This window comes from Zingiber officinale, chromosome 4A, assembly GCF_018446385.1.
Source record: "Zingiber officinale cultivar Zhangliang chromosome 4A, Zo_v1.1, whole genome shotgun sequence".
In the NCBI taxonomy this organism is placed as follows: domain Eukaryota; kingdom Viridiplantae; phylum Streptophyta; class Magnoliopsida; order Zingiberales; family Zingiberaceae; genus Zingiber; species Zingiber officinale.
In genome coordinates, this window is record NC_055992.1 from 75,744,556 (window position 1) to 75,816,644 (window position 72,089).

A 72,089-nucleotide genomic window follows, 5' to 3' on the forward strand; every position below is an offset into this window, starting at 1 on the left:
ACTTCCATAATAATAGAGGTTTTGTTCTTTTATATAGTTAGTATAAAAAGAAACTACCTCAAATGGTCCTACTCAATACACTCATAGTGTATTAGTGTAATTTATTAGTCAAGATAAACTAATACCTAATTACACTACAACCACTCCAATGGTTTGTCCCATTCCATCTTTGTTGTGAGCTACTATTTATAATTTATAAGGAACTGATAACATGATCTTCTGTGTGTCTCCTCACACCATGTTATCTACAATATAAATTAAATGGACAACTACACTTAGCATAAATGTAGAGATTTGACCAATGTGATTCTTATTTCAAAATAAATATTTACAAAAGCTAGACTTTTAGTATACATCCTAACAACAGCCTCCTTCGACTAGACTTGAGGGAAAGGATTGTGATGTGGTGATAAATGGGGGCCCACCAAGTGAGGAGATAGCGCCAACGTGAAGGTCAAAGTCGGTCAATGCTTAAGAACCAATAGGCTCACCAAAGGTGGCCCGAGCGGAGGTCTATTGTAGTTGTCGATCGAGCATGAAGTGTTAGATCGACAAGTGGCGTGTCCGAGTTGAACGTCCGTATAGCTAAGAGCACTATGGCAAGAACGTCAGAGGTTCATCACGAAGCGGAGGATCGCTAAGGCGACCAGAGCGCTGGTCCGGTCGGGCGAAAACAATTAATTGAGCCAAGGGATTATAGAGAAGATCGGCTGAGGTCGACAAGGCGGGGATGCCCGATGAGTGGCTCCCTCGCTCGGCCAAACAGTGGGACCCCTTTCATATCTCTTAATATTCCTTTAGGAGATAATGCCGCTGACAATGAGGCATGGTCAATATGCGGATCTACGATGGAAGTCTCTACTGTCTCATCAGGGATTTGCATGCCCTGTTAAGGTATGGTGTCAGAGACACTTTCTTGACAGGTCCTTTCATAGGATGGTTGGGGAAACATGCCCGCACCTTGAGGTGCATGCACATCGCTGATTGGGGTGCTATATATGTTAGGACCGATTATGTAGCTAGAGGGGGGTGAATAGCTCGTCGCGCTCCTCGTGCTCTTCGTTGCTTGTTTCTTTAATGATATGCAGCGGAAATACAATAAACAAATCATACAATGCTAACTCGAGGATTTACTTAGTATCCACCTCACAAGAGGTGACTAATCCAAGGATCCACACACTCACGCACCATCCACTAATAAAACACTCCTTTTCGGTAACTACCGAAGGCGGATAAGCCCTACAATACTCTCAATACAACAATAAAGCAAGGGAAGACAAATACAAGAAATATCTTACAAGATATGCAATGAAAGTCCTAACCCTAGTTTCTTCTTCTTGTTGTAGTCACGCCTCTTGACTTGGATGTCTCTCCAAGATCCTTCAAGAACTGGCGGTGAGAGTGGAAAAACGCTGTGGAGAAGCTGCTGTGAAGATCGGAGCTGAACAGTGTAAGGGTTGGCGAAGAAAGAGCTCGACAACGACTTTAATCGACGCCAACGGTCGGATCCCGATCAATTGGATTGCTCCCAATTGATCGGGGAGGCTTTGGATCGATCGACTTATCGATCCAGAGCGCCTCTGTACTCTCGGGAATTACCTGGATTGATCGGCTGATCGATCCAGCCTTTATCGCGTAAGATCGCGACTCCCAATCGATCACCCGATCGATTGGGGGCTCTGGATCGATCGACCGATCGATCCAGAGTTCTTCTGTTCGCGCGACACTTCTCCCTAATCGATCCACTGATCGATTGGGAGAAAGCTTATCGCGGGGACTCACCCAATCGATCAGCCGATAGATTGGGCATGTGCCAATCGATTGGCTGATCGATCCAGCTTCTTGTTTTTGCCCAAAAACAAGTCCAAAGTCCCTAAACCAACATCTGGTCAACCATGACCTGTTGGTTCATTATACCTAGCATCCGGTCACCCTTGACCTACTAGAACTCGCTCACCAAGTGTCCAGCCAATCCCTTTGACCCACTTGAACTTCCAAACACCAGATGTCTGGTCAACCTTGACCCATCTAGATTCCTCGTGCCAAGTATTCGGTCAATCCCTTTGACCTACTTGGACTTCCCAACACCAGATATCCGATCATCCTTGATCCATCTGGATTTCCTCGTGCCTGGCTTCATTCACCAGGACTTTCCCAATTGCCTGGCTTCACTCACCAGGACTTCCTTCTGCCTAGCTTCACTCACTAGGTCTTTCACCTGGCTTCACTCACCGGGATTTCCCTTCTGCCTAGCTTCACTCACTAGGTCTTTCACCTGGCTTCACTCATCAGGATTTCTCTTCTGCCTAGCTTCACTCACTAGGTCTTTCACCTGGCTTCACTCACCAGGATTTCCTTCTGCCTAGCTTCACTCACTAGGTCTTTCACCTAGTTTCACTCACTAGGACTTTCCAGCTGCCCGACTTTACTCACCGGGACTTTCACCTAGCTTCACTCGCTAGAATTTTCCAGTCAAGTATCCAGTCAACCTTGACCTACTTGACTCTCCTTCACAATCTCACCACTTGAACAATTGCACCTGCAATCTCCATGTCTTGTCTCCATGTATTGTCAAACATTGAAACCCAAACATCAAGACTCGAGCTTGAACCAATTCAAGCTCAGTCAACCAGGTCAACCTTGACCTAGAGAATATTGCACCAACAATATAAAGAGGGGTCCATACATCGGTGGAGGTACGCGCTATTCACTATTCACGCTTGTGTTTACTGTTACGTCACTTTCTTCCATTTTTCCGATGACTGACTTGAGCATCGGAAGGCCAACACCGGGGACCCCTTCTTGGCCAGACATTGACATTTCTTGTATTGTAGAGTGGAGCGAGATCTGCACGCATTCAACCCAGAGGCCACATCCCCAGCTAATATTCTTCAATATTTTCGGATAAGAACATAATGTTAAAATGAATGTGAGATAATGAATATGTTAATATAATGCGTATGTGACATGTGAATTATTATAAGTGTTAATGTTAAAATGAAGATAAGAGAATAAATATTTTAATATAATATGTATGTAACATGTGAACCCTATACTTTCTAATGAGATGATTGATGTTATAATATCCATCAATACTAACACTCTTTTACTACTAGATTGATTAATTAATTAATTATTCTAACATATAATTTAACATAACATTTAATATTTTATCATATTCTTTTTTTGTTATTTCAAATCATAGGACTTCTTTATTTTTTTGGTTTTTTTTTCACTGTTAAATAATAATATGGTTAAATTGTTAAAAAAAAAAAGTTTAGAAGTTTTAAAATTATTTTTAGCATACAATTTTAGATTTGATTAGCCAACACTTTGAAATCTACTTTCTATCAAGGAAGGAAATTGGCGATTGCCAGTGCCATTGGTTTATTATCCCAAACGGTTAAGAGCACTTTCTAGAAAATTTTTTTTTTTTAAAAAAGAAGTGGAAATCAATTAAAAACGGTTGGGCTCTAGTAAGCGGTCAGTCACAATCACGCCCTCCCACGCCGCCGCCATGGCTCTCAGCCTCTCCGCTCGCCTCCCTTCGTGCTCATCCTCTGTATTTGAGAAAGCCCACAAGGTAACAACGCAGCCTCCAATCCTACCTTTCCCGTCCAATCTCGCCGCTTGTGGATGCACTTTGCTACCGGCTTCCATGGGCGTCGCCCGCCGAAGGAGGCAGGTGGTTGGGGCGGTGGAGGAGCAACACAACCAAACCTCAGTCTTGGCCCAAAAACAGTCTCCTTCTTATTCTTCTTCCAAGCTGGTGCTCGTCATCGGTGCCTCTGGTGGAGTTGGTAAGCCCCTCTCATTCTCCTAATATTTCTACATTATCTGATGGATTACATAAAGTTTCGTAAGTCTTATTTATCAACCTTTCTATTTTAAATTATTCTCCATTTGTTTTCCATATGCTCAATAAATCAATGTAGTTATCAACTCCTGTTGTTTTAGTTTTTGAAAATTCTTTTAAGTTGAAAGAAATTTTACTTATTTTGTAAAGAAATAATATGGTGCCTCTCTACCAACCAATTTTAATTTTTGGCAATCTCTTTAATATGTTGGAAGATAGCATGAAGATTTATTTTGCAGGCTATTATGTAAAATGTGTCAATAGAATTGGAATCAATCGAGCAAAATAGAATTCAAGTTAATTTCAATTAATTATATTTGACAATGAATTATAAATAATTTTTATAGATGTAATGTTATATGGTCTATTAGGCTTCTCATGGATATTGATCCTGTCGGGAAGCTGAGAAGACGAACCTGTCGGAATGATGTGTCTGGAAGGTTGACCGCATCCCCATGACCCGGATGGTGATCTGTCTCCTGTGTTGACCAAGTCGTCCGATATCTTCTGGTCAACAACATCTGCAACCGGTGATCGGGTTCCCCCCGATCCCTGATACCTCAGTGCTCGAGGTAAGTCCCGCGAATATATAAGCATCCACATAATAATAGGACAACAAAATAGTTACAAAATGAATACAAAGACGTACTCTGGCCCCAGGGGGGCGCCCTCGGATAGGTGGATGAGCTGATCGGGATACTGATCGAGTCGTCGCGGCTCTGAATAGTAGATAAACGTCCGCTTGGTGAGTAGCTGGCTCCAGTGGCTCGGAGTCGGACGTGATATGGATCTGTATGATGATGCACTGTCCGACTACAACCTTAGCTCGCAGGCCGAAACACAACCGCGACACGAAGGCCAAACACTCTACCGGCTCGCAGACCGGGATACAATAGTGGCACGAAGGCCGAATACACTCTCGGCTTGCAGGCCGGAAGATAGGCATAACACGATACTTGAGCCCTCCGCTGATGGATACTCGGAGGGTGACAGCGGCTGTAGCGATGGTTGCTGGAGGCGACAGCGCTTTGCCGGAAGTGACTACTGTTGAGGGCGGTCGCGGCAACTACGGGAGGTGACAATGCTGCTCCTTGGCGGCGTTGGCGCCGGAGGAAGGAGGAGGAAACGACTATGCCATATATCTGGTGAGGGAGAAGGAGGTGGCGCGTCTCCCTCGCGGCGGCGGCATGTCTCAGCCGACTGTGGCCCAGATCGAGAATGAAGAGAAGGGTGAGAAGAGCAAAGACAATCCCTATCGGGCAGATGGTGATCAGTGCCGGAGAGGATGAGGAGGAGAGGTGTCGAGGGGAGTGCACAAGATAGTGGCGCTGGCGTGCGAGAGATCCCAGTGTCCAGAGGAGCAGGAGGAGGAAGGAGAGTCTGGCGGCGGGGACGAGAGCGAAGCATTGCCGGCATCGAACAGTGCTGGCATTGGAGAAGGCCAAGGTAGCCTCTCCTGCCCGGTCTCCCTGGCGGCAACCACCCACAACCACGAAAAAAACCCCCTCTTGGCTGCTACAGTGCCTCCACTTAAAAAGCCAAAACCTAATTGAGGGCAAATCTCCAAAATACCCTTCCTCTTTTCCCTTAATTACCTTTTGCCCCCTCACATATCCGGATCACAAGCCTCCCCCTCAAGTCTAGTCGAAGGAGGCGCAAGTCCGACTGACTGGACAATCCATCGCAAAGGGCTGAACCGCTCTCGATACCAAAGTCAAATTGTTGAACACAATGTACACTGCCATGCGGGCGGTCGTTATAACAACGGTGTCGCCTGAGATAGCAACGATGCCGAGCGGATCAAGTCGATAACCGGCCCGATGTCGAGCGAACGATAAACATCAAACGAGCAGCAAAACAACAGGCGAGTGACGAGTGTAAGGATAGTAGATCGAGCGACACGCTGGACAACGAGTAGACCGAGCGGACGAGCGATGCCTAGCCCGCGTCTGCGAAGATGCCAAATGGGTGATCAGAAGGATGTCGATCGGGTGGATAGATATCGGGCGGACGATGTTGAGCGTGCGACCTAGCTCAAGCGTTTGGCCGAACGGACGGTCAAGCGATACCGGTCGGATGGCTACGAGGGTGCTGACCGAGCAGCCCATAGGATATCGAACAGGCGATCATGAAATGTCGACCTGACAATCGAGTGGTACTGAATGGGATGATGCTGAATGGCCGCATCACCCGTGAGCTGATCGGAAGTGTAGACCGGGAATCAAAGACGCACAGAAGCGAAAGTCTTTAGCCGAGTGAGCATAGAGCCCGTGAGATATCCTGGTCCAAAACCAGTGGACACTTTGGTCCGTGGTCATTGTAGCTGGCTCGACCCCGAACAAGGGAGATATGAGATCCGATAAGCTGGTCCGCGACTAGTGAAGACTGCTCGACCCCGAACGAGGGAGATAGATGTCACTCGACCCCAAACGGGGGAGATAGAATATCCGAAGCTGGTCCGAGACCAGTGAAGACCGCTTGACCCCGAACGGGGGAGATAGATGTCACTCGACCCCGAACGGGGGAGATAGAATATCCGAAGCTGGTCCGAGACCAGTGAAGACCGCTTGACCCCGAACGGGGGAGATAGATGTCACTCGACCCCGAACGGGGAAGATAAAATATCCGAAGCTGGTCCGAGACCAGTGAAGGTCGCTCGACCCCGAACGGGGGAGATAGATGTCACTCGACCCCGAACGGGGGAGATAGAATATCCGAAGCTGGTCCGAGACCAGTGAAGACCGCTCGACCCCGAACGGGGGAGATAGATGTCACTCGACCCCGAACGGGGGAGATAGAATATCCGAAGCTGATCCGAGACTAGTGAAGGTCGCTCGACCCCGAACGGGGAAGATAGATGTCACTCGACCCCGAACGGGGGAGATAGAATATCCGAAGCTGGTCCGAGACCAGTGAAGACCGCTATACCCCGAACGGGGGAGATAGATGTCACTCGACCCCGAACCGGGGAGATAGAATATCCGAAGCTGGTCCGAGACCAGTGAAGACCGCTCGACCCCGAACGAGGGAGATAGATGTCACTCGACCCCGAACGGGGAGATAAAATATCCGAAGCTGGTCCATGAAGTGGTCTTCAAACCGGGGTTTTTATAGTCGCCGGTTCGACTCTGGAGTTTAACATCGCCGCTCGACGGTCTTCAAGCAGGGGTTTTTATAGTCGCCGGTTCGACTCTAGAGTTTAACGTCGCCGCTCGACGGTCTTCAAGCCGGGGTTTTTATAGTCGCCGGTTCGACTCTAGAGTTTAACGTCGCCGCTCGACGGTCTTCAAACATAACTCAAACCCGGCCGATCGGCACGGGGTCTTCGGCATCGAGCCCGTGGCTCGAATAATATACGTCCGGCCGATCGGCACGGGGTCTTCGGCATCGAGCCCGTGGCTCGGATAATATACGCCCAGCCGATCGGCACGGGGTCTTCGGCATCGAGCCCGGATAATATACGCTTGACCGACCGGCTCGGGGTCTTCGGCATCGAGCCCGTGGCTCGGATAATATACGCCTGGCCGATCGACACGAGGTCTTCGGCATCGAGCCCTTGGCTCGGATAATATACGCTCGGCCGACTGGCTCGGGGTCTTCGGCATCGAGCCCGTGGCTCGGATAATATACGCCCGGCCGATCGGCACGGGGTCTTCGGCATCGAGCCCTTGGCTCGGATAATATACGCCCGGCCGATCGGCACGGGGTCTTCGGCATCGAGCCCTTGGCTCGGATAATATACGCCCGGCCGATCGGCACGGGGTCTTCGGCATCGAGCCCTTGGCTCGGATAATATACGCCCGGCCGATCGGCACGGGGTCTTCGGCATCGAGCCCGTGGCTCGGATAATATACGCCCGGCCGATCGGCATGGGGTCTTCGGCATCGAGCCCGTGGCTCGGATAATATACGCCCGGTCGATCGGCACGGGGTCTTCGACATCAAGCCCGGATAATATACGCCGTGTCGACCGGCTCGGGGTCTTCGACATCGAGCCCGTGGCTCGGATAATATACGCCCGGCCGATCGACATGGGGTCTTCGGCATCGAGCCGGTGGCTCGGATAATATACGCCCGGCCGATTGGCTCGGGGTCTTCGGCATCGAGCCTGTGGCTCGGATAATATACGCCCAGCCGATCGGCACGGGGTCTTCGGCATCGAGCCCTTGGCTCGGATAATATACGCCCGGCCGATCGGCACGGGGTGTTCGGCATCGAGCCCGTGGCTCGGATAATATACGCCCGGCCGATCCACACGGGGTCTTCGACATTGAGCCCTTGGCTCGGATAATATACGCATGGCCGACTGGCTCGGGGTCTTCGGCATCGAGCCCATGGCTCGGATAATATATGCCCGGCCGATCGCCACGGGGTCTTCGGCATCGAGCCCTTGGCTCGGATAATATACGGCCGGCCGATCGGCACGGGGTGTTCGGCATCGAGCCCGTGGCTCGGATAATATACGCCTGGCCGATCGGCACGGGGTCTTCGGCATCGGGCCCGGATAATATACGCCGTGCCGACCGGCTCGGGGTCTTCGGCATCGAGCCCGTGGCTCGGATAATATACGCCCGGCCGATCGGCACGGGGTCTTCGGCATCGAGCCCTTGGCTCGGATAATATACGCCCGACCGACTGGCTCGGGGTCTTCGGCATCGAGCCCGTGGCTCGGATAATATATGCCCGGCCGATCGGCACGGGGTCTTCGGCATCGAGCCCTTGACGGGCTCGGATAATATACGCCCGACCAATCGGCACGGGTTCTTCGGCATCGAGCTCGGATAATATACGCCCGGCCGACCGGCTTGGGGTCTTCGGCATCGAGCCCGTGGCTCGGATAATATACGCCCGGTCGATCGACACGGGGCCTTCGGCTTCGAGCCCGGATAATATACGCCCGGCCGACCGGCTCGGGGTCTTCGGCATCGAGCCCGTGGCTTGGATAATATACGCCCGGCCGATCGGCACGGGGTCTTCGGCATCGAGCCCTTGGCTCGGATAATATACGCCCGGTCGACTGGCTCGGGGTCTTCGGCATCGAGCCCGTGATTCGGATAATATACGCCTGGCCGATCGGCACGGGGTCTTCGGCATCGAACCCTTGACTCGGATAATATACGCCCGGCCGATCGGCACGGGGTCTTCGGCATCGAGCCCGTGGCTCGGATAATATACGCCCGACCGATTGGCACGGGGTCTTCGGCATGGAGCCCTTGGCTCGGATAATATATGCTCGACTGATCGACACGGGGCTTATACGCCCGGCCGATCGGTTCGGGGGTCCTCAATCGAGGAACTAGGGCAGATTATATAACTGAAAGAGCACAGATAACGAAAAAATTGACCTGACGACCAATAGAGGATCTGACTCAATTTCTCAACTCCCGAATACCCGTGGAGTGAGGAAGATACGATATACTCGTCGAAACTCATCAAGGCCATGAGGATGGCGGAACTTTTCGGGTCGTCCGTCTTCACGTTCCAGACCAGGTGTGTTCCCACAGACGACGCCAATTTGATCCTGTCGGGAAGCTGAGAAGACGAACCTGCCGAAATGACGTGTCTGGAAGGTTGACCGCATCCCTATGACCCGGATGGTGATCTGTCTCCTGTGTTGACCAAGTCGTCCGATATCTTCTGGTCAACAACATCTGCAACCAGTGATCGGGTTGCCCCGATCCCTGGTACCTCGGTGCTCGAGGTAGGTCCCGCGAACATATAAGCATCCACATAATAATAGGACAACAAAATAAGTACAAAATGAATACAAAGACGTACCCTGGCCCCGGGGTGGCGCCCTCGGATAGGTGGATGAGCTGATCGGGATACTGACCGAGTCGTCGCGGCTCTGAATAGTAGATAAACGTCCGCTCGGTGAGTAGCTGGCTCCAGTGGTTTAGAGCCGGACGCGATATGGATCCGTAGGATGATGCACTGCCCGACTACAACCTTGGCTCGCAGGCCGGAACACAATCGCGGCACGAAGGCCGAACACTCTACCGGCTCGCAGACCGGGATACAACAGTGGCACGAAGGCCGAATACACTCTTGGCTCGCAGGCCGGAAGATAGGCATAACACGATACCTGAGCCCTCCGCTGATGGATACTCGGAGGGTGACGACGGCTATAGCGATGGTTGCTGGAGGCGACAGCGCTTTGCCGGAAGTGACTACTGCTGAGGGCGGCCGCGGCAACTACGGGAGGCGACGATGCTGCTCCTTGGCGGCGTTGGCGCCGGAGGAAGGAGGAGGAAACGGCTACGCCATATATCTGGTGAGGGAGAAGGAGGTGGTGCGTCTCCCTCGCGGCGGCGGCATGTCTCAGCCGATTGTGGCCCAGATCGAGAATGAAGAGAAGGGCGAGAAGAGCAAAGACAATCCCTGTCGGCCGGATGGTGATTGGTGCCGGAGAGGATGAGGAGGAGAGGTGTCGAGGGGAGTGCACAAGATGGTGGCGCTGGCGTGCGAGAGATCCCAGTGTCCAGAGGAGCAGGAGGAGGAAGGAGAGTCCGGCGGCGGGGATGAGAGCGAAGAGTTGCCGGCGTCGAACAGTGCTGGCATCGGAGAAGGCCAAGGTAGCCTCTCTTGCCCGATCTCCCTGGCGGCGGCCACCCACAACCACGAAAACACCTCCCTCCTCCTTCTGGCTGCTACAGTGCCTCCACTTAAAAACCCAAAACCTAATTGAGGGCAAATCTCCACAATGCCCTTCCTCTTTTCCCTTAATTACCTTTGGCCCCCTCACATATCCGGATCAGATATAATATTCCATGTCATACTTTCGATTATTATAATTATCAAATTTCATATATGATGTATTCATCTTGTATATAATATAGCATACTCAGTTTTTGGAAGAACATATGAAGCAAAGTTATTCTTCATCAATTTTTATCTTCTTCTCTATTGGTTTTTCAATTCCTAATATGGCATTGGAGCCTTGATCCTAATCACTATAACATGAAGATCGCATCTTGTCTTCTCAATCGACGACCTCTCCGTGTGCTTAGATACAATTAACCTCCTAGTCTTAGATTTGTCACTATGATAACAATCCTTGAAGGTATCTTCTTTTGTATACCTAGCTGCTCTCCTTAGCACATTGCTCCTCACCAACATCCTAGAGTGACCCTTGGTTGCCATCTACAACTGTGTTGATGCTTCTCTAGATTTACTCTTTCTTGAATGTAAAAAAAAAGGAGAGAAATGAAAGAAAAATATGTGAAATTTCTTCTTCAACTCTTATTGCGACCACATCAACATCCATGATGATGCAAATATCTTCCTTGCCAATGAATGCCTATTGATTTGCCCATCAAACTCTATAATGGCAACTATTTTCTTTGGAAAACGTAGTTTCTACCATTACTTCACATTGTAACCTTCTTTATCATATAGTTGCTGCTCTTAAATATTGGGATGATGCTTTCACTATTACAATCTATCTCAACAATCGTACCTACTGTGCCACATGATAAAATGTCCATTGAAACCATTCCAAATACAAACTTGAACATTGTTCATAATATTGAATTTTCCTTTGCTATAAAAATTTGCATCATGAATATGGTTATCTATATATATAAGTGCGGGCAAATATATATTTTTTGGCATGTTGCTTTTGATAAGTTCCTCTTCACTTTACAACAACAACTCCATCAACTTCCTCTCCGGAGAGTGGTGGCACCTTCATGATATAACCCGATATTGCACTAGATTTACAAAGGGTTGCTTCCCTAGCAATACATACTACTACAGAAGGAGATGACATTCTAGTTATGATCCATTTACCCTAAAGCAAGGATTAAGGTGCCGTTTCGTGCCGGGCGGCATAGATGGTTTTTACCGTTCCGTCGCCCGCTCGAAACCGCCACCCGACACTCAATGATTTCGGCGCGTGATACGCGCGGGCGTGGAGTTGTGCTTTCGGTGCGTGATACACGCGTTGATGCGCGCTAGCACAAGCGACACTCGCGATCGATAAATCGCATGACAGAAGGAACCGAATCGATTCCTTCTGTCGCGCGCAAAAACCCTATAAAACGTACCAGCGAGAGCGATTAGCGAGGCGAGGCGAGCAGCGACAGCGGCGAGGCAAGGCGAGCGGCGGTGGCGACGAGGCGAGGCGAGCAGCGGTGGCGACGAGGCGAGCAACGGCAGAGGTACGGTTTCCCCTATTCGTCCCGTCGCGTGGCGGCGCCGTAGGAGTCGCCGGACCCTGCGATCCGCCGTTGTCGAGCGGCGTGATCGCTCCCCGCGGCGTGATCGCGGCGCGTTCGCGGTGCGGTGCGGTGCGGTGCGGTGCGTTTAAGAAAATAAATTATAAATTAGATTTATAACAATTCCTAAGGTAGGCGTGATATTCCAAATAGGCTTTTATAAATCCTAATTAAATTTTCTCAATAAAAATTAAAATATATAAAAAATATATTTAAAAATCAAAATTTTAATTATTATTCTGAAAAATTAATTTTTAATGTTTTAAATTGTATTTAAAAATTTAAAAAAAATTATAATAAATCTGTTTAAAATTTTTAAAAAATTATAAAAATTCAGATATATATATTATAATATTTTTTATTTAAAATTTAATTTAATTTTTTTAAAAAAATAATAAAAATTCAGATTTATCATTTATATTCTAATATTCTAAAAAAATAAAAATTCTAAAAAAACTAATAAATTAAATTTATATTTTGATATTTTTATTATTTTATATTTTTAAAATAATAATTAATTAATTAATTAATTTGTATAATTATTATATATAAAGTAACATCTTTATGTTAATTTATATATTTATTATAGATAATATTTTTTTATCTTAGAATTAATTTAAAATTTGGATCCATGAATATTAACTTTTGTACTTTTGTAATATGTTTAGAAATATTACAAGTCTTTTATTTTAAAAATCTTGATAAAGGTATGTGTCATGTTTATGATTCCTAATAAAACACTTATAATTTTATGCAATTTTGATCATTCTAAATTTAGAAAGGTGAATTAATATTTTTAGGAGATTGTTTCAAATTTTAAAAAGTGGCTCTTTATAATTTATATATTTAATTTGTAAATTTACAATGATAAATATATTCTTAACGTTATAAAATGATGATCATTACCGGGAAATGTGTATTATTCTTAATTTTTTTATAATGCATAGGCAATGACACCCAAACAACAATCTCATGATCCAGCTTGGAGACACGCACGTCGATTAGAAAATCGATTCCATTGGCAATGTTTACATTGCGATATGATTGGACGCGGCGGCGGGGTCACACGCCTAAAACAACATCTTGCTGGTGGATATCCGGATGTTTTTAATTGTCCAAAAGTTTCTCAAGAAGTTCGTCGTGCAATGAAAGAGGAACTTGATGGCAAAAAGACATTAAAGTATAAACAACAACGAGAACGTGAACTTGTTGATAGTCGAAGCTCTAAAGAACCAATCTATGATGAAATGGAAGGTCGTGGTGAAGTTCCAAATGACGAAGACATTTTAGCAGCTCTTAATGCCTCTCGAGCTCAATATGACTATGAGCAAAATATGCGACATAGAAGTGGCTCTGGTGCCAGTGGAAGTGGCTCAACTACTGCATCAACATTAGGAAGGAGTGCAAGTGTTCGTATTCCTTCAACACAAGGTGGTATTGGTCGTTTTTTTCCTTCTATGGGACGAAGACGTGCAGTCGATATTGCTGATATTGATCCACTAGCATTCCCAGACCAAGCTAGCAAACAGACTAGGATTGATGATGCATATTCAAAAGAGAAGAAGAAATCAATCGATAAAAGTATTGCTAAATTTTTCCATTTTAATCATATTCCCCCTAATGCAGCAAACAACACATACTACCGTAGCATGGTGTCCAACATCCAAAAATCTGGTCCTGGTATTCAACCTCCGACTGCATATGAAATTGCCGGTCCATATTTAGATGAACAAGTGGAGGAGATCAAGACTTGGATCCTATCATGCAAGAAACAATGGAGCTTATACGGGGTTACGTTGATGTGTGATGGCTGGACAGGACCTACACGGATGAGCATCATCAACTTTCTACTATATTGCAATAGAAAGGTGATATTTCATAAATCTATTGATGCAACTACAGAGTATCATGATGCATCCTACATATTTCGTTTGATGGATAGTGTAATTCACGAGATAGGTGTAGAACATATAGTACAGGTGATTACAGATAATGGTGCCAACTTTAAAAGGGCTGGAGAGATATTGGAGCAAAGGTATCAAACATTATTTTGGACACCATGCGCAGCACACTGTATCGATTTGATGATGGCAGATATCGGTAAGATCGATATAGTGAAGAAGGTAGTGAAAAAAGGTCAATCTTTAACAAAATTCATCTATAATCATCATTGGGTTCATGGATTAATGAGGAAATTTATTGATGGGGAGATTCTGCGACCAGGAGCGACTAGATTTGCCACTCACTTTCTACTGTTAAAATCGTTGAATCAGAAAAAAGTCGGATTAAAGGCCATGTTCTCTTCTGAGGATTGGGAAGCCTCTCGATATTCTAACACGACTGAAGGTAAGGAGGTACAAAAAATTATTATGTCGGTCAGATTTTGGGACTATATCACAGATATTCTTATAGCAATAGAACCATTGTACGTTGTTCTACGTAAAGTTGATATGGACAAGAATCCACAAATGGGCAACGTTTACCACCTAATTCATGAAGCAAAAGAGGAAATTAAGAGGCGTCTACAATCACTGACCAAGTATCAACATTACATTGATATAACCACTACAAGATGGGATGATCAAATGGGAAAACCTATTCATTTGGCTGGTATATATTTTTTAATGATAACGAATTTTTAATATTGTTATTAATAATTATATATGTTTAATTATTATAGGCTATTATCTCAATCCGGCATATAAATATCGTTATAATCTTGGCACAAATGATGATTTATTAGTGGCCCTCAGACATGTAATATCAAGACTGCATACAAACACAGAATTAATTGCGGAGACTATTAATGAAAGTCGATTATTTCGAGAGGCATATGGTTCTTTTAGCGATCCTATTGCAGTTTCATGCAGATATAAAATGGATGCAGGTAAATATAGTAAAAATTATTACTAATTATTGTCAACAAATATAAATAATTGTTTTAATTTTGTTCTTATTTATCTTACAGCTGAGTGGTGATTACAATATGGAGGATCAGCTCCAAATTTAAAAAAGATTGTAGTACGAATTCTCTCACAGACAACGTCTTCAAGCGGTTGTGAAAGAAATTGGTCAACTTTCTCCCTCATTCATACAAAAGTACGAAATCGTCTTTCTTATTGTCGCTTGGAGAAGATGGTCTACGTTCATTATAATATGCGTCTTCAACTAAGAGCAATAACAGAAGAGAATGAAGAACAAGAGTCTGGTGATGTAGACCCATTTGATATTGGATTTGTCCAAACTGAGAATAATCTAATGATGGATTGGTGGAGCGCTGTTGAGGCTGAGAATCCATTACTTGATGAAGCAGGAGACCCACCACGACCATCTCAATTTCTTACTCAACAGATTGAAAAAATACAAGCTAGAGGAGATATCTATGAGGAAGAAGATGATGAAGCTTTTGATCAAGAATTTCGATTTTCTGGATCTCGGTCTAGGCATTCTCAAACATCACAAACCCAACCAAAGTCCATAGATAAAGGCAAAGGCAAAGCTCCTGCAATTTTTACTAAAAAGAAAGAAAAAGGCAAACCTCCTGCTTTTATGGGAAAGGGTCAATTTAGAATTAAAGAAAATCCACTCGATGCAATTGATGAGCAAGAACATGATGACAGTGATGAAACATCATCACCTTCTGACACTGTAGTCCGACGAGAAGTTCGAAATGAGGATAGTGATGTTGATAGCAGTGCAAGTACTCATGGAAGTGATGACAGTGGTGATGCATCTAGTGGTAAAAATTATGTCCCCTACTCTAGCACTAGAGCCATGGACATGTGAGATAGATTACACACATGCAACTCAAGATGATAATCATGGAGCTAGAGATAGTACTATTCAATATCAACGTCGATATAAGGGTGACAAACAAAAGAAAGCTCATAATTATCAAGATATGCGGGAGAGTTTAGCTGAAATTGATTCTAGTCGAAGTTCATCATACTCGCAACCTTCTTATTATAACTCTGATGCATTATATGGTGATCCGTAATACCAGAGCTCGGGGACGTATGCTTATCCTTATCCTTATCCTGTGCCTGTACCTGTACCCGTTCCGATTTCAGTGGTGCCAGTTCAAATCCAACATCCAGTGATGTGAACATGTGGAGAAATCAATATCAATATTGCATGTCATGGGATGCTTATTTAATCTGGTCATTGGAGAACTATGGAGTTGACCTAAGCAGAATGTCGCAAGAACCAATGCTTCCATCTGATTCACGCCACTCCTTTTGGTATTAATAAGGTAACATATTATGATGTATCAATTTTAATTCAAGTTATTCATAGATCAACTTTTTTTTAAGAAAACTATATTTAATTATTTTTTCTAACCATATTAAGTTGTTCAATAATTGAGAATTTATATAAAATTAATATACAACTTATTTTTAAATTATATACAATAAATATATTTATCTAATAATTACTATATATAAATAAAAAAATACCGAAACAGTATCGGCACGACATGATACGATACCGAAACCGTATCGTTCCGGTCCAGGACCGAAACCTTGGCACGGGTCGAGATTTTAAACCTTGCCCTAAAGTTCATGATGGTCCATCTCAATCTCATCACTCTATGAAACTAACTAGACCACTCCTCTTGGCTCATCGACTATTGAGGTTTCACAATCTTCTTCATCACTTTGTCTACTTGCCCCTTTGTCTCCCACATAAGATAATGATGATGCCCATGCCCCTCGATGCACTCTACTACCCCTTAGGGACATATATGAGCATTTCCCTCAAGGTGTTAAACAATGTCCTCTTTTAAGAACTTTGTTAGGTTAACATTTTCCATCAAAATGATTCTCTTTACACAATAAGTTTGAGTTTTAAATTGGTGTGCAACAATGGCCCCAAGGTTTGATGCTCTCCTTTGAATGACACCCGAAATCTAATTCCTTAAAATTGTCTCCAAAGACATTGTCAGTTTAAAATAGGTCTTCTACTTAAGTATCAAGCTGATAGATTTCTTGAGCACTAAAAGCTCAACTTATAGTAAAAGGACTTTGCTAACAATTAGATATTGACTTTAATGAGAATATTTGTCATGTTATTAAATTACAATTGTTAAACTATTATTATCTATAGCTATCAGCTCCAACTAATTGATATGACAATTAAATGTTTCTTAAAGAAATTGCTTTGTTGGAGCAATTACCTGGGTTCACTCATCTAAATTTCTATCATATATTAGCTAGCTCAGAAATCCATATATTATTTAAACCCCTCAAGTATAGTTTCATCTTGTAACCACTTGGCTACACACTTAAGGGTTTTTTGCTTCTGAGATTGATTCCTCTTCTATATAGATGTGCCATCAACTACATTCTCAATTATGTGGATGATATTCTAATAATTGAGAACAATGATATAAAGAAAATAAATGATCTACTCCACTATCTTAATTGAGAATTGCCCATTTGAGATATAAGCAATACTCACTTTTTCCTTAACATTGAACTTATTCCTCATTTAAAAGGGTGTATTCTCTCTTAGAGCAAATACATCTTTGAGTTTGAGTTTACTTTAACAAATTAAAATAGATGGGTCATGTTCTATCTTTACACGAATCACAATTAGTAGCTCCATGACATATTCTACAACCATATAATGCTCGGAGCATTGTTGTATATCACCATTACACGACTTGATATTGTCTTTATAAACATCATGCTTGCCAATTTATGTATGCGGCTACAACAACAACCAAGCCTTATTCCACTAGATGGGGTCGGCTATATGGATCCTTTTATGGCATTGAACTCTATTTTCAACTATATCATCATCTATACTTAAATAAATTTTATCTTATTTTATTATTGATAACCAAATCTTTTTTGGTCTTCCTCGTTTGATATGCATGTTAATTTCTAAAGCATTTATTAGTCATTTAAATACATGCCGTACCATCTTAAACGTGTCTCTCGGAGTTTTTCCTCAATAGATGCAACTCCGACTTTCTCTTTAATGCTCTCATTTCTTATTCTATCCATCCTAGTATGTCCACACATCCACCTTAACATTTTCATTTCTACAACTTGCATCGTTTACTCGTGCTCGAGTCATAGTCCAACATTCAACTTTATACAACATAGCAGGTCTAACTACGGTTTTGTAGAACTTTCTTTTAAGTTTTAGAGGTACTTTATAGTCACATAAAACACCCGACGCTTTCCTCCATTTCAACCATCCTGTTTGTATTCTATGTAAGACATCTTTCTCAATTCCTCTATCGTTTTGCAAAAATGATTATAAATATTTAAACCTCCCGGTTCCGGGCAACTCATCATCTCCTATCTTAATAATTATTTTATTATGTCTAATATTACTAAAGTTAAATTCCATATATTCTGGTTTTATTATACTAAGCCTAAAACCGTTCTCTTCTAGGGTTTTTCGTCAAGATTCTAGTTTAGTATATACTCTTTTACGTGTTTCATTTGTCAAAATAATATCATCTGCAAACAACATATACCACGGTACTGTGTCTTGAATGTGTAGTGAGTTCGTTCATAATTAGTGTAAAAAGGGACTTAGAGCTGTTCCTTGATGTAACCCTATTTATATTGGAAATGCTTTAGTTACTCCACCTTTACTCTAGTCATTACATTCTCGTATATATCGTTAATTAGTTCAATATATGTTATGCTAACACCTTTCTTTTCTAGAATTCTCTATATAATTTCTCATGAGACTCTATCATAAGCTTTTTCTAAGTTAATGAATGCTATGTATAGATCTTGTTTTTGCTCCCGATATTTTTTAATTAATTGCTTAAGAAGATGTATAACTTCTATTGTTGACCTTCCCGACATGAACCCAAATAGATTTTGGGTCACCGTGGTCTCCTTAATTTTTTTTCTATTATTTTTTCCCAAAGTTTCATGATATGACTCATTAGTTTAATACTCCTATAGTTTGTACAATTTTATACGTCTTACTTGTTTTTATGTAAGAGAACTAGAGTACTTACCCTCCATTGATCAGACATTTTTTTTTTCAATATTATGTTAAATAATTTTGTAAGCCATTAAATACCTTGTTTCCCTAAACACTTCCATACCTCTATCGGAATATCATCTGGTCCAACGACTTTTTCATTGTGCATCCCATTTAAAGCTTGTTCTATTTATGAAGTTTGAATTTTACAATAAAATTTAAATTTCTATACTCATTTGACTTACTTAAATTACCTAAGTTAAGTTTGTCACCTAAACCTTCATTAAAAATTGATGAAAATGCCCTCTTTTGCCGCTCTTTTATTCCTCCATCGTTTACTAGTACCTTATTATATTCATCTTTAAACATTTTATTTGGATAAGATCGTCTTCCTTTTTCTACTTTTAGCTATTCTATAAATGTCTCTTTCCCCATCTTTTGTATCTAATTTTTGATATAATCGTCCAAAAGTTTTATTCTTTGCTTTATTCATTGTTGTCTTAGCATTTTTCTTGGCTATTGTATATTTTTTTAAGTTTTCTTGTATCCAATTTATATATGGAGCTACTGACCAATATTATGAAGATGTTAAAAAAAATTACTTTATTACTATTCTATATGGTATTCTTTTATATTGCCATTTGATATGAGAGCTAAATGTCAATAATGTGTTAGACCCCGTGGTAGTTTTGATGTGATCAACCAAGTTGGTTAGGTCCTGTTGTGTTTGATCCCTGTGTCTGAGTATGCAGGAGCTTAGGAGCACAGGAAGTCGAGCGGAAGACGCAGCTAGCGAGAAGGACGACATGGGAAGGGAGCCGACGGGCTCGGTGCGTCCGAAGGACGAGAGAGCTGCGGAAGAGTACTCCGGTGGGCGTGAAGAGCGTGCGCGGCGTTCGAGGGACGTTAAGTCGGGACGGAAGGCTGCTCGAGGAGAAGGCCGGAAATTGGGTTCGGGTGAGCCTTATTTCGGTTGGCCTGAATCACCCAAAAGAACGGAGCTTCGGAAGTCAAAGCGAAGAAGAAAAGGAGTCAAAAGAGGTTGAAATTACTGTAGCAGAAATTACTGTAGCAGGAACCTTGAAGGCGCCTTAAACATATTGAAGGCGCCTTAAAACATATTGAAGGCGCCTTCAACATTGAAGGCGCCTTGAAAGGCTTGTTTAAGGCGCCTTGAGCCAGGTCAGTTTGACCGTTTGCGCTGCGAATAAAGTTTTATCCGCTGACCGAGCTGGAGGCGCCTTGAACCTTATTGGAGGCGCCTTGGACTTTCGGGATAAGATTTCCAGGACCTATATAAAGGCCCCTGGAGCTAGGAAAGTAACAACAACTCAAGCAATCAACGTGTAGCCATTCCTAGCAATAGTTCTAAGCTTCCAAAGTGTAAAAGGCTTCTCCGCCTTCAGTAAAGGAGATTCTTTTTAGTGCGCTTCTCATTGCCCTGGATTAACAGCCTCCTTGGTTGTAACCAGGTAAATTCCTGTCTTCTGTTTAATTTCTATTTCTTTTGTTATTATTTTACTATTACTTTTCTGAGTTGAAATCCGAGGAGGGTATAGTTTATTTTTTTGTTTACAGCAATTCACCCCCCTCTTGCTGCCCTCCGCTGCACCTACATAATGATGCATATTTAGGTAGTTTTTTTGAAGATTGAATACCCATTGGTGAATTGGCTATATTTCTTGATAAAAATTCAATCTCATGTCACTTCAAAAAGGAACTTGTGGTATCTCGCTCCAACATCGATGCAAAATTTAATGCTATTGCTAATGCTACATTTAAAGTTATTTGACTCTAGTCTCTGCTCTCTGAGTTGCGCTTGTCTACGATTACTACACTTAAAGTTTGTTGCAACAATATTGGGGCGACTTATCATGTTGCCAATTCTATCTTCCATACATCAAACATGTAGAAATTGATTTCCTACCTCCCACTGCGTTGGAAGGGTATAACGAGGATCAATTAAAATTGGAAATCAATCTAACAAAAATAGAATATGGTCCATTAGCTTTCCATACACATAATATTTTATGCTATATGCATAAATATGGTCTATTAGGCTTTTTATGGATATAGTATTCCATGCCATACTTATGATTATAATTGGCAAATTCTGTAGGATTGACATATTCATCTTGTATGTAATAGCAGGCTCAACCTCCATATTAAGGAGAATTATTCTTCATCTACTTTCTCTCATCTTTTCTATTTGTCTTTCTATTTCTAACAAATTAATCCATATCTAAAGCTCTTCAGATGAGATAGCCATATGTGACCAAAGCATTCTTTTATAAATACGACATAAAAGTTTTCTAGTTTATAATCAGTAGAAGCTAGAACTAAATTACCTTTTGACAATCTGTCCGATGAAATTTAGCCAGTAACATTTGCATGAATGAATGACATTTTAGTGGCTAAGTTTTATTCTCCATCTAAAACTAGATATCCAAAAAGATACAATATCTCACAGAATGTAGTTGAATGGTCAGTGCAATCATGATAAGGGGGAGGGGTGGAAAGAAGTTGCATAACCAATCAAAGAAACAAGGAAATAAGATGACAAGTTGATAATGAGCCACTAGTGGTCATATTACGAAGTACCAAATTCCTTGAGAAATATTGATCCATTGGTCCTTGTTATGTATCAAATTCCTTGAACAAATTGATTTCAATGCAACATATATTGCCCTCGTACATTGCAAGAAGTCTGCAAAAGAAAGTTGGTAAAAAAGGAGAAATATATTCTGTGACTTATTATGATACTGAAACAACAATACATGAGATAATTTACATTCTTATAATGCAAAGAGTCTATGAGATAGACAAATTGGTCAGGTTAGTAAACTGAAATTGTGTTGTTGCAGGGTAATCCACGTACTTGTATTAAGCTCATGTAAAAATCATCTTTAGAGAATCCATATGCATGCTGGTCCATGATATTGTGTAGCTGTCAATTGGGCATTAGGCCTTCTCCAACAACATGAACCAACATGAATAAGTTAGACTATTAAAATGAAAATCTCATGGATGTGTTGCACCATATTTCTTGAGCACAAGGACCACAAATGGATAGTTGAATATTTGCAGGTTGACTCATTTGTGGTAGAGATCATCCAAATAATTGTATATGCAGGATGATTGAAGATCACACAATAGGCTGTAAGATTATTTGTCAACTCATCAGGACCTCGTGATTTGTTGAACTTCTCTGAAGGAGTTGATTTAATCTAATAAAGTTCAAAAGGCTTGTCCAGGGAATGATACAATTCATGTTGGTCAGGAACAGGCTCATGCCTTGGGATGCAAGGAAATGAGTGTGTGGTAGGTCTCCTGGATGCCCTTAGGTTAGGAATGGTATTGCCGTCAATCAGAGAGATGATTGATATTTTACATCTATCTCAGTAAAATGGAAGAATGACATGTTGCAGCCTTTGTTAGTTTAGCACACTATCTTCAGTGGAATTCTTCCCAAGTATAGAGTTCACCAAGTGATTTAGAAGGAAGGAATGATTGAAAAAAAAATTCTATTTTCTTCCCGCTTTAACGTCTTCAACATGCAGGCATAACAACCTTTTCTCTGATTTTACTCTACATTTTCTCTTTTATTGTGTGCAACTTCTTGCTTATTTTAGAATCTTTTCACATGGATGGTTTGACATTTGGCATTTAACCATATCACCAATCAAAATAACCAAACATGAGTCCCAACTGTTTGAGGTCAGTGAAACTGATCTTATTCCTCCAATGAAATCTATAAATGATACTAAATTCTAATACTTATGAGATTTAACCAAATCAACTTGAAATTCCATGTGCTGATTCAACTCATTGATCACTATAAATTGCATGCAGGGCAGTTAGTTGTTGCATCCTTGCTTAGTAGAAATATTAAGACACGCTTGCTACTTAGAGATCCTTCAAAAGCAATATCTTTGTTTGGTTTGCAAGATGAGAACACTCTTGAGGTACTGTGATCAATTTTTCTTCTAAGAGGTCAGCACAATGTTCTAAATTTCCCCACTTTTCATTTTGTTTCCATTTATTCCATATTGAATAAATTGTTGCAACAGGTACGTGAAGGTGACACAAGAAATCAAAATGACTTAGATCCAACTATCTTTGATGTTCGTCTCTATTTTGTCTAAGATTTTGGTCCTAAACTCATTTTTGCTCCTATTTATTGAATTTTTCAAATATTAGGACTCTTGTCTCGTAGGGAGTGACGCATATTATTTGCTGTACTGGAACTACAGCTTTTCCTTCAAAACGTTGGGACGGAGATAACACCCCTGAACGAGTAGGTAAGAATAGTTTGTTTCTGCATCCATCTTGATTTTTACCACAGTATTCCATCAGGAATTTTACTTGCAGTCACTAGCTTCATGATCAGTTTTTAACTTATCTAAGCCTATTATAGAATCCTAAAGGCAATCAATTGCTAAATAGGACTCAAATTTGTGATGCAAAGTAAGCGACAAGGTTAGATATCTTGTCATGGGTGATTAAAAAGCTAGTGAACATATTTTCCTCAGAATATAACGAGGAAAAAAAACTAACTGCAAGGTATTTAAACTAACAGAGATTACAAGGATGGTACATGTTCCAGATTCAACTATATGAGGGTAATGCTGGATAAAGGATCAATGTCTGTCCTCTTCTCCATAACCGTAAAGGGCACTTTCTCAATCTCTGAAAAGGAAACTTAATCAGTGCTGAATTTGAATTTGTATTTATGGTTCAGCAACAATAAAGATGAGGTTTGGTAACCCAATTCATGAAAATTTCAAATAAGATGGCCACAAGCCTAGATTTTCTCTAGTTGTAAATATTTAATTCCAATCAGATTGGACTCATGTTTCCTGCAATTAGCTAATATAATTTTTCTTTTCGCATAGGAATTACTTAAAACCTTTAAATACCCAATGCCTTTCTTAAAATTGATATAATGTTGCTTCATTTGAAGACTGGGAAGGAATCCGGAACCTTGTTTTGGCACTTCCTCCTACTCTTGAGAGGCTTGTTCTTGTGTCATCAATTGGCGTTACAAAATACAATGTGTTACCATGGAGGTATGCTCTTCATTTTATTGACAAACTAGAAAAGAAAACATTGTTGAAAACTATTAGCTAACTTTTCTTCCTGTTTTTCAATGAAAAGAGAACATGTTTCATTGCTTGACAATACCAAAAGAAAAAATACCTAGCTGTTATCTTCTAATTGTGATTATGTTTTGCCAGCATTATGAATCTCTTTGGTGTTCTAAAATTCAAGAAGATGGGCGAAGATTTTGTGCGAAGTTCTGTTGTACCATTCACCATTATTAGGTGGTGGTTATGTTGCAAATTTATATAAATTTTTTATCTTTCTGAACTTATCAGAATTAGTTTTAGAACATGGCTTTAACTCTATGTTGACAGTAATTATACACTTTCCAGGGCTGGGAGATTGACTGATGGACCATACACTTCCTATGATCTAAATACATTGTTGAAAGCAACTGCTGGAAAACGCCGTGCAGTTATTTTAAGTCAAGGTACTCAAATGCATTTTCAGAGGAAGCAGAATATAGATTTCAGAATTCTTTTGTAACAATGCACTGGTTTTCCCTTTTTTTCTTTTGGTGAAAAGGGTTCATCCATAATGTTTTAAGGGGGAATTCAAGTAAAATGAAAAGGAATAAAATGACAAAGAAATAAATGAGAATTTCTGAAAATGTTTTCTGTCTTATTTCAGTAAGAGGATTACAATATATATCGACATTGAGAATTATCAAATCCCTTAATCCAAGGGTCTAATATTGGAAGAAATACAACAATAATTATAACTTATCAATCCCTTAATCCTAGGATTTAATATAGAAAGAAATGCAACAATAATTATAAGGGATATATACAATAATAATGAAAATCTTAGAGAGGTAATCGAGGGATATATAACCATAACAAAACTAAATAAGGAAAGAAGAATATATTGACATCCCCCTCAAATTGATGCGGATAAGTCTATCAACATCAATTTGTTACTGAGAAACTTGTGTCGTTGCCTTTTCAAAGCTTTCGTAAAGACATCAGCTATTTGAAAATCAGTAGTAAGATGAGGAAGAGTGATAACACTTCGAATAAAGCCCTCCCTAATGTAATGACAATCTACCTCTATGTAATTTGTGCGTTCATACAACAACAATAACAACAACCAAGCCTTTTCCCACTAGGTGGGGTCGGCTGTATGAATCCTTTTATGCCATTGAGCTCTATCTCCTATATATCATGATCTATATTTAAATAAATTTTATCTTGTTTTATTGTTGCTAACCAAGTCTTTTTTGATCTTCTTCTTCCTCGTTTGATATGCATGTTTATCATAGTTTCACATCGCTTAACTGGAGCATTTATTGGTCGTCTAAGTACATGTCCGTACCATCTTAAACGTGTCTTTCGGAGTTTTTCTCAATAGATGCAACTCCGACTTTCTCTCCAATACTCTCATTTCTTATTTTGTCCATCCTCGTATATCCACACATCCACCTTAGCGTCCTCATCTCTGCAACTCTCATCTTCTGCTCATGTGCTCTAGTCATAGCCCAACATTGAGCTTCATATAACATAGCAGGTCTAACTGAGGTTTTATAGAACTTACCTTAGTTTAAGAGGTACCTTACGATCACATAAAACACTCGACGCTCCCCTCCATTTCACCCATCCTGCTTGTATTCTATGTAAGACATCTCTCTCAATCCCTCCATCGTTTTGCAAAAATGATCCTAAATATTTAAATCTCTCGGTTCCAGGCAACTCGTCATCTCCTATCTTAACAATTGTTTCATTACTTCTAATATTGCTAAACTTAAATTCCATATATTCTGTCTTTAATCTACTAAACTTAAAACCTTTCTTTTCTAGTGTTTCCTCCCGGATTCTAGTTTAGCATTTACTCCTTCACGTGTTTCATCTACCAAAATAATATCATTTGCAAACAACATGCACCACGGTGCTGTATCTTGAATGTGCGCAGTGAGTTCGTCCATAATTAGTGTAAAAAGATATGAACTTAGAGCTGATCCTTGATGTAACCCTATCTTTATTGGAAATGCTTCAGTTACTCCGCCTGAAGTCTTTACTCTGGTCGTTACATTCTCATACATGTCCTTAATTAGTTCAATATATGTTACGCTAACACCTCTCTTTTCTAAAATTCTCCATATAATTTCTCTTGAGACTCTATCATAAGCTTTTTCTAAGTCAATGAATACCATTTGTAGATCTTATTTTTGCTCTCGATATTTTTCAATTAATTGTCTAAGAAGATGTATAGCTTCTAAGTCAATGACACCTCTCTTTGTGTGTTCATGATATACTAAATTTGTAGTCCCTTCGGGGCGGTGCGATGGTTAAGGCATGGGGTGTTGCCACATGAGGTCTTGGGGTCGAAACTCGGCGTGACCGAGCATAACCTCCCCCATGTCTTGGCCATTTGCATTAATGGCTAGTAGCCACCCGTGATTTACCTCCTCCATATTGGCCTAGGGACGGGTTGGCGGGGGCGCTGGGGGTGAGCGAATCGCCTTTTGCCACATGATATACTAAATTTATAGCTATTTGAATGACACTAGTATTATCACTATGAAGTGGAGTAGGATTAGGTGGAGGAAATCTAAGTTCGGAAAGAAGACCACATAACCAAACAATGTCACAACAGCAGACATGACTCTATATTCATCCTTCGTGGAAGAAACACAATCCTGTTTCTTACATTTCTAAGAATTCAAGGCAATTCCAAGAAAAATGTACTAGCCTATTGTAGATTTCCTAGTATTCGGGCAACTATCCCCAATCCGTATTACTATGCGCAATCAAATTAAGAGCATATTTTGTAGGAAAAAACAACCCATGAGTAGATGATCCAATTAAGTATCGAATAATGTGACGAACTACAGCAAGATGAAGATGTCAGGTGATTGCATAATTTGCTAATTGTATGGGCAATATATGAGATAACGGGACTTTTGATTGTTAGGTAGATAAGATTACCAACAAGTTGTCTATTTACCTCACCTCATTTTTTTGGTATTTCACATTCACCTGCATTGGCATATCAACAGTAGTATTGGCGTATCAAGTATTATCCTTTAAATCAGCTAGCTCAATGAGATTATGAATATATTTATATTGATTCAAGAGCAAACCATGATCTCGAGAGTGAATTTGCAGTCCCAAAAAATATGTGAGATGTCCAAGATCTTTCATTTTAAATGTACTATGCAATATATTTTGAAGCTTAGTGATGAACCCAATCTCATTACGAGTGATGATAATATTATTAACATAGACTAAGAGAAAGACCATAGAGTCGACAAGAGGGGGTGGATTGCCTACAAAATAAAAATAACCTTTTCTCGATCTTTCAATTTAGATTAGTAGCACAATTAAAATAAACAGTAATAAATTAACTAAACAACTAATAAAATAAAAAAGACGGAAGAATTACTTGGTTACAATCTAGGTGGTTGTTAATCCAAGGCTTTGAAAGTGCTCCACTAGAATTCTCCTTCATTACAGGCGGAGAAGCCTCTTACATAAATTGACAGCACAGAAAATAAGATATGAAAGGCTACAGGACTTGTTCAAGTTGTTGGTTATTACTTAGCTCCAGGGGTCTTTTTATAGCCTTTGGAAAAATATATTCGTTGCTTGAAGGAGCCTCCAAGGAGGTCCAGGGCGCCTCCTAAAAGGATAAAACTTTATCCTTATGCAACGGTAGGCAATTGTTTACTTTGTCCAGGGCGCCTCCAACCAAAAAGGCGTAAGGGTGCCTCCAACAATAATGGAGGCGCCTTCACTCAAAGGTGCGAGGGCGCTTCCAACAACCCTGGAGGCGCCTCCAATAGTGCAGATTGCACTTTTAACTGTTAACACTTGGGTGACTTTATTCAATTAAAATTGGGCTCATCCGAACCCATCTTCCGACCTTCTCCTCGAGCAGGCTTCCTCCTTAGCTTCTCGTCCCTCGGACCACCGCGCGCGTTCTTCTTGTCCGCCGGTGTACTCTTCCGCAGCACCTCGTCCCTCGGATGCATCGAGCCCGTCGACTCCTTCCCCTGCCATCCTTTTCATTAGCTGCGTCTTCCGCTCGATTTCTTGTGTTCCTAAGCTCCTGCACACTTAGACACAAGGATCAAATACATCTAACTTAACCTGGTTAATTACATCAAAACTAACCCGGGATTCTAACAATTTCTTCCTTTTTAATGTACATCAACCCAAGTTAAGCTAGGGTTAAAACACAAATGCAATAAAATAACTAAGTCAATTAAATTGCAATTATAACAAAAAATTGCAATGCAATAAATTGACTAAGTTAAGAATATTACAAATAAGTACAAGGATAAAATTAAAATTTCTAAAATTATCTTTCCTCTCCTTTAATTCCCCAAAAACTTATATTTATTTCTTCCCCTTTCATCACATTAAAAAAAATTGGAAAAATATGAAAAATAGTTAGAAAAATTTGAAAAATTTTCTAGGGGTTCAAGAAAAGAATTTTTGGTAAACTAACATTTTTCAGAATTAATTTTCGGAAATATGCTAACTTTACTAATTAATCTTCTATTTTGATAAAAATAATTTTAAAATTACTTTTCAATTTCAAAAAATCCTGAAAATTTTGGTCAAACTTAAACACAATAAGTTAGATCAGTAGAAAATTTTTATGAAAAAATATTATGTACTTTAACCGAAATAAATCTTTTAGTATAACAACCTATTTTTCGAAGATAAATCTTTAAAAATATATTTTTATTTCTAAAAATTCTGTTACATTGTTTAGATTTGTAAAATAGAAAGTATAATGGGAGAAAAACTAAAATTTTCAAATTTCAATTTTTGTGAATTTTTAATATTAAAAATTAACTTTTCAGTAATTAATTTACAAAAAATTCATTTTTGATCAGAAAAATTTAAGAATATTTATTTTAACAAAAAGTATAATGTTTTATCCATATAAAAACTTTGAGAAAATAATTCAAATAGAAAAATTACTCGAAAACACAATTTCTATCCTAATAAATTAAAAATTTGGAAATTTAATCTAAAAAGGATTTTGGAACCATATATAGGTTCCTTCCTATTGGATTCACTAAAAACTTCGATGGTACATAATTCCTAGAGATTTTTCTAATCTGTCTCCAGCGATTTTTAATGTATCAGTTGATTCTATCATAATTTCTAAATCATGATTTTTAAAAATTATTTGAACATGCAAGGCCATTTTCCATTTTCTTTATTTTTACTTTTAGATTTTCATTTTCTATTTTTAGATTATCATACATATCTAAGGGTCATGAATTCACTAAGTTTAGTTTTCGCTTAGCATTTTCATTTTCTAATTTTACTATATGTTTAGAGAGCATCTTAATAAATTGAAATGACTTTTCATGAGGTAAAACACGTACCTCACTTACCTCGTGGTCTTATGCTCCCTTTCGTCTGCTTTCTTCTGAAGATCCTCCCCCTTCATCGATGCTCATCTCTGAGCTACTTTCATCCAAGGTGGTTAAGGGTGCCTCCTAAAAGGATAAAACTTTATCCTTGTGTAACAGTAGCCTAATGGCTATTGTTTACTTTGTACAGGGCGCCTCCCACCAAAAAGGCACGAGGGCGCCTCCAACAACAATGGAGGCGCCTCCAATAGTGCAGATTGCACTTTTAACTATTAACACTTGGGTGACTTATTTCAACCGGAATTGGGCTTACCCAAACCTATCTTTCAGTCTTCTCCTCGAGTGGCCTTCCTCCCCGGTTTCTCGTCCGCTGGTGTACTCTTTCGCAATACCTCGTCCCTCGGATCCACCGACTCCTTCCCGTGCCATCCTTTTCACTAGTTGCGTCTTCCGCTTGACTTCTTGTGTTCCTAAGCTCCTGCACACTTATAGACACAAGGATCAAATACATAGGACCTAACTTGGTTGATCACATCAAAACTAACCCGGAGTTCTAACACATTATTGTCTTGTGAAAGAAAAGTGATAATCATATTGACTTTGTGTGAAAGAGAAAGTGAGAAGAGTGCTGCGAAACTTCTCAAACTAGGCTCAAGGCGCTTGCTTCAACCCATACAAAGAGCGTCTTAGCTTGCAAACTTCATGAGAAGTTGTCATTGACATACCAGGTGGCAGTTTCATGCGTTACCTCTTCCTTAAGATCCCCATTATGGTGTTTTTACTTCCATATGATGTACAAACCAAGATTTAGTGGATGCAATAGCAAGAATGGTTCTCATCGTGGTCATTGTGGTCATCTTAGCAACTGGTGCAAATGCTTCTTCATTGTCGAGCCATATTCTTGTTTATTGTCAAGAGTAACCAATTTATCTTTGTATCGATGTAAAGACCCATCAGACTTGAGTTTCACAGTATAGACCCACTTACTACGGGCTTAACATTTAGAGGACAAGAAATAATATCCCAAGTATGATTTTCCTTAAGTTCTTGAAGTTCTACTTCCATTGCTTGTTGCCAACACATGTTCCATAGTCTGGTTATAACAAGTGGGAATGGAAATAGAAGATAAAGTAGTAAACATAGCCACAGGGTTGAAAAACCATACCTTTCAAGAGGTTTGTTAGGTCTAGAGTGTAAGGAACTAGGGCGCTAAACATGCTTAAGCGCAGCAGAAAACTTCTAGTTCCTCCAGAAGATCTATGTGAAGGGAAAGACATGTTACAATCTATACTAAGTTTATATCATGATAGTATACCTTTGATTCGTGCACATGAACTCCAGACAGCTTGGATCTCAGCACGAACACACGTTCGCGCCTCTATGGTATCCACACGAACAAGTGCTCGTTTGTTCACAAACTCGCAAAGTGGAGAAGACAACCACCTAAGGTTGTGCTAGTAACCTTGATAGGAGGTCTCGGACTAGAGGAGAAGAGAAGAGGAAGGAGAATGAAGAAGTACACCAAAATGAGAGAAAAAATGTTTAAGTATTTTCATCCAATGAAAATACTTAATGAGCATTAATTCAATTAATGAGCATTAATGAATATTTACACTCCATTAAGGACCACATTTGAAACTCTTCATTTTGAATTCAATTTCGAAAATTGAATGATTCATTGAATTTTGAAATTCAATAAATTAATCTCCATTAATTCTCTTAGTGAATGAATTCACTTGAGTCTAACTCAAGTCTAATCCACTCGAGTCTAACTCAAGTCTAATTCAATCGAGTCTTACTCAATTGATCTCATGCAATTTCAAATATAATGAATCACCATTTCATTAATTCATATTGACTCCTTGAGTCTAGTTTGAGTTGGACTCAATCCAATAATTAGATCCAATTGAGTCTAACTCAATAAGTCCAATTCGGATTAGACTTAATCCAATAATTCATCATATGAACCCATCTCTAAATCTACTTGCTCTTTGTGTGTGACCCAATAGGTTTTTGTAACGTTGGCAATGTATCCAAATCAACATTTAGATACATAAGCAATGAGTGACATCTAGCAAGACATCATTGCTATCCAAGTGACGAGAAAGTCGAGATCCGACCTAACCTGTCTGTGACTATTATCTTGTATGACTTGGTCTCTCTATCCTTGATATCTAGATTGATCAATGAGGCATAGATCGTGTCATCCTCTTATCAACCTTTTGTGTTTCTTGATCTCTAAGTAGACACACTCAATCAAATAAGCTCAATATCTCATATTGACTCATTTGCTCATGACCATGCTTTCTTGTGTCCTACTAATAAGGGGTCCACAGATATCGCTTCTGTCATATTGAAGGGATAGATCTCATCTACATCACTCACATCCCTCCGCATAATTCATTGCATATAATTCATTGCGTGCACATGAACTCCAGACAGCTTGGATCTCAGCACGAACACACGTTCGCGCCTCTATGGTATCCACACGAACAAGTGTTCGTTTGTCTCACAAACTCGCAAAGTGGAGAAGACAACCACCTAAGGTTGTGCTAGTAACTTTGATAGGAGGTCTTGGAGTAGAGGAGAAGAGAAGAGGAAGGGGAATGAAGAAGTACACCAAAATGAGAGAAAAAATGCTTAAGTATTTTCATCCAATGAAAATACTTAATGAGCATTAATTCAATTAATGAGCATTAATGAATATTTACACTCCATTAAGGACCACATTTGAAACTCTTCATTTTGAATTCAATTTCGAAAATTGAATGATTCATTGAATTTCGAAATTCAATAAATTAATCTCCATTAATCCTCTTAGTGAATGAATTCACTTGAGTCTAGCTCAAGTCTAATCCACTCGAGTCTAATTCAAGTCTAATTCAATCGAGTCTAAGTCTTACTCAATTGATCTCATGCAATTTCAAATATACTGAATCACCATTTCATTAATTCGTATTGACTCCTTGAGTCTAGTTTGAGTTAGACTCAATCTAATAATTAGATCCAATTGAGTCTAACTCAATAAGTCCAATTTGAATTAGACTTAATCCAATAATTCATCATATGAACCATCTCTAAATCTACTTGTTCTTTGTGTGTGACCCAATAGGTTTTTGTAACGTTGACAATGTATCCAAATCAACATTTAAATACATAAGCAATGAGTGACATCTAGCAAGATATCATTGCTACCCAAGTGACGAGAAAGTCGAGATCCGACCTAACCTGTCCGTGACTATTATCTTGTATGACTTGGTCTCTCTATCCTTGATATCTAGATTGATCAATGAGACATAGACCGTGTCATCCTCTTATCAACCTTTTGTGTTTCTTGATCTCTAAGTAGACACACTCAATCAAATAAGCTCAATATCTCATATTGACTTATTTGCTCATGGCCATGCTTTCTTGTGTCCTACTAATCAAGGGGTCCACAGATATCGCTTCCGTCATATGGAAGGGATAGATCTCATCTACATCACTCACATCCCTCTGCATAATTCATTACATATCTAGTGATCTACTTTATTGTCTACCTGTTACAGGTGACATTTACCGATACCAAAGTACACAACTCCTTATGTAAGGAACCGTAGTGACTTCAGATCTAAGGACTATTCATACCAATAGTCACATGAGAATGTTTATGACACTCATATAACGATCTATGAAACATTCTCATGACGGGCCATTCAGTATATATTCTCTAATATATACCCATGTGTCAACTTGATATCTCATATCCATGATTTGTAAGATCAAGTCATCCGTTGACCTACATGCTAGTCTCAACGCTTTAATATTGTTCTTGTATATTAATGTTTGACTAGGAATAGTTAAGAGTAGTGTTCTATGTATATCTACAATATCTCACTATCAATTCAACCAATTGATATGTTGTAGATAAGAACCTACTACCCAAGGATATTATTATACTTATTCAATCGACATTGAACTGAAATAAATTTAATAACCAACTTTACCTTTTATTAATAATGAAATATGATACAAAATGAGCCCTTTACAATCATCTCATAATTGGTACTAGGGCTAATACTAACAATCTCCCACTAGCACTAGTGCCAATCACTAAGATATCGAATTCCCATTGACCTAGTGTGACTATCGTGCTTCCTCTGTGCCAAAGCCTTGGTCAAGGGATCCGCAATGTTAGCATTGATCGATACTCTGCATATCCTCACATCTCATCTATCGATGATCTCTCGAATGAGATGGAACCGCTGTAGTATCTAATACCCAACATCACCATTTAAACAAAATACATACCCTGACTGCAATCTATAATCAGCCTTATCTGTTAGGAAACTAGCATCGGTGTAACTCTTTATGACAAGCTCTTCATCACCTCCAAAGATCAAGAAATAATCTTGCGTCCTTCTCAAGTACTGAAGAATATTCTTGACTGCTGTCCAGTGACCTTCACCTGAATCTGACTGGTATCTGCTTGTCATACTTAAAGCATACGAGACATCTGGGCGAATACAAAGCATGGCGTACATGAGAGACCCTAAAGCAGATGCATAAGGAATCTGATCCATGCGGTCCCTTTCTTCCTTAGAAGAGGGGCATTGAGTCTTCGAAAGACTCACACCATGTGACATCGGCAGGAATCCCTTCTTGGAATTCTCCATGGCAAAACGTTTAAGCACCTTGTCAATGTATGTACTCTGGCTTAGGTCAAACAATCTTTTAGATCTATCTCTATAGATCTTAAGGCCTAAAATATAGGTTGTTTCACCTAAGTCTTTCATTGAAAAATAATTCCCAAGCTAAGTCTTCACTGACTGAAGAGTAGGGATATCATTTCCAATGAGAAGTATGCCATCAACACAATATGAGAAAGATGGTCGTGCTCCCACTAACCTTCTTGTAGATACAGGGTTCATCTTCATTCTTAATGAAACCAAACGTTTTGATCGCATCATCGAATCGAAGATTCTAGCTTCTAGAAGCTTGCTTTAATCTATAAATAGATCTTTGCAGCTTACAAACCTTTCCAGCGTTTTTTGGATATACAAAATCTTCAGGTTGTGTCATGTACATATTCTCGAGTAGATTTCCGTTAAGAAATGCGGTTTTGACATCCATCTGTCAGATCTCATAATCATAGTAAGCTGCAATAGCAAGTAAAATCCGAATAGACTTGAGCATTGCAACTGGTGAAAAAGTTTCATCATAGTCTATACCATGAATTTACTTGAAATTTTTAGCTACCAATCTACCTTTATAGATATACATATGCCAATCTATGTCAGTCTTCACTTTGAAGACCCACTTACACCCAATGGGTTTGATCCCTTCAGGTGGATCAATCAAAGTCCATACTTGGTTAGTATACATGAATTCCATTTCGGATCTCATGACCTCTAATCATTTTTCAGAATCTGGGCCCTGTACAGCTTCCTGATAAGATGTAGGCTTGTCAAGACTAACAAGCCATTTTCCCCTCCTTTTCTTCTAGTAAGGGTGATTCTGAAGTGCCCTTTCTTTTTGCATTCAAAGCATTGAACATTTGCTAGATCCTTCTTGGAAATATCCTTTTTCACGATTCTCCGAGTAAATTTTTTCCGTTGGATCATCATTTTAACCAGGTGTGTGACTTCCGAAGAGAGATCGTCTATCAGATATTGATTCAGACTTGGATTCTAATTCAATCTCTTCATTGGGTTTAGATCTTAACTTAGATTTATCTAAAATCAAAGTTATATATATTTTTTTCTATCAAGATTAGTCAATTCATGTAATTCAAAATCATAAAAGAATTCATCTAATTTAATAATAGATAAGGCCTTAAATACTTTGTACGCATCAACCATTGATGCCTATAATGTGGCCTTTAGAAATGCCTTAAGTGCATACCTGATCAAGTCATAGTTGTGTAGTAATGACTTGAGCCTTGCTTTTATTGACAGTTGTCCAGTTTTCAAAAGATAACTGTAGTGCCTTCTTGATTTGTGGGCCGCTCAAGGTCTTCCATTTTCCTTTTCCAATAAGTGAAATTGCCGCCATTGAAGAAAGGCGGGTTGTGCCCTACAAAGACATTTCTCAAAGAAAATATTTGTTTAAGTTGTATTAAGGTCTAGGATAGGATATGAGTTTGGTTTAAGTTTGCTATGATTGTAATTAAGGTTTGGATTTGTGTTCAAACTAGACTCAGATTATTAATCAATTTGTTTGTTCCTTTCTTATAGCACAAAGTTCGCCTCATGTTAGATTCAGGTTTTGCTTTGTGCTAATTGAGCAAGAGTTTTCAAAATTAACTTCGAGGTTGTGGCGAAACACAGAGGTCTTCTTAAGAATCAGAACAATCACTTCTTAAAACAAAGTCTTTTTAAGGAACTAGAGCTAAATCAACTTTAATACAATTCTTTGGTTTAACCGATTTAGAGTGAGATGAGTTAGCATTTTCTAGTTCCATTTGACTAGATGCACCAGGTAGGGTACTCTTTACCAACCTAGACATGCACCTAACTAGGCTTTTCTAGAGTACTATCAGCTCAACTTGCCTTGATACCAAATTGTAGGATCGAACTCGACGCTAGAGGAGGTGAATAACGTTACAAATTTTAAAAATGAGTAAATAGTAAATAAATAGTTGAATCAATCAAAGTAGCATAGCCGATAATAAAGATTACTTAGAATGATTCAATCAAGACAACACAAAAAGCATGTAATAGATTTAGCTACCAGTTTAAGCATGCAAATAGTTGATTAACCAAAACAGAAGTAGACACACGCAATAATAATAATAATAATAATAATAATAATAATAATAATAATAATAATATGATTTTTATTTCTAAATTTCTCTTAGGCGGAGAAACTTTACCGTAAAAAAAATCAAAAAATTAGGTAAAATAACAAAATGAAAATGTACTCAAAGGAAGCATGTGTTGCAGCGTGTCGTAGCATAGAAGGCGAAAGAAGACTTCAAGCACAAGAACCAGAGTGAATTCTGTAGATGAGTGACTTTCAAGTTTTGTCCCGAAATTCCTTATATAGGCTCCTCTAGTCACCTTTATCATGTTGACATGACTACAACTTTTATCCATTTGATAATGTTAATGAAGCACTCCAATCTACTAGACACCTTCCGATTGCCTAGGCAGGGGTCAAATCTCATCTTGACCCGCTTCGCTCATATTGCTGATAATGTCATCTCCCGATCACTTGGAAGCTGCTCCGGTTGTCCGTATTCTTTGATCCCCTGGATCCAATACGGTCGTCTAGATCCTTCGAAATCCTTCTGTCGAGAGTTATCACCGACCAGTTGTCCTCGGACTTCCTTCCGGTTTCTTGGAATGTAGTGGTTACACGTAATGAGTAGAATGCAGGATGCAAAGTTACTCAAACTTATATTGAGTCTAAAGATTTAGCCTCTAGTTGCCAAGCCATAACACCCACTACATCCACTTGGACTTATTTCCCAAGCTTTCAACTCCACCTGACTTGATTCACCTAGCACCTAGCTAGGAATTTCTCTACCAAGCCTTAATCATTTGGACTTGATTTACCTAGCCTCCGGCTAGGAACTTGTTTGTGAAGCCTTAATCACTTGGACTTGATTCACCTAGCTTCCAGGTAGGAATTTGTCACTTGATCTCCAACCAAAATTTAACTCATGCCGTACTTCCAATTAGGATTTCGGATGCCTAGTTCCACGAGGATTTAGTCATCAGGTTCACAACCAGGACTTCAACACCTGTCAAGTAACATGCATATACAAACTTGACACAACTAGTTATATTACAGCTAACTTAACTTTAACTTTGGTCATATATCAAAACTCTGATTTAAATGTTGTACACCCTGAAGGCACTGGAATTCCGTTCTGTTTAAATTTCATGTACAAAAAAAATTGTACAAGTACAGAACTTTTCCGAGCAACCCGCATGTTCGATTAGACGTGTGTTTGATCAATCAAGCAAGTTCTTGACGGATCAAAGCACACCTTGATCGAAGTACAAGATCGTTGGCCTCTTGTGTTGGTATTCAAAACTGATACGAAGAAAACAAAACTAGTTACGCAGCGGAATTAAAGAACTAGTTGTACCTTTCTTCATAGCTAAAGACCTCTTGATCTTCTGCCGTATTCCTCTTCTCTTCTTGGACGTCGTGTGGGCGACGATCTACCAAGACAAAACCACCCACCTTCTCTTCTCGGTTTCCAAACCGCCAGCTACAAACGGAGGCTCTAGGATGGGGCACCTTCTAATCTTCTTCTTCCTCTTCTTCATCTTCTTCAAGCCGCCGCCTACTAAGGGAGAAGGGGCGCCGTCCCTAAGCAAGGAGGAGGGGGGTGCCGACCCTAAGCAAAGAGGAAGGGGGCGCCTGCTCTTGTTATGGAGGAGGGGCGCCGACCACAAGGAAGAGATGTGACCGGCCCTAGCAAGGGAAGAGGGGCGCCGACCACAAGGAGGAAGGGAAATTGTGGAAAATTAGAAAGTTAGGTTTTAGGGGCCACCACCTACTCCTTTTTATAGGCTTGCTGTCGGTTACAAAGAAAGAAAAAATAATAGAATTTTGTTTAGAAAAAATCTAAACCAAACTATATTAAATCAAACCAAGTTCAACCAAACCAAGTTAAGTTAAATCAAACCAAGTTATGGATGGGTGGATGCGAGACTTTATATAGAGACTACAACAGAGACCTAGAGGAGGAATTGGTTTAGGCCTCCTGATGGGCTTGAGCTTCCTGTGTTCGGCCCGAACACCCAACCCAAGTTCATCAATAATAACCCATACCACTAAAGGGTTATTATTGAACTACCGCACTAATCTCATATTACAGTGCGTTAATCTCCCTGTGTTTAAGATATCGTATGCCCGTTAATTAAATAAGTTATACAACTCAATTAATTAACATCTGATTCCAAGAGTAGTACCACTCAACTTTATTATCATGCCGGACTAAGTCCACCTGCACGGTTTACATGATAATCCTTATGAGCTCCTCAAGGGGACATCATCAACCTAAATAATTAGGACACAGATTCCTTTTATAATCAACAAGACACCATATAAATAGTATTATTTCCCAACTTATCGGGCCTATTGATTTAATGAATAAATCTCACCCATTGATAAGTTAAAAAAATAAATATTAAGTATACGTGCTTGTTATTATATAGGGATTAAGAGGACGCACATCCATAATAACAGAGGTTCTGTTCTTTTATATAGTCAGTATAAATCGAACAACCTCAAATGGTCCTGCTCAATACACATATAGTGTACTAGTGTAATTTTATAGTCAAGATAGACTAATGTCAAATTACACTACAACCGTTCCAATGGTTTGTCCCAATCCATCTTGGTTGTGAGCTACTATTTATAATTTGTAAGGAACTGATAACATGATCTTCTGTGTGGCACCACACACCATGTTATCTACAATATAAATTAACTGGACAACTGCATTAACATATATATAAATATAAAATGCAAACATTTGACCAAAGTGATTCTCATTTCAAAATATTTCAAAACAGATGTTCATACAAAAGCTAGGCTTATAGTATACATCCCAACACACCCAGTAGCAACAACAGAAAGATGTGGAGAAACCTTAGTGAGACCTGGAGGAGGCAGGTTTAAACCTTGTAATTGGTATTTGTGACTCAGGAAAATATGGTAAAGCAGATAGAGAAAGAAATTTTGAGGTCTATCGTGTGCTAAAGATTAAGGCCTGATTTTAAAAAATAATAACATTCCTAGAGACAGGAGTTCGACGGGCATAAGGATCATAGCAAAGAAATCATTTTTGGGTTCGAGCATACCCTAAGAAAGCACACTTGATAGATTGGATTATTTCTTTCATATACAGGAAGGTGAACAAAATACACACATCCAAAAATATGAAGATTGGAATAATTTGGTGCTTGCCTAAGCAAACAAAAGTTGGAAGAATCATTGATCAAACTTGGAGATGGTAATTTATTAATCAAATAAACAGTAGTAGACAAAGTTCCACACCAAAAAATGAGAAGGAACATACGACTCAATTAGAAGAGTGCGAATAACATCAAGAAGATGATTCTTTCTTTCAACTACATTGTTTTATTATGGAGTGAAAAGACAAGAACGTTGTGATATCATCCCATGACTTTGAAGAAAAAATTGAAATTCATTCGACATATATTCACCACTTGAATTTGATTGCAAGGTTTTGATTTTGGCAGAAAATTGTATTTTGACTAAAACATAAAAGATTTTAAACATTTAGAAAACCTCACTTTTAGACCAAAGAAAAGATACTTAAGTAAAGCGAATGAAATCATCAATAAATGTAACAAAGTATTTGTAATGTTCATGAGAGATTACAAGGGTAATACAAGTTCAAAAGGTTTGGTGGTACGGTTTTTATGCAATGGAAAAGGAAGTGTTTTACTTTTACCAAGTTTGCAAAAGATGCACAATCAACAAAATTATTATTAGAAGAAATCAAATTTAGGGAAGACTTGAAGTACATGAGAATTAGAGTATTCTAAACGTCTATGCCACACCTTATTATCACATTGAACAATATTATGGGCAACATAATGACAACATAGAGGGACATAAAAACAAAGGAAAGAGATGTCCCACTTTAGGTCCCTTCGCAATTATCTTCCCGGGCACTTGATCCTGCACAAGACAACCAGAATTTGATCGACAAATATAAAATTAATGGACAACTTATGAGACACAAAAACAATATTTAATGATGCTGAAATATCACCAACAACTATGACAGGTAAGGAATTGCCATCGATCGTATGAATTTGAAGATTTTCTTTAAATTTTTTAACATTATTTAAAGGTAAGACAGTGTTGGTCATGTGATTGGAAGCACCAAAATCAAAATACCAAGGCTTGGAATTAGAATTTTTGTTACCTGAAAGGCCTAAAGGAGAAAGGGCAGAAACTAGCACTTGTTAAACTATTTCAGGAGTAATAGAGACTAACCAGGATTAGGGGTATTTGAGGAACCAATTGAGATATTATAGGCTGTTTCAGATTTCTTTAGAGGCCGAGTGGAACAATCTTTGATAATATGCCCCGATAATAATTGTAGAAATTTTTAGTACAATTAGTGGCAATGTACCCGAATCTTTTGCAAATATAGCACTGGATATTTGTCATATCTCTATCTCCTTTAAACCTTCCTTGAGTAGCGCAGGTAACAGGAATTGGAGTAGAATATTGAACTTTTTACTCCAAGACATGACATTGTAATGAGATGTCATCCTTCTCTGAGAATCTTTCCTACACAAATATTCAATAATGGAACTAGTTCTTTGTTCATTCGATTGGACCTGATTGCTTCAAACTCCTCCCTTAACTTCATTAAAATTTGGTCACACTTGCTAGTCTTATGCAAACTTTAGATAGCAATGAGTCCTTCGGGAGGTACACTTGCATACACTATATCTGTGTACTTAGCCTAAAGCTTTCCAAAGAAAGAATAAAACTCTTGGATTGACATACTCCCTTGACTGAGCTGACCTAACTCGAGTTCCAATTGAAATCTTCGTGCTGTATTAATCCAACATTTCTCTAGAGCTCTTATAAGATTGAGCTTGAGAAGTATGGAGGGTTCCACACTTACCAGGATCCAGTCATAATCCGAGCATCCATCACCTCCCATTTTATATATTTCTCCTTCTCTTTCTCGCCTTTAGGTGTAGGAAACATCCCATCAATATTATCCCATAATTTCTTTCCCTTGATAAAATATGAAATTGGAATGCCCATGTAGAATACCATTAAATTGAACAAGAAAATGTTCAGATCGTTCCAAAGATATGATTCAACTAGAAACATGTTCTAAGAGATCAGGTCTAAGAAAATATACTAGAAGAACACGAAAAAGAATAAAATACTAAGATCTTGGAGCTAGACAAGGAACAAGACACAAGATGAAATGATCTCAGAGTTTTGACTCTGATATCATAACAAAAAAATAAACAAGAATTTCATATTTTCTATCTTATTTTAGCAAGAGGATTACAATATATAGACATCAAGAATTATCAAATCCCTTAATCATAAGATCTAATATAAGAAGAAATAGTATTGTAAATAATGGTAGGTGGCGGCGGGGTGGTCAGTGACTACCTATTGCCTCGGCCGCTTAGGCAGTTGAAATTTTTTTATTATTTTTATATATAATATTATAAATAGTCAACATTCTTTATAATGTTTATGCATAAATAAGCTTCATACAATACAATATGGTGCAAATAAATATATAAATGCAACTAATAGGATAATTAATAACAATTCATCACCATATTAATACTAAATAAGTAATATTATTACTTCTTCCAAAAGTCTATGTTTAAAATTCAAAGTTTAAATCCAACATTGCAACAAACCAATAAGGACAAGATTAAACATAACTAATCTTCTAAATCATCTACACATGCACCATCAACTACATCCATAATCCTCTCATCATTAGACTCAAAATTAACATCTTCACTCTCCTCTGATGTATCTAAATCCTCTAATAGGGATGTTCCATACGTTCCTCCTTGGTTGTAGCACTTCATCCGCTCCCGAGGCCTCCGCCACCATTCTCTACGTGAGTCCCGAATCTTGCTCGACCTCATCTTCAACACCACCATTAACAAGCAAACCTTGAGCTTCACTAGCTTGAGAGGATAGAAGCAAATCTCCACCCATTTCTCTTTTACTCTTCTTCATAAGATTTGCGTTGAATTTGACATATACAAAGATCATTGGAACTGCAAGTACCCTGGTAGTTTTGATGCGATCAGCCGAGTTAAGTTAGGTCCTGTGTATGTTTGATGCCTTGTTTTTAAGTGTGTAGAAACTTAGGAACATAAGAAGTTAAGCGGAAGATGTAATGAGCGAGAAGGATGACACGGAAACAGAGTCGACGGACTCGGTGTATCCAAGGGATGAGGAGTTGTGGAAGTGCACATTAGTGGAGCGAGAAGGACGCGTGCTGTTGGGATGAAACCCCGAATCTCCCTAGCCAACGGATCCGTGCGAAGAATAAAATTCAAAACTTACGAATACGAGTTTCAAACTCTAGATCTACAGTAGATAAGAGTATTACCCTTGTAGCGAAGCCCTTCGCGTTCCCGCTCGTCCAAACGGTGCCGGATCTCGAAGTTGTCAATGTAGACAACTCTCTATACGTATCCACACGAACACGTAGATGGAAAAACACACAAAAGGTGTGCTAGCACCTTTTGATGATTCGACCAAGTTGAGGAGGAGAGGGAGAGGGAGAGCTAGAGGAAGGAGATGAAGTGAATTGCCTTGAATGAAATGAATCCAATTCATTCCCCATAAGTGGCCGGCCACCTTCACAAGGTGTAACCCCCATCCTCATTAAATGTAGCCATTAAAGAGAATAGCTTTGTAACCCCCATGAGGTGACACACTTTGATGATGTGGCACATCATCATTAGTCCTCCTAATGCCAAATCATTAATGATGTGGCAAATAGTCAAGTCAAACTTGACTCTTCCTCTTCCTCTCAAGTCAAGTCAAACTTGAATTAATCTCTCTCATGGTTGATCTAATCCAACCATTTAATTCAAGCCAATTTAACATAATGAATCTAATTCATTTAATTAAATTAATTCAATGAGTCATAATCTAAATTAGACTCATTGAACACATGAATTAACTTGAGTCCAACTCAATTAGCCCAATTAGGATTACTCTTAATCCAATTTGATTCATCAAATGAATCTAATCCTCTTGGTTCATCATATGAACCTAATCTCCATCTAATTGTCCTTAGTGTGTGACCCTATAGGTTCTTGTAACGTTGGCAATGCCCCTAAACCCATTTAGGAGCATAAGTAATGAGCGGTATCTAGCAACACATCATTACTACCCAATGTTACAAGAATGTTGAGATCCAACATCACCTTGTGACTACTAATTGTGACTCCTCACAAAATATGACAAGTGTCCTTCTATCCTAGATATCTAGATTGATCAATGTGAGGCATAGACCGTGTCATCCTCTGATCAATCTAAATCCTGAACTCCAAGTAGACTCACTAAATCAAATGAGCTCAATATCTCATATTGACTCATTTGAGCATGGCCATGCACTTCGTGGTCTCACTCTATCAAGAATACCGATGTCTCTCCCGTCATATAGGAGGGATAGATCCCATCTACATCACTCACATCCCTCCGCATAATTTGTTACATACCCAGTAATCGCCTTTATAGTCCACCCAGTTATGGGTGACGTTTGACGAAACCAAAGTACATAACTCCTTATTAGGGAACGATGGTGACTTCTGGTCTAAGGACTAGTAGTCATACTAATAGCTACATGAGAAAGTATATGACACTCATATAATGATCCATGATACTTTTTCATGGCGGGTCATTCAGTATACATTCTCTAATACATACCCATGTGTCAACTTGATATCTCTATATCCATGACTTGTGAGATCAAGTCATCGAGTTGACCTACATGCTAGTCTTATTGCATTAACATTGTCCCTGAATGTTAATACTCGACTAGGAATGATTAAGAGTAGTATTCCCTATATCATCTCACTATCGATTCAACCAATCGATTGATATAGGTAAGAACCTTCTACTCAAGGACGTTATTATACTTAGTTTATTTGGCACCAATACAAGTAAGTATAATAACCAAAAACCAAATGCCTTTATTTATATAGAATATGATACAACAAGTCCAAAATACAATCATCAAATGATTGGCTCTAGGGCTCTAGCTAACACGTGCGACGCATCCGAGGGAAGAGAAGCTGGAAACCTGCTCGAGGAGAAAGTCGGAGTTGGGTACGGGTGAGTTCAACTCTAAACTGCTAAAACATCACCCAAGTGAGTGAAGTCCGAATTTGGTCAACTCGAAAGTTGACCATGAAGACTTGAATACTTGAGATACCTCAGTTGACTTGAGGCGCCTCGGATGCCCAGCAAATAAATTGTCGCGGAAGAGACCTAAGGCGAGGCATCTTGATGAATAGTAGTCTAGGCGCCTCCGAACAATTGGAGGCGCCTGAGATTCTAGGAGCCGTTGCTGAGCAGATAAGCAGCGGAGTTCCTCATCAGCATTACTAAGGCGGCTTCGATGAACTGAGGTGCCTCCATTTTGACACATCAGAAAGAGATTGCTACGTGGATAACAATTACCACATTGGAGGCGCTCTGAATCAATAGAGGCGCCCTGATGGCCATGTCAGCAAAACGATCACTTCGACCAATGCACTATAAATAGTGCCCTATTCCTAGTTGTAAAGCGTCACACTCCGTATTCATTTTTTGTACTTCGTTTTTGAGCTTATAACTGCTATAAGGAGCTTCTCCGCCTCAACATTGTCGAAGGAGTTTTCTGCTATTGCTTTGAATTGCCTTGAATTTACAACCACTAGGTTGTAACCAAGTAAATATTTTGTCCCCTTATTTCTTTTTATGTTATTTTTTTTCTAATTAATTAGTGTGTCATTGCTAAGCAAAAAAGCAAGATGATTTACAAGCTATTGCCGGTCCACTAGGTCCAACATAATCTTAATGTCTCGAGCTTATTTCTTTTCTTAGTACGTATTTAAACAATTAAAAAATTATTAAAACTAACAAAAAGAAAAAATAGATAATATAATTTATGAATTGCTACTTACCCCTTCAAATTGGTTCCAATTTCTTTCACATCTCGATGAACTACTTGTCAAAAAGAGAAATCTAATTGCCATTTTTTATAAGTTTGGAGTGTCACCACCATAATTGGACCACCTTTTAAATTAAAAAAATAGGCAAAAAATTAATAAACCCAAAAATAGATAGAAAAGACATGTATGCGCTGAATAGTAATAAAAGAAGAGATGTACCCGGATCAAAGTCGTGGTACACATCCACCTTCTCATATGTCATTACCATTTTTTTTGTTGCCCCTAGGGCATAACCGAGTTAGTTATCATATCATAGGTTTACAGAATTGAACAAGGGTTGAATCCTAGCCATTACCCTCCCATGCCAGGGTGGCGGATTTTATCTTTTGGAGAAATGATCATTTCAAAGTTTCTGGATTTATTCTTATACTTCGATAATTTATCATTACAAATGGTGGAGTGGATTGCATGTCCTCGTTGGTGGAAAAAATTCTCTCAACAAAATTCAAGAACTTATTCATTGGTGTCATTTTGTATGCTTTGGATCTTTGAGGTAAAAAATCATATTCAATGAATAAGCGGCATAATGCAAAGGATTTTTTTTCAAAATAGGGGTGACATTTTTTCCTTTTTTGAAAGTCTTTCTAATATCTTCCTTGACTTATTTAAGTGCACCCAATAAAAAGGCCATTGAGGGCTTTTTGTCACCATCAACAAGGTGTAAAACTTTCACTGAAGGGGTGAAAACATTTAATACTAAAGAAACACCATTCCAGAAAAAGATATGTCACCTCCGCCGTTTTCCCCTTTACACCACTCCATAATTTTGTGTTGCTCCACTTCTCGGATGTAAACATAAGTCTCAATTAATCTTTCTTGCTTTTGAGACTTTCCAAAGTCAAAAATGAAATAGCAAATCTAGTCACCCCGGGCCTTTCAATATCCCTCTTCTTAGTATATATTTCCTCATAATAGCTAAAATTCTATAATGCGTATAGATGAATATTGTTAGGGTCTTTGCTTTCTCAAGCATTCCGCTAAACTTGGATTTTTTTTCCAATTACTTCAAGCATGAGGTTGATTGTTTGAGTCACATAAGAGGTCTAAAAAAATTTGAGGTTGTGTAACCTTCAACAACTCCGCTGCTGCCATATTGTTTGTCGTATTATTCGTCACTACTTGAACAACATATTAAGGGCCAATCGCCTCTACAAATTGTCTAGGGCTTGTATTGTCAATTGCATGAATAAGAATCCCGCCTCATAAATCCATCGTGCAAGGTACTCATGAACATCATTTGTAAACATTAATTTCAATGCGTCATTTATGTTTTGTTGTCTTACCTTTGTTGGATTTATTGCGGATGCCCATTTATCAATAGGCCCAAGATGCTTTGACTTCTTTTTAGAAGAATCTTTCTCCACTTGACAATCTTCATCCTCTATATAAATGCCTATATTTACTTCTGTCCTCTCTTCTTTTAGTTCTTTCACACTTTCTCGTTTCTTATTCTTGTTATTTTCAAGATAAGCTCTTATTCTTTTTTTGTATATAGGACATACTTCTACTTATCCTACAATAGTGCAATATGAAGCTTTATCTGTTAAATTCCTCCCTATTAAGCCTCTTACATAATTTACATGTGATGCAATCTATTTTTTCTTTGTAATACAACACCCCATAATCCCAAACAATATTCGCTTCAACTCCAACTCTGATTGTTTCTCATTTTCTACCATTAATTTTTAATAATTAAATAAAAAATAAAAAATAAAAATTTAGAACACAAATTTACTATAGAATATATTAACTAAAAATAAAATGTTAATCTAAATATTTAAAAAATAATAATTATATATATATATATATATATATATATATATATATATAAAATTAATAGGAGTATATTAAAATTATCCCAATCATAGCGAGAAGTATATTAAAATTATTAATAAAGTTATTCGATTAAATCCTACATGAAGTTAAAAAAAATCGAAAAACTTCTTTGTTTACTCAACGTCTTCGCTTCAGACGTAGGATGCATCGCAGGACCGCAACGGGCTCAAAAGCATAGCCTGAGCCTGGTGATGGGTCCGAACGTCTCACCCCGGTCCAATGATGTGTTTGAAGCGGTGAAGATGAAACACCTAAACTGAGAAGTTAGGTTTTTCGTTTGTTCTGTGCCGGAATCGAAATATGTAACAGCCTAACCTCAGCAGCGATGGCTGTGTTAGCGGCGATGATAGCAGCGATGGGGCAGCAACTACGGTGGTTCGAGGCGGAAGGAGGCATGAGTTGTTTTGAAATTACCTAAGGTATCAGGATTTTTTAACCTAATTTGAACCACCTAAAACATCGCCTTCCAAAAAGCTGTGTGGTTGATGTTGGGAATGCAATCAAAGTCTCACAATACATGGAAACGATCATAGGTTTAAAAGATAAAGATATCTCTATTGGTATGAGGCATTTTAGGTAGAGTCCAAAAATAAAACCATGAGGGCTTAGGCCCAAAGTGGATAATATTATACCATTGTGGAGATATGTGAATTTTTTTTGGACATAACAATTGATATTAGAGTATGGTCGTTCTTCACTGGAATAATCGTCAGAAGAAGCACGAGCCAGAGCCATGGTTCAAATCGAGCCATGTGGGGGTTGCCTTGAACGAAGGATGAGGGGAGACCCTGAGCAGGTCAAGAGTGATAAGATGCTTGAGGGGAGACTTGAGCAGGTTAAGAGTGACTGGATACTTAAGGGGAGGCCTTAAATAGGTCAAAAGTAACCCGATGCTTGATGGGAGACCTGACTATGAGAATAATGATGGTCCTTTGTTTGAGGGAGGATTGTTATAAATACAAGCAAACTTTCACATTGGAAATACATGGAAAAGATCATGAGTTTTAAAGATAAAGATATTTCCATTGGTATAAGATCTTTTGGGTAGAGCCTAAAAATAAATCCATGAAGGTTTAGGCTCAAAGTGGACAATATCAAGGGAAATTATATGGAGAATTCTAAAAAATAGAGGTGTTAGCATAACATATATACATAAAGCTGAGTAGACGCCTAAAGACCTATATACATAAAGCTTCACGCTCCTATTTATCCTTTTTACATCTAACCGTCCCTCACCTAAAAAATTACAATTTCGTGCCTTCCATCCATAGTGTACCACTTATGATAAGCCCTACCCCGGTAGTGTGGCTAAAAACTCTTAAGTGTCTAGTGATATGTGGACATCTCCCGACACGTGGAGCCAACCTCAAATCTTCCGCTATAGCTATGTAATAAGGTGCATTAGAAGAATAGATGCTTTGGTGTCTCAAGCTCCTGCCTACAAAAAGTGCATTGTCGGTCCTCCTGATGATGCTGTCTATCTATCTCTAGTGGGAAGCCTTACTAGAGAAGCCTTCGCAATGCCAACATCCAAAAAGTGATTTCATGACTCGGTTGTAGATAAGTCTTCCACACCATCTGGACCCACATCCTGGGACTAGGTTGTCTGAAGAAGTCACTCGTTCGGGCTACCCCTTCATCCTATGCAAACTAATCTTTCGGTCTTTGCTTAGCCGTCTCAGGTGGCCCCGCAGTCTCTAGAATGAGATCTTATAACTACAACAAATGCTTGATCAGAAGGGAATCTTAATGGGTTGCTTGCTAGATCCAAATAGCACTGCGACTCAAGTAGGTGTGATGAACCCACTAGTCCAGAGTGCATTTTCCTTCTCTTAAATTCGCTATAGAACCTTAGCCAGGAGAGCGCCTGCAAGTCTCTGAATCCCAAGCCTCCCTCATCCTTAGGCTGCCACATATCTGCTCAAGACACTGGAGGTGCTTGAACGTTCACATGAAGGATCGACAAATACTATAGATACAATCAATGATGCCCTGCGGTATCTGAAGGATGGACATTCAGAAGCACTTGATCCCCTGAAGCACTGAAGGGATGAACTGTGCCTTATCGACATAAGACAGAGTCTTCTTCAGCTAATTGATTCGACGAATCAATGAGTTAGTTAGAAGGCTATAGTTAGATAGTCAAAGATGCGTTGCAGCTAATGGAATCCCGAGGTATCTAAAAGACATGACACCTTCCTGAAAACCTATACCATTCTCGCTAGAAAAATGCTCGACTTCAGTCTATTAACCTGGAAGTCCTATTGCCTCCCTGAAAGTCCGTAGACAAGTGGTCAGTGTGCCAACTAATGCTGTATTACCATGACAGAAGAGGTGAAGGCCGTTAGCATAGGCCATGTGAGCTAATCTAGGTGGGCACATTGCGGGTGGAAGTTGAAACCTGCATTGGTGGTGCATTGTTGCAGCTACCTCCCAAAGACCTCTATGTAGATACCAAATAGGTAGGGAGACAATGGGTCCTCTTGCCTGAGACCCTGACTCCCCTAAAATTCCCCTAAAATGCCCAAACATCCCGTCATTGATGGCTGCTGAGGAGGTAGTGGTCACACACTCCATGATCTAGGACACCAATAGTGGAGGAAAGTTGAGTCCCTCAAGAACTTCATGTAGAAAATCCCAATGCCTTTTGGAGGTCATTCTTCATAATACATTGGGGAGAGATGCGCTTGCGGTTGTATTTCGCTCCCGAGCTAAATGGATGTTATCGGTAATGAGTCGACCTTGCACAAAAGATGCTGGGGACTGATGAAGAATGTGACCCAAGACCTCAGATAATCTAGTCGCTAACAGTTTGGAGATGACTTTGTAGAAAATCTTATAACAAGAGATACGCCAATAATCGGTAACTTTGTTAGCATGAGCAGACTTTGGGACAAGTCCAATCAACGTATGATTCCATCTTCTCAAGAGAACATGATCATAGCATGGGATGATTCCACATCTGGGATCAAGAGAGGAAGCTGCATTGCTAAATTTGCCCGAGAAAGAAGTCAACCTCTACTCTTTTAAAAGCTGTAAGTTTACAACTCGTGCAATATGAAGATAATAGGCCCACTAGAAGTCTACAAGATGAAAGGTGACTTTCTTGTATGTATATTGCCTCGCATTGGCAAAGAAACCGAAAATAGATTGGGCAACTAAAGAAAACACCTAGTCTAAAGACAAAGCTTTAAAAAGAATATTAGGTTATATTCTTATTAATGTAAGTCAAGTGTAACCCATTACATGGTATATTTAAGACTCTTGATAAAACCTTAAACCTAGGCCACCAATGTGGTACAAATCCATCACATACCTTAATAAAACAAATAAATTCTAACTTCTGTAACAATAGATAATCCTAAAACAAATAATCAGAAAATATCTAGATGGAGATTATTCTTGTTCCCTCTGGCAATAAAGACAAGTGACAAGTGAATGATGGGTAGAAATTAATTTGTGATTACATGTTATATAACGGCGCACCTTAATTAATTAATCCCTAAGTGGTAATTTTACACAATCAGTACTACAAGAAGTTGTAGGAAATGTGGATTAAATAAAGGGAATGCTTGAGATTATTTCATATGCACATATTCAGAACTTATAGTCTAGTTACTGTTGTGGATGCTGGTGGAGTCAAAAGATAGGTTGTGTTAGTTTGTGCAGTAGGTGGAATAAAAAAATAAGGTTGTGTTTGTTTGTGCAGTAATCTATGCAGTAGGTGGTGGTTCAAGCTTATCCCCACAACAATATCTGATTGATGGTTGGTGAACCACTGTGAACACATGGTCGGTATAAAGTATGTCTGGGTCCACAACCTCGTCCTCCATCTCCAAAACCTCATCTAATAACATCAGCCACTACATCGAATAGAGATAATTATGCAGCATATACAAGGATAATATTAGGTACTTGAGCTAAGACATTGACAAAGAGGATTCTGTAGCATCTACAAATTGTTATGAAGGAATGACATTGAAATATCTAGATGAACAGGAAGTTGGCCTCTTGAAATTCTACATTTTTGCACTTAGAAAGTTTAAGATGTGTGGAGATAGGATGATGTATCACTAGGTCATTCCACTTGCCTAGAGCAATGAAATTCTCTGTGCTGAACAACAATCTTGTTTTATGTTACAAATATCCTAACCTGACATATGCAAGAGATTTTCTAATTAAAGCATATATGATGCATAACTCACACAATTCTTTACAAATAGAGGAACAAGATTGACAATGAAATTGTTGATTTCATACTGTTGAGAAGGGAGCAAAACCTGATCTTTGCCATGCTAATTAGTTCTCCAGAGTCTACCTTTAGTAAAGAAAGTAAAGCCTACCTATAGTATCCCGTTAGCACAATTTCCAGATCTTCAAGTCATCAACTAATAACATCCTTCTTCTAGTGAGACCAAAACATGAGAGAAGGTGAGCACAAGTAATCTTATCTAGACGACAGGCAGTCTCTACTGATCTGCAGTCTATTTGGAGGATCTGCAAAGCTTTTCCAGCTTCAATGATCATGAATTCATCCAAACATGCTTGACAGGAAGTTATCCGAGTCGGCAACTCATCAATGAAGCTAGGTCTCAGCTTGATTTCTTCTCTTCTAATATACAGCAGTTTGCATTCTTAAATTTTACTTGAAGGCCCCAACACATCCAAATGTTTGAACAACACCTTTAAATTTCTAATTACTTGTACGCATATTTAAGTGTTCATAAAACTTATTTTACAACATCTGAATCTGCATGATAAAATTTCATGTTCTACAGGAGATAAGCTTGTTGGGGAGGTTAGCAGACTTGTAGTTGCTGAAGCATGTATACAAGCACTTGACCTAGAGTGTACTAAAAGAAAGATCTACGAGATCAACTCAGTTGAGGTAGCTATTCCTTGGATGCTAAATTTCTTCACCCTCCTTCTAGAGACCTTCAATCCTTTATACCTTGGAATCAAATGAATAAACATATTCATATAAATAATAGGAAATGTATCATGTTTTTCCTTTTAGGTTTGCAAATTTCTACTTGGGATTGTTTGTGTCAACAGCTTTGATGAAATGACAAAGAAAAGAATATGTTTTGTTTAATCTGCAATATGGACTTCAAGTATTTATTTATTTTTTTTTAAAAAATTACTTTTTGGAGAACAAGGTGCAAAACCTTTATATTTCTTTCTTTTTCAGGAGCTCCGGAAGAATTTCATAAAATAATGAAAATAATCTTTTTTTGCTGTCTTATTTTCTCAGATTTGATACTGGAATAGAATATGAGAAAAGGAAGTTATGTATGTTTTACAGGGAGACGGCCCTGGGAGTGTTCCAGAGAAATGGAGGGAGCTCTTTGAATCTGCCGAAACTAATTAGTCTGAATCATAATTTCTCTCCTCGTAACTTGTTAAAGGTACTCAGGATCTGCTCATCCTTCAGACGCTGTAATATATTTGTGGATATATATTAATTGTTAACTTGCCTTCCTATGGTGACTGTTTTATTTACTTTTTTCCATTACTGATTTACTAGTGGCTTCATGTATAAGCAAACGAAGCATCTCAAGGTACATAAACAAGCTAAGGTACATGTAGATTTGATGAGAGCTATGTGAGTGCAACGGAAGAATTCAACGAGTAATGAGAGGCAATCACCATTCTGCATTATGTAGTTCTGCATGATATAGCAATCCCCTCCTTGGCACTCATCTAAGGAAAAGAAAGCCATACACAGAATCAGTTTGCGTGAATGAGAACAATCCAACTAATGTCATGGATATAATTGTTATTTTTCCAGTCATGATGTTCATGAGAATCTGCTTAGTGCTATTGTACAGGTGAGGCCAGTAGCCTTGGCCCGATTTCCAGCTCATGTCATGGTGTTTATTGTTTTTATTTCATCGACGTGCTATTTTGTTTTGTTTAATTATGAATGTATCCAAACTTAGCTGGCATGTGAGGGAATGGGAATTGGCAAACAACAATATAGTATTATTATTGATTGCATGCGATTACAAATGCTACATTACTTGGTTTGGCTAAAAAAACATTTCATGAACTACCTTAAATTGGTTTAGACTTTTGTCGTTAATGGTTGCGACTAAAATCCTATATACTTTGAAAATTTCTTTCTTTTTTTTTTTTCAAAAGATACACTCAAAACTAGAAAGTTTTCAATCGACATTTCAAGTTTCCATTTTATTTGCAAGGTATGCACTTCCTTTCATCTCTCTTTTGTTGGATATCCAAAGCAGCCTTACTATTATCAATGATAAGTTTTTGTTTCTAAATATTTCAGTGTCACAATGTTAGCATTTTAGACAAACAAACAAAATACCATTAGATTTATGATAATGAGATCTATTTGATATTGTAATTGCAATGGATTATTTTAGGTTGACAGAATAATTTAGCCAAATTACTTTAATAACATTCCATTCATAGGAAAGAAATTTAAGAAAGTGCTCTTAGAAACATATTGGATATAATTATTATCTTACATTATTTACAGGGGCTGTGACTTGACTGCGTGCAAACAACTACTGATTTTGTTATTACAGCTCATGCTCAAGCTGTTGCCTTGCACGCCTACTACATGCCTAAGAAAACTTGATTAGGTGGTATTGAAGAAAATTTAATTTGCATCTCCCACTTCTCAAGTTTATTAATGGGGTTTGATCCCTTCTTCCCAAGTGTAAAACTTGGACATGGTTAATTTGGTAGGTACTAGTTAAAATTGTATCCAATGCAACTTCTAAACTCGTTCGGTTTACTAACTTTGCTAAACACATTTAATGTGAATCCCAAGCTTTACCTTTAACATACGTATACAAGTTCATGAATCAACTCAAGTAAAACTCATCATTCAATTATCATTGCCTAAGTTTGACTCAGGCATGCCTAAGAAGTGTGGCCTTAATTGAGGCCAACAAATGGCGTAACCAAATATATACCTATTCAAATTCACAACTATAGAAGGTGAGTCATTTTGATATCTACACGAGGAATTGTAGTATTAATGGTCTCATTAAACTCTATGTATCTCATGTGCATCTAAAGCTTTTTCACATGACTTCCTAAATCATGATTCCTATTTTATTTGAAACTTTTGAGAAACCATTTATGCTTCAAAAGGATAGTTTTATTGACCAACTCTTTTGTAGTAGAATTAACTTGCAACTTAGTTACTTTGCCTATTAAACTTGGTCTGAGTTACCATAAAGTGTGTGAGACCCATGCCTCAAGACAACACCAGGATAGTTTTATGTTGATTGTGTTCTTGCATTGATGATGAATGTATCTGTATCATAATTATTTACATCATATTCATTATTGCACTCTATGCATGTTAACAATTAAGTCTCTCTCTATAGTTGAGAGAGTTGTCAGTCATATTCGCTACACATTCGGCCACTTAGGGGAAGTGGTAGTTGAAGTTGGGTTCATCTTGTCCTGTTGTGCTCGCTTGGTCATTCTGAGTAGTGGTAGCTGGAGTCGCGTAGATAGTAACCCCTTCTTGTTATGTAGTTAAATAAATACTCTGCATTCTGTCTGTCTCTGCCACATTGATGTAGTGGTAGCTGGAGACACGAGCAATCATCATTGTCCTCCCTGCTCGATCACATTGATGTAGTGATAGCTAGAGTGCTGTGTAGAAGTGACACATACATGTTCGTATACATATGATACAAGGTGCATTTTTTTTAGATATATCTACATATGCTTGTGATATGTTGCATTTGATTGAGCTATAATTGTTGTATATGGTTGTCATGATTCATACATGTTCATTTATCATATATGTATATGCTATTATATATTGCTCAACAAATATGTTGTTAATCTCTAATGAGTTTACTAATCACTATACTGTGTATGTTAGATCCAGATTGGGTATGTGCATTTATTATGCTATATGTAATTATATTTTTATTTCCCTACTGAGATTGTATGTTTTGGTCTCCATGTTCTATGTTGAACATGCACTATTATGTCTATTATCCACTGAGTCATTCAGACTTATCATCCCGTTATATGTTTTATGTTTTTCAAGTATCATGTAGATGTTGTAGAGTTGCATGGAGTATCCTGTCTGTCGGTCCCACGTCATATCTTAGGACAACTTTATTTGTGTCATTTTGATTTATTTGCATTTCCTTGGATTTCATTATGGATTCGATATTGTAATAATTTTGACTTGGACTTGATGTTTAGACTTGTGTCTACCTTTACTGTTTTTACTGCTTGTTGTGTTTAAGTCGAGCTGGCTCGTAGTTTGTCATTTTGGTTTGAGTGTCCTACCTTATGTCTTTCATTGTATTTTTGTTCAGCCGCGCGGGTCCAAGTATATTTCCATCTGTGTGAGTTGTAGTTATTATACTTGTACAACCGTGTGGTTATGTATCCAAGTTCCATACGTTGTCATAAGAGGGGAGATATTGTCCGTTTATCGGGCTGAGACTCCTTCGGGGCACGACAAGGTACTAGAGTGGATCTAAATACCCTGAGGCCCAGGCGACCCGAGTGGGTCCAAACCCTTGATTGGTCTGAACCCAGCTACTCTTGTAGATGAGTTAGCACATTCTGATTGGCTGACACGCGTCAGTTCTAGGCACCTAGGGTGGTCAAAGCACCCAAGAGTAGAGTGTTCTGTTTCTACTCCTTTCTCACTTAATCTTTTAAATTTCCGTTGCTTACTCACACACGCTTTTTAAAGTTTGAAAAAGAAAAAGATTTTAAAATACACTTGATTCACCCTCACTCTCACGCGCCTACGATCCTACAAATTACACCCAAATATCCTTAAGTATTTTATACTTGGTTTCTTATTAAAATAGATTTTATAGGGTGTTTTAATTTGTATTTTATTTATTATAATTCTATTTTGAACGTAGCACGCTGTATTAATGGCTCCAGTCCAAAAGAATTTAGGTAGGTTGTATTATTTATCACTGACCTAGCTATTTTTTTGTAAAGTTTTATTTTTTCTTTTGACTATTCTATTTTATTGGGGTGTTTTAGGATATGAAAATTCATGGTGATATTCATTTTCCAGATAGAGATTTGTAAAATTATAATATTTAAATTCTCCATTATTTTCGCTTTTAATTTTTTTAATTTTTAGGTCTTTTTTCATTTTCTATTTGTTTGCAAAAATTATTAAATATTTCAAAGGTTTCATTTTATACTTTAAGAATTTTACCCAGGTATACCTGGAATAATCATCAATTATAACCAAATATTATATACTTCCATTTATTGATTTATATGAGATTAAAGTTAAAATTTTCAACAAGTAGAACTTTTCTAATTAAGAAATTTTATTGTAACTGAATATCGCCGATTCTAATTACTTTAAGTTTGTCATTGTTACCAAAGACAATTAATCTTAGATTCTTGAACTTTATGTTTGTGAATTTATGTTGATCTCTAGTTAAATATCTAAAGCATCCACTATCTAGTATCCATGTAAGATACAAATATTAAATAATAAGTGTTATTGGAGAAATAACCTTATTGAAATTTTTAAGAATTTTTAGAAATTTTTTAGATTTTAAACGGAGTTCGGATGACATATTTTAAGAAGATGAATTAATTAGGTTTAGAGATAGCCTACTTGGAATATCAATTAAGTGGGAGATGCTTGATTTCATTTGCAATTAATTAAACTAACTAAAAGATAACAAAACCTAAGTTTTCATTATCCCATCATCTCACCCGATCCCTTTCTCCCCGATTCTTCTCATCGCTAACATGCTTCTTGGATCATGAAAGTCGATAGGGGGGGGGGTGAATATCGATTTAATATTATTCGTAGCTAAGTAAGAGTAAGCAGGGGAAAAATAAAAGAGAGCACAAACGCTGACACAAACCAATTTACTTGGTTCAGATCCTTCGTCGACTCCTACTCTAAGGTCCGTATTCATTGAGTGCTTTCGTTGGACAATTCACTAGTAGTTCGCAAAAGATTACAAATGCAAGTACACAAACTTTAAAAGGAAATACTGACAACACAATAAAGGAAGAAAAAACTATTGGTAGCATGTTGTCGGAGGAGCTTCGCAGCGACGTAGGAGCGCAACGCAATAGAGCAGATATCGTTGTTGTTCTTTGCTTCAGGGCTCACCCTCCTTATATAGGAGGCTCCGGGCATCCGGATCCCTTCCGAGTACTTGGACTGTGATGTAGCCTAGCCAACCAATGAGCTCCACGTGCGACGACTGCAACAGGATAAACTTTTCGTTTCAGGCGCTCGAACTAGTTCTGGGCACCCGGACAACTCCGAGCCCCCGGATCCCTTCCGAGTGCTCGGACCACCTTTCTCCAGAAGGTCCTTTTCCTGCAAGAAAGTGTTAGTTTGAGGCAAAATAATAGTTATACTACCTTGTAAAACAAAAGTCAGTACAGTTAAAGAAAAAAAGAGTAGTAATTAGATTCCGTCTCACCGAGATCGGAATCTAGTCAAGATCTCAACTTAGATTTCCGAAATGGTTCTAAGTTGGATCGGTGCCTAAGTTCCCTAACTGGGAACGCGTCCTCACCAAGTCACTCCCCTCAGTGACTTATCTTAACTTACCTGCCAGACGTCCGGTCAACCCGTCGACCAGTCTGGACTTCGTGCCAGCTACCCGATCAGCCTGTCGACCTAGCAACACTGAGTTAGTACAATAGATAAACATAGTACAGTAAATCTAGGATTACCTTCCTAGCGTTGCCTAGCTTAACTCACTAGGACTTCCATTGTCCGACTTCACTCACCAGGACTTTCTCTACCTAGCTTTACTCACCGGGACTTCCACCACCTAGCTTCACTCACTAGGGTCCGACTTCACTCACCGGGACTTTCACTACCTAACTTCACTCACTAGGGCCTAACTTCACTCACCGGGACTTCCACCACCTAGTTTCACTCACTAGGTTTGGCTTCTCTCACCGGGACTTCCACCACCTAGCTTCACTCACTAGGGCCCGACTTCACTCATCAAGACTTCCACTTTACCTAACCTTTGGTTAGAACTTACCTTTGTTAGTCATCTAGTTCTGACTAGACTTCTCTCTCCCAAACATCAAATCCTGTTTAGGTCAACCATTGGTCATATTGTCAAACATCAAAACCCTAGAGGTCGATTGTACCAACAATCTCCCCCTTTTGGATATTCGACAATTTTCTTAAGTTAGGCTTGGGTTTTTAAGGGTTAATTCTCAAGAGTTGAGAAATTTTAAAAAGTTTGAGAGGTTTTAGATAATTTTTTCTAACTTAAGACATCACTCTCCCCTTTGGCACACATCAAAAGGATATAAACTTAAGGTTCTATTAGGTTTTGCACCAATAATGTACAAAAAACTTTCCAAAGTGTTTGCAAAAACGTCTTTCTAAGTAAGCATAAAAGAAAACTTAAGTAAACCCTTTTTTGAACTTTATAAAACTCAGTTTTAAAGATTTGCAGAATTTAATTTTTAAAAAATACTTTTAATCTTTTAATTAGGGCTCTGCCTGAACTCGACACATTCTTAGGACTTCTTGTTAACCATAAGTAAAACTTCCTATGTGTCTAGGGGGTTGATCCAAATTAAAAGAACACAAAGTTTGAAAGTGAGCTTTCAAAATATTTTCCAATATACTAAAAAAAAAAATTTGAAAGTGATTGTGGAACAAAATCTTTTGAGATGAGCTTGTCAATTTGTTAAAATGTTCACTATGTAACAAAATAGTTTTTCAAAATATGTCAAAAAAAAACATAATTCAAAATAATTTTTGAAAAGCATAGAGTGTTGTTTTTTTTTATAAACCAAGTTTGTAAAGTAATTTGTAAAATAATTTTCAAAATGAAAAAAATTGGAAATATTTTAAGAATATTTTTCAAATAAAGTGTGAGAAGATTTTTCAAAATATTTTCAAGTGTATTTATAAATTTTTCAAATATTTTTACAAAAGTAATTTTTCAAAATATTTCTCAAAACCATCTCCCCTGAAGTCAACACTCCCCCTGAAGTGAATACTAGGGTTTGAGCATAATTTCAAGACTTTAGTACATTTGTCTACCTAAGTGTGTTAAGGAAATTGGGATCAGTAACACTTATGTTTAGTAGGGGTGAGCAGTCAACCCGCCAAACCGACCAACCCACTTATACCGACTCGAACCGAACCGAAAAAAAATAATCCGCCGGATATAGGGTCGGATGTAGGGTCTTGATATTGCATTATCTGATCTAGTAGGGCCGGATAATTTTTTATCCCAATAACTGAACCAACCCGATCCGCGATCACCCCTACTTGTAGCAATTATTGTTGATAAGCTGCTACACGTTGTAGCATCTACTACTGATAAACTGCTACATGTTATAGTAGCTATTTCCGATTAGCTGCTACAACGTATAATGAGTAATATCTATTATCATTTTAAAATATTTTATTTTTTTGTTGTACTTATATTTATATTTTATATTTCATTGGATATAGGGTCGGATATCCAAATAACTGACAACCCGTCGGATATCTGATACATAAGAACCGTCGGATATAGGGCCGGATGTAGGTCCTGATATTGCATTATCTGATCTAGTAAGGCCGGATAAATTTTTACCCCAATAACCGAACCAACCCGATCCATGATCACCCCTAATGTTTAGTATACTATTTTCATAAGTATTTCTACATACTTATTATAATTATTCATTTAAGTTTCAAGTTAAATGCAATAATTTGTTATTAACTCAATTTAATACTTATTTGATTAAAACAACTTAAATTTTGTATTAATTGATTGAGTTAATTGATGAAAGTCTTAGTTATAATTTAATTGTTATGTACATTATGTAACAACCCACCCTTCTTACTTCTACTCTCTAAGGGCGAATGTTACCTAACTACAACTCTCTATCTAGTGTCACTGACGCTATTATTAGAGTCAGTTAGATTTATCACGGTTCAGAGGAATTCCTACCGAAAAATTTCGAAAGAGTCTCCCCTGTACCGGTGACCAAATCTATAATACACAAGATATATACGCAGCCACATGCGGCTGGAACACATTTTATTCACAACCACGTAGTAATAAATTCATACTATAACCAAAAGACTAGACTAGCAACAAGAACTAAACATAACTCCCAGAATAGGACATAAATAAGCTACAATACGAATCAAACTCAATCACAATCACATAAACATCATAACAGTATTTAAAGAAAAGAACTAAAGCATAAACTCTAATCATTAGGTCCTGCAAGTTTGCTAGCATTCTCTGGATCTCTCCATAGTCCAGTCACCACACACATTCATCATCACCACCACCCTGTCGCCTCCCTTCATATCTTAGCTTTTCCTTTATCTGCAGTAGGAGGAAAGAAAACAAAACTATAAGCGATAACGCTTAGTAAGTACTAATCTATCTCACAAAACTCGAAGTGCGTAAAAAGTAATGCAATAATACTGAAACTGAAACGCTAAAGCAAATCTGCATGTGCTCATGGTATACAGAAATAAAATTGGATACTAAACATGCTCACTAACTGACAGGATAATAAGGAAATTAACACTGTAAGCTTAGAATTAAAGAAACTAACTTTTTATTTATTCTAAGCATAAAACTTGTTTCAATTTCCTATATCCTTGTAATAGAAATTAATCTTTTAATTTCTATCTTTTACTTTCTTCTTCTTTCTTTCTTCTTAACTTTTCTTATACTAGAAATTAATCTTTTAATTTCTCTTTTACTTTCTTCTTCTTTTCTTCTTTCTTTTCTTCTTCTTTGGGCCCATGCTAGTATCATCTTTGTTTTGCGCGCTCTCTAATAGTGACTGGGGTAGCGAGCCTCCAGCCCTATGAAGGATAAAGACCTCGGTCTTACCAGGGCCAAGACCTCAGAATTGGTCACCTGGATTTGTTTAACGACAACCTCGGAAGTCGGGTACTAGCCTCTTACTTTAATTTACTTATTATTTCTTTTTAACTAGACTTTAGTCTTTTTCTTTACTCACACTTCTCATAATCCTTTATTAGAGTTTATTAGAATCTTGTAGATATATCCAACAAGTGTAGGATTACAACTAACCAAGCATGCTATATGAAAATACACAAGGGAAGCAGATCTGAACTCTCTAAGCATGTTATTAAACAAAGCAAAGGAAAGCGACTTTGAACTTACTAATCATGCTATAAAATAGAGCAAAAGAGAGCTAATTCGGACTTTCTAAACATGCTGTAAAATAGAGCAAAAGAAAACTAACTTGGACTTTCTAAACATGCTGTAAAATAGAGCAAAAGAAAGCTAACTTGGACTTTCTAAACATGCTGTAAAATAGAGCAAAAGAAAGCTAATTCAAACTTTCTAAACATGCTGTAAAATAGAGCAAAAGAAAGCTAACTTGGACTTTCTAAACATGCTGTGATAAGAGCAAAAGAAGCAAATCTAATCTTACTAATCATGCTACAAAATAGAGCAGAAGAGAACTAATTTGAACTATCTAAACATGCTGTGATAAGAGCAAAAGAAGCAAATCTAATCTTACTAATCATACATCACGTAAGTAAATATAGCATGCATTTCTAATTTTAAAGCATGCTGTATTACCAAAGCACCCTAAGGCAACTGAATGATATTGCTAACACTTACAACTAACATTTTTAATCTGTACTAAAGGAACGAATCAACATAATAGTACTAACATTCTCATAAACCCCTAAACAGATTAAATGGGGCACTTTACCATTCCATCTACCTACAAATTCTAAGGGTTCATAGCACAACCATGCTCCTTAGGCTATGCTGCAAGGAATAAAACAACTTAAACATGCTGTGATAGCAAAACTAAGCATACTGTGAAGTTTGAGCTATGAAAGTGAAACAAATTCAACTACTGCTCATGCTTAAATCTATAGCAAAGAAATAACAATAAAATTCAATATTGCTCGGGCTTAAATCCGAGAATGGCATCTCAACAAAGCAAGGAAGAAAACCCTAGCATATTCTTCTACTCGGCACAACAAGATCCGGAAGCAAGGAAACGAAACCCGAAAATTCGGAGCAACTCCTACCACAGGTGAGTAGTACTTACTGTCGGTTCTTGGACTTACAACCGAAGGGTGGAAGGGATTCTAGGGTTCGGAGCAAACCCGAGCTCGCGGTGCTTCCTTTGTGCTCGCGAGCTTCCCTTGACAAGGCGACCTTAAGGAGTTGAAGAGAGCCCCTCGGGAAGCTTTGGCCGACCGCCAGAATCACCTAGATGTGCCTGCTATTTTCGCCCGAGGAAGAGGAGGCGCCGTCGCGAGAGAGAAGGAGAGGGAAGTTAGGTTTTCGGGAAAAGAAAACCTAAATCTTCTCTTATAATTCGGGTTTTTATTAATTACCATCTATGCTTTAAATTTATTCCTCCCCATACTTAGTTAACAAAGCCCGTGTAGCTCAGCTGGTTGGGCCGTGTCCGGTTGGGTCAGTCCGACCCGAGGTCGTGGTTCGAGCTTCAGTTTTGACAAATTTTTTGTCAACTTTCTTTCGTTTTGTAAAAATATCAAACGATCTCCAAAAATTACGTAAAAATACTCTAAAAATTTCTAAAAATCTCTAGAATATTTTAAAAGTATTTCCAAATATTTTTATGGAAATTTGGAACTCCAAATAGGGAAAATCGGGTCGTTACAATCATCTCACTTGGTTACCAAGATTCATAAACTCTAATACTTAAGCCTGGAGGTTTAGAGTTCGAATCCTGGGGGAGGCAAAAATCCACTGGCCAGGGGTGGAAAGTCCTAGTGAGTAACGGCACGATAGACGGTCGACGGTCGACGACCCGAGGGTCGCCAAATGGGCCGCCAAATGGGTCAGGTCGTTACACATTATCCTTAGATTAACTAAGTTTAAAGTATTAATTTGGAGTTAAATTTATTGAAGTTATTAAACCAAGTTAAGTAATTTTAAGGTTCTTTAATTAATATAAAGTAGTTAAAATTTTTCTTAATTTTTAATGTAAAATCAAGTTTGATTTAAAATGATTTAGAATAAAGTTGATCAAGATACTAATCAGGTCAATCTTAGTTCTTAAATAAAGTTAGACTAAATTTACTTATTAATTATTAAGTTTAAAGTTTAATTGAATTTATTCAATTAAGATTTAAGTTTTAAGTTAAGAGTTTTAATTTTAAAATGATTTTTAAAGAATTTAAACTGATTTTTAAAGATTTTTAAAATATTAAAAGGATTTCAAAATAATTGTTTAAGTTAAAATGATTTTTTTAACATACATTTTTTTAAGTTAAAAAGATTTTTAAAATATTTTTTTTAGTTAAAAATATTTTTTAAATAATTTTTGAAGTTAAAAAGATTTTTAAAAATAAATTTTAAAAATAACTTTTAAAGTTAAAATAATTTTTAAGTTAAAATAAGTTTTAAGAAAATTTTAAGTTAAAATAATTTTTGACTTAAAAATTATTTTAAAATAATTTTTTTCAGTTAAAAAGATTTTTAAAATAATTTTTTAAGTTAAAAAGATTTTTAAAAATAATTTTTTAAAATAACTTTTAAAGTTAAAGTAATTTTTATGTTAAAATGATTTTCAAGAAAATTTTAAGTTAAAATAATTTTTGAGAAAGTAATGGATATTCTCTATCACATGATCCTATGGTCATACATTCCAAGGCACCTCCTCTACACAGTGACCGATCCTCTACACCTAATTGTATTGGCCTCACATACATTTTGCCAAACATATATAAGACACAACACAATAGAATATGACATAAACACTTCATTGCACTAGAAAATGTATAATAGATAATTCATAGATCACATCATAACTACTTTCTACATCCTAAATATGAAGAATCTACTCTATTACGAAGGATTTACAAACAAGAGACAAGAAATTAATCATCATATAATCTAAAACACAAGATAGAGAAGAGAGGAATGCTTATCTATGTGCTACTGGTCTTCCTGCTTTACAATCCTTACTTTAGAGGTGGACGGATCATGTGGAACGTCGAAGATGGAAGCTCGATGGTTCCCCAAGGGGGAGAACCTTTCCCTAGGGAATGTGGATGGAGCTCTAAAACAAAGATAATGAGAAAAGGGGAGAACCCCCTTTTATAGTGGGGCACATGATCCCCTTGTTTTCTCCGCCATGACTGTGTCTTTTGGCACGACCTGGGCGTGAATAGACTCGGCCAGAGAGGCACGACCGTGCCAATTTGCATGTCCAACCCCTAATTTACCTCTAGAAACTTGGCACGACCCGACCCTAATTCCTTTATGGAAGTATAGCAAAGCCGGAACACGATTCGGTTGTGGAAGGGGGAAATGGCTATGTGTTTTCACACGACTGCCTCTTGGTTGGCTGCTTGTGGGAGGCATGGTAGTAACTTTAGGCACGACCTGCCCTGATTTTGCCTCGGGAGAGAGCATACGGTCGTGCCACGGGGAATGGCTAGGTTGCTGATTCTTCACAAATTGCATCAATGTGTCTTCCCACACCATTTTTACTTCAATTTGCATTCTGTCAATATAAACATACAAAGAGCAGATCTCTGAACAAAATAAAATGGAAGTATGACATATAATGAAATAGGGTGCAATAAACATAGATTATATGCATGCAATACAAGTAGATGTACATTAAAGAATATTTAGAAACAAAATACAACCTATGCACATCACACCCCCATACTTAAACCTTTGCTTGTCCTCAAGTAAAAATTGTATCTAAACTCATGTGGTTAAATAGTGCATCATAATCTTTAGTGAGTCAATCTAATCCTATCAAATAATTTTATTGGTGAGCAAGATACAAAAATAGTTTCGACATGGCCTAAGAAAACTACACAAGGTATCAAAGGACTACTCAGAATCAAGAGAAACATAACATTTATTTTTCCAGTAACCTTACTCGGTCTCAAACAGGTAAATTGTTAGTTTTCACTCACGATAACTACTTTCTATCCCTTTATCATATAATTTTTTTTCTTTTTTTTTGGTGCTTTAAAGGTGTATCACTAACGCAAATATAAATATATAAATGCAAATGTAGATATTTTGATTTTTCTAAGTGAGTTGCCATGATTCGAGATCATCTAGTAACCTAAATATAATTAAGAGGTCACCTTAGAAATATATGTACTAGTCCAGTTCTATGAATCATGACTATTTTTAGAGTTATCTATCATCAAAATTAGGTAAGGTGTAAAGAAATTCTAAAATAAGGCTAATACTTAAACTCTTACAGTAAAAATATTGCTCACTTCATGCTAACATAGATAGGAAAAGATAGATTACTAAATATACTATCACCATAACTAACCGATAAATCACATAAAATTTAGAACAAGTGTGCTAGTGTTTTGCATTAAGGAACAAATAATCATGACGTGATATCTGAACTATGAAAAATTTTATTATACTAAAATAAATATGAAAAAACTAAACTATAATCCACACATCCCTCAGACTTAAACTTTTCATTGTCCCAATAAAAACTAGAAATGAAAATATGGAGGAGATTTTGAAATTAGAGAAGTTACCAAGTGATGAGCTCCAAATGATTGAGACATTCATGTTCTGAAGATACTTTCTTATCTGTGATTCACGCTCCTCTACAACTTTGAATCCTACAAGAAGAAAGTGGATAAGGAAAACTAAGTAGAGGGATAAGGGTTATTATGAACAAAGTGAAGAAACTAGAAAGAAATTAAAACTAAATTAAATACAAGATTGAACTTGGGTTGTCTCCCAAGAAGTGCTTGTTTAAGGTCATTATCTTGACCCCTTATTAGGTTCATCGAAATCATGATTTTGCCGGAGTGAGATACCTTTGAACTTTTCGGCTAATGGCCTAAAATGCGGAGGGAGCTTTCATCGTGGGAATTACATTTTAAGGAACATCTCTCTCCTTCTCCTTAAAGATTGTTCTTGACGGTTGGAGAAGGTTCACTTGAAGTATCTAGGCCAAAAGCGCGGTAATCAAAGTTGATGTTGAGGCCTTGTTTTGATAAAAGTGAAGAATAGCCAAAAGTGAGAATGTCCAGTCTTAGGGTCTTCGGCTATCTACCACTTTCCACTCGAAGAGCTGCTGTATACTAATGTTAACATCTGCCTCATCTATGATCCTATCATCCATCAAGCATGTATTATCAGAAGTTGCAAAAGGAACAATAGTAAGACTGGTTGAAGATGCATCAATGGTCCTATCAGTGTCCAGAGTATCATCAAATACATCATCACCATGCAAACCAATAGAGGAGTCTTGTAGAGCTACAGAATAATGATCACAATCGCCTTTAGCTTTACATTCCATTCCTTCCAAATCATCATTCAACTGAGGCTCTAAATTTGTACTTGACACATCAACTTACCATAGGGATTGGAGAAACAAGATCCCCTCTTGCATCAAGAGCTCTTCTAATTCTTGAAGTTTGGTCTTCATTTGACTAGGAGTAGGAATATTTGAGTCTTGGGAGTTCTCCCAGTCAGTCAACTCATTAAGTTGCAACTGTTGTGGTCCATTTGATAGTGAGTCATCTTGAAATTCTGATGGACTCTGATTTTCTTGAGAAGACCACTTAACACTTTGAATGCAGATATAGTCTAAATTTTGATGGTCCACCCAATCTTGATTGTAGTGTCAGGTTAGTCAGAGAAGTTTGTTGTGGTAGTAGCTGCTCATCCTCCTCAGAAGTGTTCTTGGGTTGAATGTTTTAAGTTTGATGATCTCTCCAGTCATAGCTGGAAATACTAGGAACTGAATCATATATGTCTTGATGTACAAATTGGAATAGATTTTGAAGTTTCGAGTAAGAGGCAGTAGTTTTTTGGAAGAAGTGACAAATAGCAGCTGGATGGGATGAACTGCCACAAACCTTGCAGGTATCATCAATTGGTTCAGTGGAAGGGCTAGGCATCATTTTAAAATAGGCGGCATATGATAGTCGGATGGGTTAGACTATCATATACTTTGCAGATGTTCAAAATTTGCTTGTCATCTAAATTACATTTTACATTTAGGCCTCTAGGTTGCCAAGAATATCAATCATGGCTAAAGAAAATTTCTAATCTCACTTGAAACAATATCACTAAACTCACAAGACATGGCGAGTAATCATCATATAACACATGGATATAGGAGATATAAAATAATCAAGGCACTCAGCCAATTTTTATATTATTTTTTTTTAAAAAATAAATGCAAAATTTAAAGATAAGAAATAAAATGCATAATGAAAAATAAGAAATAAAATGTAGAAAGGAAAGAAAAAGAAAAATATCTAGAGTAACACATATGCTAATCAACTAATGTTAATGTGAACAGTCCTCAACAACGGTGCCAAAAACTTGATGTGAGTCTGTAAGTATACAGGTGTCGTCAAGTAATAAACTATCTATCTCACAGGGACTGTTGATTAAGCACTAGTTAACTTCGTACGGTGAATTATCTAGACAATCGGAAGGATAGTTTTGATTACTAATGCTTAAGAGAGAAAGAGAAGGGAAGAGAGAGAGAGAGAGAGAGAGAATAACAATAGATGAATGAAGGATGATAGATTCTAGGATTTCAGTTTCATTATGATGCTAGTTAATATCCCTATGCATTATTTATCCACCTAACTCCATGCTTACACTCGTGTAGGAATTCTAACTAAAGTCCAACACAATCCCTGCGCAGATTGCACCGAAGAGTTTACCTAAGTTCTAACACCATTAATTAAAGAAACAGCTCTAGAAAGTTCGGTTAAAGAGATACCCTCTGTTACAAGGCCTCCCGATTATACAATCACTAGAGTTAATCGATTTTCTTCCTAACGGTAGATTAATACAATTAAGTAGAAGAGGTAACTTAGAAAGTCCGATTAAAGGGATACTTTTTGTCATAGGGTCCCTCGGTCATACAATCGCTAGATTGCACAAGTCACTTCCTAACATTAGTTTGGAAAAAACTCCTAAAACTCTAATTAACCTCCTTAGCAGAGAATTGATCCCTGTTTTAAAAAAACGCCATAGAAAGTAAGGGATACCTTCTGTCACAAGGTCCCATAGTCTTACAATCCAAGGTTCTTCCCCTACATGGTGATCAAAACTCTACATCTTAATGTATTGACCTCACACATATTTTGCCAAACACATACAAGGCACAATACACAAGAACAAGTCATAAAACATATGATAGCATAAGAAAATGTCTAAATACATAGTTTATACATTACATCACAACTACTTCTTGTTGGAACCCCGTGGTAGTTTTGATGTGATCAACCAGGTTAAGTTAGGTCTTGTTATGTTTGATCCTTGTGTCTAAGTGTGCAGGAACTTAGGAACACAAGAAGTCGAGCAAAAGACGCAGCTAGCGAGAAGGATGGCATAGGAAGGGAGCTGATGGGCTCGGTGCATCCGAGGCACGAGGTGCTGCGAAAGAGTACACTGGTGGACGAGAAGGACGTGCACGATGTTCTGGGGGATGAGAAGTCAGAGTGGAAGCCTGCTCGAGGAGAAAATTAGGAAATGGGTTTAGGTGAGCCCTATTCTGGTTGGCCAAAATCACCTAGGCGATCGGAGCAGTAAAAGAGAAAAAGTGGCTGTAAGTGTTGCTAGAGGTGCCTTCAAAGTCAGTTGAAGGCGCCTCTGCGCCTTCTGTGGAAGGTGCCTTCCATGGTTGGAAGACGCCTTCGATGAACAGTACGAAGGCGCCTTCTAGCCCTATGAAAGGCGCCTTCGATCAGGCAGATTTTTCCGTTGGTAGTGGATAAACTTTTATCCACTAGCAACTCGCTCGAGGCGCCTTCCAACTCTATGGAAGGCACCCTCAAGCCACTGATAAGATTTTTCAGGGGTTATAAAAAGACCTGACCTAGGAAATCAATAATCAACTCCTATATTCTTTTCCTAGTAACTTTCTGAGCATTTAACGATTGTAAGAGACTTCTCTGCCTTCACCGAAGGAGATTTTTAGAGATTTTCATTGCCCTTGGATTAACAACCACTTAGGTTGTAACCAAGTAAATAGTGTGCCTTGTCTTTTTTAGTTGTTAATTTAAGTTATTATTATTGTTGCTTTTAATTTGAGTTGAAAGAATGGGAAAGGTATTGTTTTCTTTTTTAGGCAATTCACCTCCTCTTGCCAGCCCCGCTGCGTCAATAAGTGATATCAGAGCCTAACAGCCTCAGAAGGACTAACCACTGACTGAAGTATTAAAACGATGGCCAGACCGACAATTTTCCCACAAAAGTTTAAGGGAGAATTTGCGTGTTGGAAGAAACACATGGAGGTATTTTTCGAAACTGATTTTGAATTACTGTTAATAATTAAATATGATTTTGTAGCTCCCAAAGACTCCCAAGGAAATGAAAAGGAAGAACATCAATGGACCAAGAAGGAGCAAACAGACTTCGTAGCAAACAGATGAGTCGAGTTCCACCTATTTAGCGTACTTCCACCCAGGAAGTGAATAGGATTGGTAAGTACGAATCAACAAAGGAACTTTGGGAGAAGTTCCTAGAGCCGCACGAAGGAACTTCCAAAACAAAGTTTGCGAGACGGGACCTGCTCCGAAACCAACTGATGAACCTCTGGATGGATGAAGGAGAGTCAGTAGCACATCTACACGGAAGAATCAAGGAACTTATCACCGGATTAACAAACTCAGAGAATCGATAACTAATCAGGACACACAAAGGTATGCATTAAATGCGTTCCCAAGAACACCGGAATGGACATCTATTGTAGACTCCTACTATATATCCAAAGATCTCGAGGTGAGTACTTTACAAAATCTCTTTTCTATTTTCAAATTACACAAATCTCGATGTGCAGGACAAAGAAAGGGACCGAGTCAGGACATTGCCCTAAAGGTAAGAACGGAAGATCAAGACTCTGAAGCATCAATCGATGAAGATGAAGCGACTCCAATGGTAGAAAATTCAGTAAATATATTAAATCTAATAAATTTAATAAGTCACAGGAAAAGAAGCACTTTTAGAGTAAAAGAAAGGTTCGATGCTACAATTGGCAAGGGGAAGGGCACATCAAAGATGAATGCCCTAAACTAAAGAAGAAGGAGAAAGACAAGGTCAACAGACCAAAGCACACGAACTTGAAGGCCATATGGGGTGAATGATTATCCTCTGAGTTCGAGATTGAGGCCTTCTCCAGACTAGTCCTACTTGTTGACCACCAAGAAGAAGATGAAAACAGCTTAGAAATGAGCATCGATGAAGTGGGGAGAATCATCAGAAGAAACTTGCGATGAAGGGGGAGCATTAGAACATGAGGTAAGTGAGGTATGTGCACTATCTCCCAAGCAGTCTTTTAATTTTATTAAGATACTTTCCAAAGATTTAGTAAAATTAGAAAAAGAAAATGCTAAGTTAAAATTAGACTTAGGAAAGACATGTCCTTTAGATTTGTTTGACAATTTAAAATTAGAAAATGATAAATTAAAAATACAAATTGGAAATTTAGAAAAAGAATATGCATGTTTGAAACTAAGTAATTTTCAAAAATTAAAAATTAGAAATTATGGTAGGCTAAACTGGTACATTAGAAAACACCAGGGATAATTTAGAAAAATCCCTAGAAGGTATGTACCCTCTAAATTTTTAATTAACCCAGTAAATATGAACCTATATTGTGTTCCAAAATCATGATTAGTCTAAAATTCTTTTAATTTTTAAAAGGGCTAAATGTCAGAAAGGAGATTAAATATTAATTTATTTAAAAGACTTTGTCTAAGAAAGTGGTTGTTGTTCCAATATCTATGAGGCTTAGTGCGTCGCCACAGCCTGGAAGTTGATTATTAAAATAGTTGTTTAATTGACTAACTATTAAACGATTTACTATTACAATCTTTTAAACAAGTTAAAAATTCATCAAATTTTTAGAATTGACAAAATATTTTTAACTCTTTTCTTTCTTGTCAAATATAAAGTATGACTCTATGGAAATATTTTTAAGTACCCCTAAAATTATTTCCATAACTTTCTAACTTTTATAGTATTTTTCTTGTTTTATGTGATCAAAGGGGGAGGAATAAGTACAAGTTTAGGGGGAGATTTAAATTTTGAAATTTGCAACATTATAAAATTTTGAATTTTCCTAAAATGTTATTATTGCAATTTCTTTATAATACTTTTATTGTCTTGTTTTTACCCTAACTTGAACTTGGGTTGATACACATCAAAAAGGGGGAGATTGTTGGAATCCCGTGGTAGTTTTGATGTGATCAAACAGGCTAAGTTAGGTCATGTTATGTTTGATCCTTGTGTCTAAGTGTGCAGGAACTTAGGAACATAAGAAGTCGAGCAGAAGACGCAGCTAGTGAGAAGGATGACACGGTAAGGGAGCCGATGAGCTTGGTGCATCCGAGGGATGAGGTGCTATGGAAGAGTACACCGGTGGATGATAAGGACGTGCGTGATGTTTTGAGGGATGAGAAGATGGAGCAGAAGCTTGCTCGAGGAGACAACTGGGAAATTGGTTCAGGTGAGCCCTATTCTGGTTGGTCGAAATCACCGAGGCGATTGGAGCAGCAAAAGAGCAAAAGTCGCTGTAAGTATTGTTGGAGGCGCCTTCAAAGGCAGTTGAAGGCGCCTTTGCGCCTTCTGTGGAAGGCGCCTTCCATGGCTGGAAGACGCCTTCGATGAAGAGTACGAAGGCGCCTTCTAGCCCTATGGAAGGTGCCTTCGACCAGGCAGATTTTTTCGTTAGCAGTGGATAAAATTTTATCCACTGGCGCCTCACTGAAGGCGCCTTCCAACTCTATGGAAGGCGCCCTCAAGCCACTGATAAGATTTTCCAGGGGCTATAAAAAGACCCTTGAACCTAGGAAATCAATAATCAACTCCTGTATTCTTTTCCTAGTAAGTGTTTAACGATTGTAAGAGGCTTCTCCGCCTTCACCGAAGAAGATTTTTAGAGCTTTTCATTGCCCTTGGATTAATAACCACCTAAGTTGTAACCAAGTAAATAGTGTGCCACATCTTTTTTAGTTGTTAATTTAAGTTAATATTATTGTTGTTTTTAATTTGAGTTGAAAGAATGGGAAAGATATTGTTTTCTTTTTTAGGCAATTCACCTCCTCTTGCCGACCCCTCTACATCAACACTT

General features: G+C 38.3%; 1 protein-coding gene across 3 annotated transcripts; it reads left to right on the forward strand.

Annotated features, from left to right (window-relative positions):
- Window positions 1-3,485: 3,485 nt before the first annotated feature.
- On the forward strand, window positions 3,486-53,609 carry LOC121970005 (uncharacterized protein At2g37660, chloroplastic-like). Of its 3 annotated transcripts, none has more exons than XM_042520389.1 (10): window positions 3,486-3,800; window positions 22,884-22,996; window positions 23,102-23,155; window positions 23,248-23,332; window positions 23,995-24,100; window positions 24,269-24,355; window positions 24,467-24,564; window positions 51,791-51,900; window positions 52,318-52,420; window positions 53,518-53,609. In XM_042520389.1, the coding sequence occupies exons 1-9, from the start codon at window positions 3,518-3,520 to the stop codon at window positions 52,381-52,383; spliced, it is 1,002 nt and encodes a 333-aa protein (XP_042376323.1). In that variant the 5' UTR covers window positions 3,486-3,517; the 3' UTR covers window positions 52,384-52,420; window positions 53,518-53,609. The 3 variants fall into 3 exon arrangements, with proteins under 3 accessions (XP_042376323.1, XP_042376322.1, XP_042376324.1); XM_042520388.1 differs by lacking the exon at window positions 53,518-53,609 and adding an exon at window positions 52,540-53,029; XM_042520390.1 differs by lacking the exon at window positions 53,518-53,609 and having other exon boundaries at window positions 52,267-52,387.
- Window positions 53,610-72,089: the final 18,480 nt, after the last annotated feature.

Excerpts from the sequence above, each read along its gene's own strand:
- LOC121970005 (XM_042520389.1), top strand. The coding sequence starts at position 3,518 with ATGGCTCTCAGCCTCTCCGCTCGCCTCCCTTCGTGCTCATCCTCTGTA. Across the intron at positions 22,997-23,101 it reads AAGATGAGAACACTCTTGAG|GTACGTGAAGGTGACACAAG; the intron begins GTACTGTGATCA and ends TTGTTGCAACAG. Across the intron at positions 23,333-23,994 it reads TAACACCCCTGAACGAGTAG|ACTGGGAAGGAATCCGGAAC; the intron begins GTAAGAATAGTT and ends CTTCATTTGAAG.